The following is a 71,519-nucleotide window of genomic DNA, read 5'->3' as shown; positions in this document are numbered from 1 at the left end:
TGACACCAAATTTTCAAAGGTTGGAGGAGTTGAATCTCCTCCATTAAAGCACTGCAAAGCACTGCATGCACACTTGATGCCCACCTCAAGTGACTGTCTTAAGCCAGGCTCAGGAGATCTTCTGAATGGTGAGACAAGGCTAACTTGTACACCAGGCCAAATCTTCCATGGACACCCTCTAAATATATCAGCTGGTGCAGGGTTTAAGTAATGGCCCAGCTGAGGAATGGTTTCCCCTGGGAGATAGACAAACCAGGACTTTGAACTTACCCTGAAGGTTTGCCAAGTTTTCACCCCCAGATCATAGACCCCTCAGATACTTCTCAGGGTTCACCAAACCAGCTCTATTCAGTGAATTTATCCCTCATTACAGAGTGAGTGCAGATCCAGCCACTATTTTGCTAATGCCCTGGGGGCAGATTAGTGTCAGTCTTTTACTTGGTGTCTTATCATCTATAACATCTTTGACCAAGGTACGGGAGTGTTCATGGATTAAGCTCCATTGCACTCTTCCTACAGTGATTTTTGTGTATTTTTCATACTGGAAATTGAGATCTGCAGAGGTGAAGTGAACTGGTGAAGGAAGTCAGAGCTGTGGGAAGGGAGAGGGGAAGAACCCAGGAAAGCTGTAAAGCTGCTATTTTAATTTTCTGTGCTGTACCCTGAGAACATCATTGTTGCTGGAGCTACCACCCCAGCTGCTCATCCAGTGGGAGCTGCTGGAGACTTGCAAGTAAAAGAACTTTAAGCAAGTGACAATGTGGATTGAACCTGACACCCCATCAGATTCTCCTTCTCTCGTCCCTGATCTACCAAGAGGCACCTCTTCCATTTTGTATATAATGTGACCTATTGTATAAATATTTAGTCGCTCTGTTGGGACCATTAATTATAAATGGAGACGAAGCTTTTGAAAGCTGCCTGTAGGTCTAGGCACCCAATTTCCATTAATTTGAATGAGAACCAGACATCCAAATACCATTCGGTGGCTTTGAGCATCTCAGTCAGGAAGCTTCATCTGACGTAGCACCCCCCCTTCTCCCCGCCCTGCAAGTCAAGAGTGAGATTTGCAAATACCTTACAAATCCTCCAGATGCCTGCGTCATTCTTGTGCCATGCCATTGTTTTCTGCTCTGGATGGTTGGCTGGTAGCTTCAGAAGTTATTTATCATAAGTTCATTTAATCCATCTTATTGGTTCTTTTCCTCTCCAGCACCCACCACTCCCTCCCCAGCATTTTGAAACAGCAATGCCTGAATGAACTCCCACCCTGGGTGGCTTTTGACAGAGAAGCTCTGATGCTTGAAAATGACAGCTGTGCAGAGCAGGTCTGAAATGAGTGATTGAATTATCTGGCTGATTAAAGATGTTCTGTGGCTTGGAAGATCTGACGGCAAGAGTTCACTTAGGCGACTCATGTGAACAAGAGTGCATGTGCATGTAAGGTGTGTGTTTGTGTGTGCACTGGAAAAAAAGAGCCAGTGAAATTCAACAAACACCCAGAGCCACTTCGAGTGGCAGCTTCTTAAGCTCAGCATCCTGTCAAAAGCTCCAAATCTTCTTTGCGATACTCGGCAAGAGCTCACACTCAGTGTGGTTGTGGAGATAACGATTATTTAGACAGATGTCAGAAGTGGTTTAGGAAATGGAAATTGAGTTAAAAGGTAACACAGGCTGAGGAACTACTTAACTGCATCTCAGTCTCACACTGACCTGTGTCTGAGGAATGAGAAACTCTCCTGTTGAAAACATAGTTCCCAACCTCTGTGCTACAGACGTGTGCTCATGGTATGGAGAAGCCCCGGGGATGCCAGCTCTATCGGAACATGCTCTGTGATTGAGGTTTTTGGAAAAGACAAGCCTCGGTGAGATTATGTATTAATGGCTGGAAGGATGGAAAAAGGAAGCTTGATTATGGCTATGCCCTTGGTGCTGTCAGTGATGGCAACAGCAGATGTGTCAGTGCATGAGGGACAGTAACAGCCTTTCCAGACCTACCCCAGCTTCCTTCCCAATCCCCATAGAGTGAATTGTCACTTCCTGATGCCTCACAGAAATTCAGCTCTACTAGAATATATGCAAAATATCTGGAAGTTAAATGAATTTTTAAAAATAAAATTAAAAAAAAAAGTTTCTTTGCAAATGAAACATATTTCGTCAGCTCATCCTATTCACAGCTTCCTGTGGGAGTTTCACACAGTATAAAAATCATGTCATAAAGGTGATGATTGTAGTTCTTCACTGTGAATGGTCTTGCTCTGATAGTTTACTCAAACAGGTTTTTTTCCTAAATTGTTTAACTACTCTTCATCTCCCTGCTTGCAGAAGATCACTGTCATCCCCTGACTCCTGACTCAAAAGAGGTGAAACATTTACCTATAACTAATTGCTTTATCAGAAATAGTTTTGGTTTAGTCTTTCAGTCCAGCCACTGAATAATTTGTTCTTTACCTCTTCCAGTGTCATTAGCTACAGTGATGCTACAGTGATGTTACAGTGTTTGTAACAGCTTCAGCCATGCACTGTCCTGCTCCCTGTCCCAGTTCCAGTGGCCATTTCAACAAAAGAAAATGGTACAGCTGCAGTAGTCCTAAGGGCACAGATAGCTAATGGTAATTCATTGGCATCTGTGTCATCTCTCCATAGAATCATAGAATGTCTGGGCTGAAAGGGACCTCCAAAGGTCATCTAGTCCAACCCCCCCCCGCAATAAACAGGGACATCTCCAACTAGGTCAAGCTACTCAAAACTTCATCTAGTCTGATCTTGAATGTCCCCAGGGATGGGGCCTCCACCACCTGTCTGGACAGCCTATTCCAGTGGTCTATCACTCTCATACTGAAGAACTTTTTCCTAATGTCTAACCTAAATCTACCCTTTTCTAGCTTAAAGCCATTACCCCTTGTCCTGTCACTACAAACCCTTGTGAATAGTCCCTCCCCTGCTTTCTTGTAGGCCCCTCTCACGTATTGGAAGGTTGCTATAAGGTCCCCCTGGAGCCTCCTTTTCTCCAGGCTGAACAACCCCAACTGCCTCAGCCTGTCCTCACAGGAGAGCTGCTCCAGTCCTCTGATCTTTTTTGTGGCTCTCTGCTGAACACGTTCCAACAGGTCCATGTCCTTCTTGTGCTGGGGGCTCCAGAGCTGGACTCCAGGTGAGGAGTGCCAGGGCAGAGTAAAGCAGCAGGATCACCTCTCTCCATCTGCTGGCCAGGCTTCTTTTGATGCAGCCTAGGATCTGATTGGCCTTCTGGGCTGCTGCTGCACATTGGTGGCTCATGTCCATCTCCATCAGCATCCCAAAATGTCCCTCTCATTAACTCCACTTTACAACCCTGGAACACTCAGAGCAGAGAAGGTGCTAGGATTCTCCTCACAGAGGTTCATGCAGCTGCAAGCTTCATCATTGTTAATTGTTCCACCGCAAACCAAAACGTTCCCAGATTTGGAAACCCTATGCCCTCTGTGCTTCTGTTCCCCATATCTCCCAGCCAAGGCCTAACTCTTGAGCTTAAATGAAACATTGGATCATTTAAATGTCCTTTTCCATCCTCTGAAAACTTGTATTTATAGACAATATAATGTAGATGAGGTTTAGCATTCCAAAATTAGCCTTTAATCCCTCTTCCCCTATTCTAAGTCCTCAAAAAATCAGAGCCAGACCACCTGGCTGTGGCCCCTACGTTGGATCCAGAATGACAATGTGCCTTAAAGGAGTTTAGATACCTGGGCCAACATCTACAGTTAGAGAGTCAACGCTCACCCAGTACATGGACAGCATAGCCTACTTTGGCCAGACCTTTTGGGTGTCCTCGGTCACTATATCTAATCCTACAGGCTGAGCAGGCCTTGACCTGGAAGAGCAAGGGCTAGGACTCTCTTCCTGCCACTGAAGCATCCTCTTGTTCCGTGTCTTGGATTGTTTCAGGTAACAGCAAATTCTTCTGTTGTCTGCCCTAGAACCTGCCCTAAGGCAGCAAAATTGCTCCTCATGCCCTCCACCCAACTTTGGGCTGTTTCCAAGTCCCATACAATATAAGTGCTGAGAAAAACCCTCTTCTAATGTCCATTGCTATGCTGAGCCCAAGGCTGTTAGCCCAGCATGTGGGGCATAAAAGGAGTGAGGGCCTAGGCAGGGTAAGGTGGAATCACTGCAGTTTGGCAATAGAAAACCTCTCAGAGTTGTCAAGACCCTACACAACCTGCCTGAGGTTGCATAAATGACATCTCTTTGCAGCTGCTTCTTCCCAGCTTGAATCATGATTCTTTACATCATGGTCAAGGGTGTCCAGCTGGACTGCTGTCAGTGCTGGGTCCTGGGCCGTTCACAGGAAGTCCTGATGATTCAGTCGGAGTGTGTCTGTCTCCAGGCAGACTGCCTGCTCAGACAGACTCTTATCCATGGGGCAGGATGCAGAGTCTGCAGCGACTGGCTGTGAGGGTGCTCTGAAGACAAAGGCAGTACTCAGGGTGCCTGGGCTGGCAGAAGCCCCTAGCAGAGTTGGACTTGGCAAGTGCCTTTGGTTAAAGAAGGTGACTTCTCTGATCCATCAGTCAGATTTAGCCATCACAGCAAACAATAAGCTCTGTATAATTGTATGAACAAAGTTATTGGTGACATTCTTACAGCCACCTGAGCTTGAAATGCTGAGAAGTGGGTAGAAAGGAGATTTTGCAGTTGTCCCATACATCAATGCCACATGCCTGGGCAATAAACAGACATCAGAAATTCTCATTTCCAAAAACAAATAGGACATACTAGTTGGTACTGAGACACATTGAAACAGGCCTGAATTGCAGGACACTCTAGCCACCCAGGGCCACCAGGACAGCAAGCTGGAGGTGAGACCTTCATAAGACTCTAAGAGCCAAGTGGCATTGGGAGAAAGCCATGCTCTGCCTGTCACATCCCATATCTGCCTGGTGGAGACCATGCTGGAGATTCCACAGAGCTGGAGAGGTACCACTGTGGAGGGCCTGCTGGAGATGCAGCAGAGCTTTGCCTCCCTGCAATGGCACTGAGTTGAAGCAGCACCTTAGGGACACCCCCAGACAGCAGAGGTGGAGCTGTTGGCACCTCTGGAAGTTGCATTCCCTTAGGTAAAGGGAATGGATTTGCTAACAGAGACACAGCCTTTTTACCTCCAAATCTTCCACCTTTCCTGAGACATTGCCCACCTGCTTGTCCTAATACACAGCCAAGGGCTGTTTTTCCACTCAGATTCACGTTGATCTGCCCCAGCACAGATGTATCCCTGCACACTACCAGATCGAAATACAGGGCTGGACAAATAGCTTCCCTAAACAGCTTCATAATGAAGTGAAAGAAAATCCATGTTCCCAGAACAGCTTTCAGCCTCAGGGATAGATGCTGAAGGACTCATGTTGCTGCCAATAACACAGCCCCAGAGTTTCTAAAAATGACAGATGATAATTTTCTGCTACCAAAAGCATTGCACTGAATCCAGTGTAATTCTGTATCAGACCCCAATCCAACAGATAAAGGTGAATTGATTACTGAACTCAGAATTAGTGGTTGCTTAAATGGCCTAATTGCATTTGTTACGAGCAGAATGTAATCCTAAATTGATAATATATGTGCAAGGCACTTTGAAGTGGTCAATATTCCTAAGTTGAGAACAATTACAAGCAAGAAACAATCGGAAGAAAAACTGAGACAAAATAATGTGTGTTATAAAGGAAGGTTGCTTAAGAAAACTTTGATAGGTGCTGTCTCCTCCTCAACATGCACACAATTTTGCAGTCATCAAAGATATTCTTAGCTGAGGATCTACCACTGTTAAGGAAGAGGAAAGCAGAAATAATAACGGTAATAAAAAACCCAAATAGAAAAAAAAGGTAATCAGTAACAAAAGCTGGGAATTAACCGTTATGTAAGGCAGAGACCTGGAAGGCTGATTTGAAAGAACAGTCAATGAAAATCATGTTTACCAGTATTAAGGACTATAAGAGCACATAGCTCTTATACATGCACATGTATAATGCACATGCCATGTATGTGCTTTTCTGTGTCAGGAAGAAAACAAATACTGTGTGTTCTTTTTAGATGAAGGTGGTAAAAGAGTCTGATACTGCAAATAAAGAAGTGTCCAGCCAAAGATTCATAGCTCTAGAGAAAAGCGATTGGATGGTTTATATATCACACAGATGATAGAACGCTTCTTGCTCCAGTAGTAACCGGGCAGCATATTAAATGACAACTGGTAAACTGAAATATTTGTATGTGTCTTGAACTAGAAAAAATACATTGAACAGTTTCATAAGACACGTCTGAGAAGCCCTTCTAGGCCGTTGATACTCTCTGTACCTGGGAGTTGGGGAAAGGTGCAAATACTTGTGCCATAGTAGGATGATATTTGTTTAGGTGAGGTGATGAATGACAGAGAGGGAGAAGGGGAAACTCATTACAGTGGAATGCCATGAAACATGGAAGGGGTGCTTCAGACTCCATCTAGCTAGAACAGCAGACTCCCTGCTGGATCTCCTGGAGTTTGCTCAGATCAGTTGCTGAGGATACGGTTTCCATACACTAAAGGTTAGTGAAAATAGGACAAGTCGGATGCTGAGAGTGGTTGAGTCTGCTTCAGGATTTTTGTCAGCAATGGTATCTCAAGAAGATAAATGGAACTTCATACACTCAGGAACCTCCATGAGCAGAGGGAAGATGGTGTTTCAGAGGACAGTGACTCACCTGAAAGTTGACACACAGGAAGATAGAGGGTGAAAAGAGCATCAGTCTTGCCTCCTGCCAACACCTGAAATGCCAGGAATGATGTCTCCCGTGTTCCAGGCTGGGATTTCCCAGGCACAAATGCCTACACTGGGTAGGGGATCAAAAACCTCTGGTGCACATCAAGGTTTCTTTGGATGTGTGAGAGAGGTGACTAATCCTTGCACAGGAGATTTGTGCTGTGGACAGTGTAATCTCCAGACTTCCAGAGGGCACTGGAGATCATGGTGACTGTGCTGGGCACTGGCCAGGCTGGTAGTCAAGTCTGAGTCCTGGCCCAGGACCCAGAAAGTTATCAAGGAGCTCAAAGAAAGAATAAACTGGTGTAGAAAACCAGACTTCTACAGAACCACTAAACAAGTTCCACTTGAATGTGTATCCAGAAGGAGGTTATAAGAGGAACTGGAAAAAAAAAATATCCTAGGGGAAATTGCTTGCAGTAGCTGGGCTTTGTCACCTAAGAGCCAATGGTTACAGGGTGACACCAGGCAGGATGTTTAAAGGCAAGTCCTGGCATCAGGACTGGAGTAATTTCCCCCATGAGTTAATTAACTTCTGGACAGTTTGTCTCAGGGTGCTTGGTGTAAGTCAGTGCTTGTCTGTTTTCTTCTGTATGCGTGTAACTCAAACAGTCCCCTTTGAAGCAGAAATGCTGGGTGCAGACTCTCTGACCACAACATAACTCCAAGGACACTTTTTTCCCCTCCTCATCTTCTTGCAGGAGTGGCTGCGAGTGTGGGCTATGGCCTCTGGATCTGGCAGTACTTGCCATAAGTAGTATGACCTAAAGGCTGGAAGGCTTTCTCCTGGAGTGAAGGTGCTTTTTCCTGTACCTAAGTGGCAGTTTCTTTACCGCAGGACACATTTTATTTGGGCTTTCCAAACCTCTCAAGCCAAAGAGTCTTCAGCTGGCTGTTAAAGCAGCAGCTCCTGGCAATTCCCCTTTCATAACATCTCATGACATGTACTTGTTCCACAGTGGCTCATGGTTGGTGTGATCCCAGTGCCATGATGGGTCAGGAGATGGTGAGAGGGAGATGCTCATACACACACACATACACATAGAGGTCTATGATTTCCTTGGACCATCTTCTGAGACACTTTCTTATTCCCTCTTCCCTTTCCATCTTCCCAGTCTTACAAACCTGTTAGCAACCCTTCTGCCTCAGAGCTCTAAAGAAGCTCTTTCTGTGCACCTTTTTCTCATTAGTATTTTTCAAGCATCATTTCTGCCTGTCATAGATCTGGAGTCAGACTAACAAATCTCAGCTGTCTCAGCACCCAGAATAGCCATGAGGAGCCATCACCCCATCAGCTCTGGTGTCCCTGATGTGAACCACCATTTCCACATCTCAGTAGACTGCTCAAACAGCTCCCAGGTAGACTTTTCAGGACAGCCATTATCTTGAACAAAGACCTAGTTTTAAATGTCTAGAGAAAGGCAGAAAAAGGCTCAAAAGGACTGACTCTTCTTCCTCAGAGGGCTGTTTTTCCCCTCCACATCCCCCTCCTCACACTACCGGCAAAAGTCATGCAGCAAGGTCCTTGTAGAGCTTTCTCTCAGTTCTGACTTCCACCAAAGTCAGTTGTACTGAAATTTAGTGAGTTCCAGCTGGGAAATCCAAGGGATTTCTTGATAGATACAGCTGTGCGAGGACGTGGAAGCAAATTAATTTCTGGGCACATGAGAACACTTTTGTGATGTTTTCACAGAAAAAAAAATGAGATGGCTGAGCACCTGGGAGTGTCTTTTTGTGCCACACCAAAAAAAATGAGCAGGGCATGGTTGGAAAACTACCTGTAATAGGTACACAGTATTCTAAACTTTGACATTAAGTTTGCAGTGAAGACACTTTAGAAATTGTCAGATGAAGTCAATAAACCCTGTAGGGTAAGTGGTCCTGGCTTCTCCGCTCAGAGTGAAGGGGGAGCAGAGCCAGAGCTGCAGAGAAGCCAGCTTTGGAGCTCAGGTTGACCAGTGAATCCCATGGGAGTACATGACCATGAACCATCTCAGGACCACAAGTTCCCATCTTTTCCCAGGCATCTGCCTCTCCACTCTGCCTAGCTGGAGTGTTTCCGTGGTCTGTAGAGTGTAGCTGGTTAACTCTGTGCCTGCTGTGTGGTCTGTGGTGTTTAGTTCTGGTGCCTGCAGTTCTCCACTGTCTGGAAGGCTTCCAGATGTGTGCTTTCATGGGATTTTAGGGTGGCTCCCCTGCTGTTGGTGTGCAAGGAAGGTGGCCTCTCCTTAGGTTGCTCCCACTTCCCCAGAGAATTCATGTCACAAGTGGCCAACGGCATCTGCATGTCCATGTGCACATCCAAGCAGTTAAACAGCGAGTCCAAAATTGCTATACTTTTGGAGTTTTCTTAATTAAGAAAAAATGTATGACATACACAAGGCATCTAACACAAATCTACTGGCAATCCAGGGAGAATCTTACTCCTTTGTTACTGTTAGGAGTGTCTAATAAATGATACGGACAAGAACACTGCCCTGCTCAAGGGATGAGAGAAGGTTTCCCTCTGAATCCTGCTGTTCATCCGCTCATTCCCAGAAGCAGAATGATTGATAACCCAGTTATTTAGAGCCCCACTAGTGGATGTATTCTTAGAAACTAGAACCTCATTTTCTCATGTTGCAAAATGTCACTTCCTAGGGCTGGCTGGGCAGAAATTGGATTTTGTTACTTGTCTTCAGACCTGAACAGTACAATAGACTGATGAATATTGATTGTGCCTTTTTTTTTTTTTTTTTTTTTTTAAACACTGTAACCAGATAATGGGTTGTTTGCAAATACATTAGAATTGATCAGAGAGAGGACCAGGACAGGCTTTTGTGATGGTGTAAGGAGAACCCTGTCTCTCAGATGAAGGAACACTGAGGGAGGTTGACAGTCCCATGTCTGGATTTGTCTGGCTGCATACTGCCCTTGTCTGTGGCCACGAGATCCATTTCATGTGTCTCTCCAGCACAGTAACCTTCATTCACACTTGCATTTGTTGGATAACTCCTGAGTATAGCTGCAGGGTGGCTCATTACATGGTTCATTACCGATACTATCCCTGGCAAACAACCCTGTGTGCTGTGCTGTGGGGTATCCCTCCTGGAAGAATATACAGCCGTGTTCTGCTGAGCTGCTCCAGGACATTATTTCATCTGATGGTTGAGCTTTGGTGTCTGGCTGTATGGCTGTACATTGTAATGATATTTTTGATTTGGGATGTTGGGGATTTGCTCACTCATTCAGCAGAGTGCATTCTGTGGAACAAGCTTTCCAAGAAGCACAGAGGTCTAGGGAGAGTTTTTCTTCAGGAAATCAGGAAGCCACCAGCTGTCTTGGAACATATGTCTGGGGCAGACACCAAACCCTTGTTCCTCAGCATAAGGGTCCAGCCCAGGGCTGCTCTCTCTGCAGGATGCTGAGAGAGCCCTTGGTTCCCTGTGAGCTGCTAGAAGGGAGCATGATGAATGCATGTGTTGTTGTGGGCAGTGTGAGGCATAGGGCTGAGGGCAGGCAGGCATCACACACCCCCGTGAAGCAGTCAGGCAGATGGGTGAGCATCATGGGTCACATGGCTTGCCAAGATGTGGGCAATTCCAGTGTAAAAGTGTGTGCCAGCTCCAGGTGAAGGATACTGGTAGCTGGCCACCACCCCAGCTGGCTCAGGCTGAGGGACCACAGGCTTTGCTCCAGCTGGACAATTTGAACCAGAGACCTCTGCCCTGTACGCCCACAGAGACCCTGTGCATTACAGCCACCAAATGGCCAAGGGACAGTGATTTACTGTGTCTTCAGATAAAGTAAGGGGTTCCCTAAAGCAGGAAAAATGTTGTGTCCCTATGCCTCTCCACTCCACACTGTGTCCCTGGCCACCTCACAGTGAGCCAGATGCCTGGGTTAACCTGTAGACAAAAACATTGCCTTCACATGCAAAAGCCGTCAGGAGAGGTATGGGTCAGCTCAGCCAGAGAAGGTCCCAGTGATGACAAGCAGGCATGTGATCCAGCCTGCCATGGCAGGTGTGGCTCTGGAGCAAGCTTAGCAGGCAGGCTCAGGCAGCACTGCTGCTGAAGGCCAGCAGGGCTCTTAAGCTGTGGGATGGGATGAGATGAGATGAGATGAGATGAGATGAGATGAGATGAGATGAGATGAGATGAGATGAGATGAGATGAGATGAGATGAGATGAGATGAGATGAGATGAGATGAGATGAGATGAGATGAGATGAGATGAGATGAGATGAGATGAGATGAGATGAGATGAGATGAGATGAGATGAGATGAGATGAGATGAGATGAGATGAGATGAGATGAGATGAGATGAGATGAGATGAGATGAGATGAGATGAGATGAGATGAGATGAGATGAGATGAGATGAGATGAGATGAGATGAGATGAGATGAGATGAGATGAGATGAGATGAGATGAGATGAGATGAGATGAGATGAGATGAGATGAGATGAGATGAGATGAGATGAGATGAGATGAGATGAGATGAGATGAGATGAGATGAGATGAGATGAGATGAGATGAGATGAGATGAGATGAGATGAGATGAGATGAGATGAGATGAGATGAGATGAGATGAGATGAGATGAGATGAGATGAGATGAGATGAGATGAGATGAGATGAGATGAGATGAGATGAGATGAGATGAGATGAGATGAGATGAGATGAGATGAGATGAGATGAGATGAGATGAGATGAGATGAGATGAGATGAGATGAGATGAGATGAGATGAGATGAGATGAGATGAGATGAGATGAGATGAGATGAGATGAGATGAGATGAGATGAGATGAGATGAGATGAGATGAGATGAGATGAGATGAGATGAGATGAGATGAGATGAGATGAGATGAGATGAGATGAGATGAGATGAGATGAGATGAGATGAGATGAGATGAGATGAGATGAGATGAGATGAGATGCTGCAGCAGGTGGGAGTGCCCAAACCAACCTGCAGTGCTGGGGTCTGCATCAGGGTGGGTCCCTGAGCTATTTCCAGTGATGTACTTCTGTGTATGGAAGTGCATCAGTTATTAAAAGACAGTGGGAGTGTATGGCAGGATTTCAGCTCAAAACTTCAACCTAGCCTCAGCTTGAAGGGTGACAATTTACTGTCAGGAAGCAGACCTGTCCCCCAGTGCTTTGCAGGTGCATGTGGGATGAGGAGTCCCAGCGCCCCTGCGGAGATCGGTGGCAGCTCCTGCGCAGTCCGAGCGGAGCCTCCCAGGCAAGCAGCAGGTCTGCTCCTGCTGCGTGCTCCTCCGGGGGCTTCGCCAGCAAGGGCTTTATTCCATCCTTTCACTGGGTCCATTCAGCATCACTCCCTGCCTCCTCCTCCTCTCCCCGTCCCCTCCCATCCTGCCCACTGGATCCCCAGCAGTCTTTCCTTGCAGGAAGGCTGGGAGGTGTAACCATCGCCAGCAAGAAAGAGGGAGAGCAGGAGGGAAGGAAGAAGGAAGCCAATAACAGGGAGATCTAGGAAGGTGGTGGAGGGGGAGGGCCGGGGCCACTCCTCCGTCGGTGGGACTGCAGATTATTTTGCATGGATTGCTGAAGAGAAAAGGGAGCTGCATTTGCGACAGGACCAAAAAATAAACAGCTCGCTGCTTGGGTAAGTGCAAACGTGAGCTCCCTTGCCCTCGTTGTCATGCAGTACATTGATCCCCTGCCCTGGTTTGCTTAGTTATACCATTTTTTAATTCTTATAATGATTATTTGATGCATCAGCTGTGTGCTTCAGTTGCTAGAGATCAAATCTCCCTGATACATGTGTGTGTGTGTGTGTGTACGCGTGTGTGCATGCGTGTGCGTGGGGAAAGATGCCCATTCTCTATACATTGACATATTTTTCCAGTTCTCGGTGTGATGTCTCAGATGAGGTGTTATAGTACAGCATGCTGTGTACACACACACACACACACACACACAGATGATGTTTGCTGTTACTGATTTTAAAATCCACTCATCCATGCAATTATTGAAAGAGCAAGACTGTTTGGCAGCTGAAAATTAGAACAGGGGCTCTAAAATCACAGTCCTCATTGGTGGGGGGCTACTTTTCTTTATCCTGAGCCTGACACGTTCAGCGTTATGTTTTATAACAAAGCTACATTTAAAGATCAATTCGGCAGTGGTTATTGCATCCAAATTACATGGTTGTCATGGAGATGGTACAGAGAAGCTGAAGTGATATGACTGCATCTGGACTGGAGTGGGGCTTCACTGCCGAGTGAGATCCTGCCTTGCTTCCTGTGTCTTTTTGTCTGTGCTAGGTTACAATTTCTTTTAATCTTCAATGAAGCAGTACCGTATTAGAGGATTTAGAGGTCAGGCTGCTGTGAAGGGTGTGTTTTCTCCCTTCAGTTCTGTGTTATTATCGTAATTGTTATATTAGCATCTGTGTCTCCCTGAATTTCTTCTACAAGTCTGGGGAGGAGGAAGGTGTGAGAAGGACAGATAGTTTTCAGAGCACAGCTAGGGAGTACTTTCTAAAAAGATACCTGCCATGCCCACACCTCCTTGCTGGCTTCCACACCTTGGGGGATAAAAGGGAAGAGCTTTTCTGATTTTAGCCATTTTTATCTTCCATTTTCCTGCCTCAATTTTAAGGATAGAAGGAGCCACTCACCTGCTCAGCACCGTGTCAGGGGAATGGCATTTGTTTGTTTTTTTTTTTTTTTAATTATCATTATGATATCTGTTTTCTTTGTAACTGGTAATATGAATATGTTGGCAGTTGGGAAAGAAAATCCATAATTTATGAGAATGAAATTTTCCTGCTTAAGGCTGCCTGGGATACAAAGAGTATATCTGTGGGAAGGGCATGTTCTATATTACAGATGTGTATTTCTCTAGTGTCTGGGGGTAAATCACACTATTGTGCTAATCTTCATTATTTTGGGTGTTAGGCTGGCTTTAGTCAATATTTAATCTGAGCTCATTGTGTGCTCACACAATAAACGTGCAATTTGGAGCCTAACTTTACATCTATAAAATGCTTTGGGAATGCATGTGGCATTGTCTCCATAAATGCAATTTCACCCTTTTTTGTAAGGCCAAGCCTATTGTGGAGATGTAAATATAGTAAAAGGCACTGGTGGAAACAAGCCCATCAGAATGGCAGTGTTTCTCTAATTGTGTCACTAAACATAAGAGAGAATTAATTGCTAGGATAAACAGAGCTTTGTAGCTGTTGGATCAGGATAATATTTGCATGGAGTTCCAGGCCTGCATTGTAGTAGCTAGTATCACGGCTTCAATTCCCCCCATGCCAGTAGATAATGCTTTTAGCCAGGAGTGTAGCATATTTTCATTAGATATTTTTGTATTAAAAATATGCTAAATCCCCATGTCCTTGTCAAATTGTCCATTGCAACTGCTCCAAAGTGTGTGATTCAGCTAGGATTTTCTTTAACATGATTTTTCCTATACAAGTCCAACCAAACAATGGATAAAGTCTGAAAGTGGGCGGCCAAGCCCAGAGGGGAAATCGGAAAGATGGCTGAATCACAAAATGGATGGCTCTCGTTTTGTTTCTTCTTTCCTCCTAAAATTTAGGCCCAAGTGAAGTTGAAGTGGGTCGTTTTCCCCGGAGATCCCCTTGGATCCATGAGGCTGGAAGCCAAGTAGTTCAGAATTAATACTGAGTTTCCTCCTGTCCGAGCATATTACCACCCTTCAATCTACCCTAGGATGTGGCTGTATTATCCTCTGGGGAAACTGAGGTTTGATGTGGTCAAGTGACTTTGCCAAAGTGACAGCAGCAGCACTGGGCAGAGGATGCTGGAGCACTGTTAGCAAGCCCCTCTCTCTGACCACCAGGCCTGTTTGGTATCCAGATGTTGTGGTGCTGTTTGTAGGTGCAGTGGGAGGACAATGGTGATGGGAATCAGTACTGGTTCATGGAGACGGGGTGGATGGAGTAAGGGTGCTTTTTGCTGAGGCCATTCACTAGAGCTTCACAGTGGGTGGCAAGGGGGAGTCGAGCAGTTTTGTACCAGCTTCTGTGGTGTCCAAGATAAGAACATGCTTTTCTGGCTTCTACCTACCCTATCCCTTCAGGGTAACTGGAATGAAGCCCCCTTGGTGTCTTCATTATGTGACCCATCACACAGGTTTTCATGTGGAGTTGAATACTTAGCACTTGGCAGGAGGTATCTGCCTTTTTCTTCCTTATGGTTGCACCCGGCTCTGAGTGCAAAGCCTCTGCAGGTGTCTTGGCTTTCTGCTTTCCCCACTGGTGCTGCTCACAGCCCATCTCCCAAGCTGTAATATCCTGTATAGCTCTTCTTGTCTTCAGCCTATAAGCCCCATCCCTTGTCTTCCTTCCGTCCCATCATCTGACACCTTTTTGTCCCCTTCCTCCAAGTATTTTCCCACCGAGGAAGATCCCTCCCTCTGGTGTTACCACAGGCTTCAGCCCATGCCATTATTTGTATGTGCCACTGCTGTCACGAGGCACACAGTGCTGAGAATGTCAGGCTGCCATGTTAAAGAGTCTGACGTGACTGTCTCCTTTGAAGTCTGGAGCATCTTCTCCACCTGTGGAGATGCCTCATGTGGTGTCAGTGGTTCTGCCCAGAGCTGGAGCTGGTTCTTGTTGCCAGAAGGAAACGGAAAGGTGTGCTCAGCTCAGACATCTGCATGGGGTTCTGCTGACTTACACAGGTTGATGGTGTTACTGGAACAATGCTCTCTGGGCTGGGTGGGAGCTGTTGCTACTGCCACCAAACCGCTGGCTATGGTCAGAGTGATTTCTGCTGAGGGAGAAGCCTACTTGGAGGTTGTATGTGAGCAGTTACCAAAGTGGGTGATCTGCTGCTGTAAATGGCCACATCTCTTGAGGCTGCTGCTTGCTGTGCTAGTTGATAAAGCCTCTGCTGTGGAGACATCTCCGTGCTGGACTTTCTGGGAATGAAACTGTCCTCCTTGCTCCCTCGGCAGGGATATCCCTTTCCCAGGGATGTGCTGTGACAGGGTCCATGTGAGGCTCAGTGCATCCAGTCTCTCAGTGGTCAAATGGGCCCCAAGGAGTGGCGTTTTCTGCACATAGGGCTCATGATGCTTCTTTGTGACTATTGTGCAGGAACCACAGATGAGAGTAACAGGGTCAGTTCTGGCTCATTCCTCATTTCCTCTGCGACCCCGGGGAGGTGGCTGGCAGGCCAAGCTCACTGGTGGAGACGCACTTGTCCAGCCTGGACAGTAACTGCCTCACCCTTCATGCTCACTGCTATGCCTTTGTTTTCCTGCAGAAGCTCCAGGGGATAAATGGCTGAGATGCCCAGGGAGGTCCTTCCCTGCAGTCCATAATCTGGCTTTCCTGAACCTGGGCAGTCCCTGGTTATGCTCAAGTCCCACGTAGGGGCACTAGTTACTCCTTCTATAGAGCAAACACTGCTCCTGTCACTTGCACCAGGCAGGGCCAGAGAACCTAAAGGAGCTGCAGGAAGACTGGGCAGTGCAAGGAAGCAGTGCAACTGAGCTCAGTCCCCTTCTGTGCTCTCCATGCTGCTTCTGCGCTCTGGGCTTCAGCCCGGCCCTGCGCATGTGATCTGTCATCTATCTCTTTTACCACACCGTACATGTCCTCTGCTCCTTCCTCTTCCTTCTTTTCAGCACCCCACATCCTTCCTTCATGATTTTTCAGGTTTATGGTATGTGAGCCAGTCTTGAAAGGCCTGGTTGGTGGCTGTGGACGAGGCAGGACTGGCAGGTGGCCCAGGCTATCTGCTGTGTGGTTGTTTGAAGGAACAGTGTGTCCTATATCCTGGGCAAGAGTTGTGTTCACACTGGGACCCAGAAAAGGAGACCACACCTGAAGGTAGCCTCTCAGTGCCACTCCGAGGGTCCCATGAAAACTGCTCAGAGTGTCACCTTTGTAGTACCACCAGCTCAGAGAGGCCTTGCTTCCTCTCCTCCTGAAGTCTTCTCTTCTCTGGGGCATCCTGAATGACTCCCAGCCAAGGTAGTGCTGGTGAGATGCCCTGTCATTGCCAACTGCCTTAAGCCACCTCATGAGGACGCAGGGAAGGGACAATGTTTCCTTTCAAGCAGGATGAGCATGGGATTCATTCCAGGATTTTCTCCCTTCCTCTAAGTCATGGGACATGGTTCGTTTCCTAGGATCCTCTCACAAAGCCCCTGCTATGGCAGAGCCCAAGGCTACTGGTTTTGTATCTCCTGCTCTCTAGCTAAGACACCTTAGCATCACAGAGACCTCTGGTCTCTCCTGGACCTTTAAGCCTGCTGTGTGTATAGCAGGGAGCACATTGGGGACAGGACCACTCTGTGAGGTTCTTGATGAAGCATTTCCTGGTCTGAGCGCTCACAGCTATATGTGGTGGCTTGTGCAGCCACTTCCCATCCGGTATGTCCCATCTGGGTGATGCAGCTGAACTCTTTATCTCTCTGTGATGTTTTTCTGGCTCTGGGAGGGAGAACGGTCCCACACCTCCCAGTTCCCCCCAGAAAGACAAACCCTGAGGTCTTCCTTAGGAGAGTAAATCCCAGCGCTGCCACCTTTTCAGGGTTGGTGCATGTGCCTCTGAGCTCTCCTGATCAGCATCAAGCAGGAAAACTTCCATTAGTCCCAGATAATTTACACACTTGCAGTTCATCAACTGTACTGAAAAACCCAGAGAAAATTATGTGAGCTTGGCCACCTCTCTGGCTTCTCCTCCCCTGTGTGACAGTTTTCCATTACTTTCTTGATATAAAAAAACAAATTTGACCCAGATCTTATTTTCTTTTAAAGCATTTAAAAAAAAAAATATTTTAGGGAAATGCTGTAACACCAAACTAAACTGAAGGGTTTCAATTTTTGTTACCAGTTTTTGTTTTCTGTATTTTCTTACATGCTCCAAAGTCAAAGCATAAAGCTCATTTTTTACGCTCTGAGGACTTTTAAAAAATCTGTCTCTTCAGTAGTTTCAGCAAAAATGCATCACAAATCTAGGGAAGATTTAGCTGACCTATAATTGCAATTTTCAGCCAGTGAACAGTTTTTCAAAAAAAATTTCACACATTTCTAGGAAAGAGCCTCATAAAGATGGAGAGGGAGTTCCCTGTGCTATGTTCCCACCTCTCTCCAGCACCAGATCTGGAGCTGGATGACCTGAAGCCAACTCGGAGAAACATCCACACACCACCCTATACAAAGCAGGACCTGCTAATTGCTTATAAAGACTGGCTGAGGGAACTGGGGTTGTTTAGTCTAGAGAAGAGACTGACCTTATTGCTCTCTACAACTACCTAAAAGGAGGTTGTAATGAGGCTGGTGTTGGTCTCTTCTCCCAAATTACTGATGATAGGACCAGAGGAAATAGCCTCAAGTTGCACCAGGGGAGGTTTTGATTGGATATTAGGAAGAATTTCTTCACTGAGAGAGTGGTTAGACACTGGAACGGGCTGCCCAGGGAGGTGTTGGAGTCACCATCCCTGGAGGTGTTCAAAAACTGAGTAGATTTAGCACTTGAGGCTGTGGTCCCGTGGTTAGGGAAATGTTGGGGTGAGGGTTGGACTTAATGATCCTAGAGGTCCTTTCCAACCACAGTGATTCCATGATTCTGTGGTAGTGTCCTCCCCAGCAAGCCCCAGTCCCACTTGCCGATGTCTCTCTCCACTCTGCATAGCCACTTGATGCTGGCTGGTATTGGACACATACAGGACAGGATGGCACCTTCTACAGTTCACCCACAGCCTCTCCCTGTCGCATGTCCTGAAGCAGCACCGTATCCCCATGGCACATCCTCACAGGTGGATCTTGCAGACTAGCCTGAGATCTGTGTTCAGCGTGGCATGAGGCATTGCTCCCAAAACAGAGCTTACCTTAGGGGACCTCTGCTCCTGCCAGGCTCTGTGTGCTTGATCCTTAAAAGGTTGCTGGGTACCCAGACAGTGGAAATGAATGGAGGCAAACAGGGACTCCAGTAATTTGGGCACTTTCTAGGAACAAAAGCAACCAGGCTATGGGCACAGTCTGCCCAAGCAGGACACAGGCATGGAGGGAAGAGAGGTGGTTTCTGGCCAGAAGAGGATACATGATGCAGGGGGATTCTGCTAAATTAAATATATATATTTGTCTTTGCTGGTACAACAGAAGCTAGGGGAGCAGGCAAGAAGAAAGTGAGAAAGCTTTACTTAATTAGATTATGAGGCCCCAAAGGCTTCAGACTCATTAAAAAAAAAATAAAATTTATAATTGAGGATGGGGTTTCTGCCAAATGCTGCTTTCATGAGTGTTTAGGTTTTATTGCATAAGTTAGAAACACCAGGCAAGGGCAGCTATTTGAGCAACCCCCACCAGCATCTTGAGCCTGCTGAAGGAGGAGCTGGGAGTGTTAACCTGCCTTTTGAGTAAAAGGCATCCTGTGTCCCTTCAAGGTTGTTTATCCAGGTCTCTTGGTATTCTCTCACCGTTAAAGCTCTCTTTCTCCCCCAGGTCCCAGGAGGCAGCTTTCTCTGCTGCACAGATGTGGAAACTGAGGCAGCAGATAATCACAGGGTTGTTTTTCCTCCCAGAAATAAAGAGAATTAATTTGCTGCAGTAGCAGAGCCAGTTGCCTTTGGTAGCTCCTTCGTAGGGCCTGGTGGGATGGGTGCATGGCATTGTTGGCCCATGTCCTCATTGTGGCCCGATGGTGGCCTTTGCTGGGTGGCCATGCAGAGGGACAGCCCAGCTGGCTCTGCACTGCCTTGACCCCCACCCAAATCCGCTGGCTGGCATCACCACAAGCAGCCACCACCAAGCAATGAGCCAGGCACAGACATGGAAGTAGAAATGCAGTGTCCCTGGCCCATATCTGGCCTGATTCCCTGAACTAGGGTGGGGTATGGGGGCCGCTGGGCTACGAGACCCTCAGCCACCCCCATGCCTGGACTTGGAAGTCTGAGCTGGGCTGAGCTGGGCTCTGCTGTGCTTCCTGAGGGCACAGCTTCCAGAGCTGGGCTGTGTTGGGCTGGGGTGGGGTGAGCTGAGGGTCCCGAGATGGAAGTCTCAGTTCTCCTGTTTTGTGGTGTCCTTTGCTCTCCAGCCCTGCCTGCTTGGCACAGCCATGAGCCTCTGCTGAGCTGTGTACTGGGAGCTCAGGTCCCCTGCAGAAGAGCCATAGCTAGTGCAAGACTCTGCAGCCCCACAGGTCATGGTGAGCTGCCACTCTGCTCCATGAGAAATGAAGACTCCTCTCTCTGATATCTGCTACCCCAACTCATCATTAAACCCACAGGCTCACCAGCCTCCCTGTGCCCCCCAGCTAAGGAGCCTGGCTGGAGCTGGGGCGCACAGCCACTCTCATCTGGAATATCTGAGACCAGCAGTGCAGGACACAAAAGCTCACAACTGCCTTTCAGATAGAAAAACACCCCACCTGACAGCCCTTGGTTTTAGCATCCATCTAATTAGAAGTTATTTTGAAAGGATTAAGGCAGGTAATGAGCGGTTCTAATATGCAGCTTGTCCTGTGACATAGGCAGTATTTCTGAGGTGCTCAGACGAGCCTGCCTGCAAGGAGCTGAAAGCCTCTGCTAATCGTTTATTAACCCTTTATAAGCTATTTACCAAGGTGCTTTATAGCAAAGCATGACCTTTTCATTTGTACCCCTCCTCCTCCCCTACACTGGGTGGTCCTTGCTGTTCACTGCTCCTCACAGGAAGCTGCCAGCCCCCCAAGCAACATCCGTGCCCACTGCACCATGGAGCTCATCTTGTAGCACTTCTGTCTGGGACAGTGTCTGCTCCTGCAGGTGCCTTCCAGTGTCCATGCCATAGACAGCAACCTGAGAGCTCTGCAAAGGTTTTGATGCATGTACAGCTAGGACCTGCCTCTGGCATGGTCACAGTGTGAGGCATGGCACACCACGACGGGCATTATCCGTCAGCCCCAAATCATAAGACTGTCTTAAAAGGGGAAGAAGTTTTTATCCCAAGCTTTTGGAGTTACCTCCTTTTGCCATTTCGAGCTCTGGTTCTCCAGGCTTCATCACAGAAGAGGGTGACTTGTGTGTTAAGATGTGGTTCTAGGAAGCTTGGACTTCCCATGTGCACACAGCATGAGAGCTGTGATAACGTCAAGAGGAGGTAACTTGGCATTAACTGGTGGGAGTGTTGCACCTGAGCTGCCTGGGGACCAGGAACAGAGTAACAACCCCAGGTGAAACACAGGAGTCTTGGATGTGCATTATCACAGCAAAATCACCGCGTGATAGCAACACCTAAAATGCAGATGTGTTACTATTGCTGTCATCAGACCAAGAGAGAAGGAAAGTAGCCACAAAATTGTAGCAGCACCTGGTAGTTGTGGGGAATGATGCTGTAACAGAAATCTGTGCTTTAATGACCTAGACGTTTTTTGTAAGCACAAGCAGGATGGTCAGGAGTTCACTGTCTTCCAGATAACAGCAAACTGTAAGGAGTGCACCCTAGTGACACTGTCCTTTTAATTTTACATGCTAGAAATATCAGAGCTGCCCTGTCAGACACATCATGAGCAGCTTGCACAGTTGTCTCAGGCTGCATGATCCTACAGGAAGCCTAACTGCCACTCCTCTTGTGCCACTATGTCATTGGGTCATCTGATGAACCAGGCTGAACAGCATTCATCTCCTGAACCTTTATTTCATCTTTACGACACAATTATTTCTGGCAGACCCCTCTGGCCTCCCTGTTCATCAGCGAAGGCTCAGTCCAGGATGTTATTCATCAGTTCCTCAAATCCCTGTCTGATGCCTAAATGTAATAATGTCTATGGAGCAGGAGAAGCGTCCTGAGAACTCTGAAAAAGTCTGCTAAGAGGCAAAAGGAGCTACTGTAATCTGATGTAGCAACTGTCCTGTAGCCTGGTCACAAGATCTGGTCACAAGATGCAGGGCATCTTGCATGTTGCTGAGTTGGGAGAACCCCTGGGTAAAACAGTGCATTGTCTTGGTGTAACTATGTCAACAGGATGGTGCTTTTTGCTCTTCTTATAATTCCCTTGAGGAGAAGAAATGACCCTGGCTCTATAAAGCAACTTTACATCAGCACATGGACATGCCTGTTAGAGCTATACTCCTTCATCAGGAAAATCACACTCCTATTGGCATGGTTATCCAGCACAGCCATTAAGGCCAGATGAAGCCTCTGCACAGAAGCTACAAAATGGGTCCATCAGGGTTTCAGTAGAATTTTCTGGGCAGCTTCCTCAGTTTTCAGAACAAATCAGCTTCAACGTTTCATACTGCTCAAAGATACCCATGCTTAGGGAAGCCAGTTTTGGTCGTGTTGGAAAGTGATGTTCCTGGGGGCTGTCACTCCCACGGTCCCAACGACAGCAGCTATTCCAAAACAGAGAAACTTACCCAGAAAATCTCACTAATTCTTTCAGAAGCACCTGTTTTCTCAAAATGAAAACACAGCAAGGTGAGCTGGATCTGCTTTGAACTGTCTGTGGGAAGACAAAAGAAGACTTGCAGGTTTCTGGAAAGCGTGTTCCTTCCTCATCAGTTGTACTGTAAAAACAGAAGCCTGGCTGTGGAGAGCTGCACACAGAGGAAGTGTTTGCAGCCTAAACAAGGTCAGCATAGCTGGACAAGAGGCTTGTTTTCTAAAAGTAGGTGTCTGCAATACAAACATCAGCAGCTGAAATTACTGTCCCAAGCTGTGTAGCTCTAGCCAGTGGACACCGGGGTGTATTTTTCTGATTGTAACACGAACTTCTAACACAAATCTGATGCAGTCTTTTTCTGCTGACTCTGAAGAGGGCCTGGGCTGAGATGTCTACATTTGGGTGAGATGGGTCCCTCTCAAAGTGCTTTCCCATATGTTCAAGTGAGTTCTCATATAGTCAAATTCTGACTAGCATCTCCTGTTGCCATATTAATGATGACTTAGCACATTCTAGCAGAGCAGTAAAATCCTGCTTTGCTTTTAGTGGCTCCATCCCAGTCTGTAAGTTCTGGAAATAAATATGCAATTATCTTTCCAGTCATCTCATTGACTCTCTGCACCCTGCAGTCTGGGAGACTGAGCTAAACAGGCAGCACGTTACTACATAGTGTGATGGACCAACCAAAAACGTAGGTGACCCCCATATCTTTCTTCTTTAGTGAAAGATCCTGAGAGAAAGAGGGAGGCTGGTCATGCTACCTGCAGAACATATACCTTTGCCAGTGAATTGTGTGAGTGTGATTCCTCCAACATGGAGGAATGGTGAACTGGCAGTGCCTCCCTGGTGCTCTGTAGCCAACAGACACTTTTCAGAAGTTCAGTGATCATGTGTTGCCACACTTCCTTTGTAGGAGTATTTCCCACAATTCTGAAACAGAATGTGGGATTTTGGAGCTAAATCAAAATTAAAAATGGCCTGCTGCAGAAACAGTGAGCTTCTAGGTGAAATATTCACTAGGAAAAGGGCTGATAACTCATGAGGCCAAACGTCAAATCCTGGGTTCAGTTTTGGGCACCTCAACATAAGAAAGACATTGAGATGCTTGGAGAGGGTCCAGAGAAGTACAACTAAGCTGGTGAGGGGTGTAGAGCACAAGTCTTGTGAGGAGTGGCTGGGGGACCTGGGCTTGTTGAGCCTGGAGAAAAAGAATGTTGAGGGAGACTTTGCCACTCTCTACAAGTACCTGAAAGGAGGATGGATCCCCATGGGGGTCTGTCTCTTCTCCCAAAGAAAAAGTGATAGGACAAGAGGAAATGGCCTTAAGTTTCACCAGAGGAGGTTTAGTTTGGACATTAGGAAAAAATCCTGCACTGATAGGTTTATCAAGCACTGAAATAGGTTGCTCAGGGAAGTGGTGGAGCCCTCATCCCTGGATGTGTTTAAAAGTCATGGTGCTTAGGGATATGGTTTACCAGTGGACTTAGTAGTGCTAGGTTAATGGTTGGACTTGATGATCTTAAAGATCTTTTCCAAACTAAAGAACTCTATGATTCTATGATGTTCTAATTCTAGTTTGAGACATGATTTTCTTAGAACACTGTTTTGTTTCCCTGCAGTGACTTGCTCTCTTCATTTTGCCTCCCAAACGTCTTGATTTGGCCCTAACGACGTTCCTTCATATTAGATCTTATTTTCTCATGCTGTTCCTTGCATGTCCTCTGAGCAATCAGCTTTATGCCAGTGGAAATGCCACATTTCATGCCCTGACACCCTGTAATGTTAGGCAGTGAAGTTTCAGCCCTGTTGGCTGCCAACAGGTCTTGGCTGGGTCTGTGTTCTCAAGCCAAATTATTGCATTTCAGTCTGATTTGGGTAAGGGAAGTTTTTCCTTTGATATGGGTGAGAAGAGCTCTTCTTTTCTTTCACAGGGATGAAAACAGAAATCTGCACTGTTGTGGGAGTTACCCAACTGTTTCCCTCACTGATGGGCTTGGTTGTCTCACCTTAGGTGCAAAGTGGACACTTGTTGGTCACATTTTGGGCTTTGCTTGCTGAAGTTAGTTGGAGGGCTTAGTCCTTCCTCAACAATCTCCTGGCCTTCTCCAGAAGTCTTTTCTAGACTCAATGTCTTCTGGGCCTGAACATTTTCAGCAGTCAAGATATGTGCTACTTAATCATGGATGCCTTGGCACCAGTGCTCTTGGTTTGGAGGCCAGCTGGAAATGCCAAAAGGCCAGGTTGACATGGTAGCACTCAGTAGCATCAAAGAGTCTTGTACCAGTTGTTTGCCTACATGGGAGTCTGAAGGACTTGAGGATTAAAGTGGTGTGCTACTGCCATGGCTTGGTGAGTGCAGAGCAGCACTGGCAAGAGAACACACCTGACTGATAGAACAGGGAATAGCACTCCAGAGCCAGGACTGAGTCTCTGCTGGGTGAAACAAGGACTGTTCCTCTCTGCCAAGGGAGCCTGGTTTCCTTCCTCATAAAGAACAAGCTGAAGGCTATCCCTTTTTCTCTAGAGATGGTCCAGGATGGAAAGGCAGACCTTTTGAGATGTCTGTAGACATATATCATGACATCCCCAATGCTGGCTGTTCTCTTCCTTGAAGTAGGATCATCCAGAGCAGCTGTGACATTAACACTAATGCCATCAGGTTCTTTCTGCTTGCTCCCTGTGGACTAAAGGACTTGCCAGTCTGCCTGCATGGATATAAACCTTGCATTTCACAGATGAGCACTATGTGAACAGAAAGGAGATCTCACGCTCTCACTAAAAGTGAGGAGTTGTTTGGTGTTACAGGGTGCAGCACATCATCTTTGGGTACCAGTTTCCTTTTATGGGTTATGAGAAGCACTTACAGCTCTTGTGGACTTTTATGGAAGGTAGCCCTGGATGTGGGAAAAGCTGAGTTTTAATGAATTCAATTACAATGCTGCACAGAACTGAGTGGAAAGACCCCATAAACAGCCTGGCTTTGTAACAAAACCTACAGACAACCAGGACAGAAGCCCAGTTTACAGTCACCTGAACTACAGTGCTCCCCCTCAAGAGAAGGTGAGCACCAGAGCAAATAGGCAGAGGTGAGGATGGAGCTAGCTCTGAGCTGAGCTAAGAAACCCTGCTGTTCATGGCCAAAGAGGGATAAGGTTTGTCTGGCAGTCCCCTTTGAAAACTCCTATCTTGAACAACATGGACTGATCATGAGGTGTTTGTTCTGCACTAATGCAGAACTTGTGGCACTGGGACTTACCTGCTCCCCAGACAGTCACCCTGCTCTCAAGCTGCAGGAGATGCTGGAAGGTGGGGTATCAGGGCACAGAAAGCCCCTGCTCCTTCTTCCTGGCCTTATGGCAGGGATCCTTGCATATGTGGGAGTATTTTTGGTGTCCCTGTGAACTGCCTTTACAGCTTCAGGCTTTACCTCTGCTCTGCAGGCTCATGGCCTTGAACTCTTGAGGCAACCAATCGCCTTAGCCTGATCCACTCAGTGGGGAGCATCACCATGGGGAGGCAGGAACAGCATCCCTATGGGAGCTGCCCTTCTCCACCTTCCCCCAGGATGCAGTAAAGACTTCCCTCCTTTGCTGTACCCTCTCAGGAAGCTCTTTCTTTTCTCTGAGCCACAGGACAGTTCCCATGAATCAGTGGTTTTCTGCAGGTGGAGCCTGCAGGGAGCTCTGCAAGGTTTCCAAGAGAGTCAACAGTTGTTTCTGCAGAATCAGGGATGTTAGGTTCAGACAGACCCTGTTGGCTGCTCCATCACTGATAGGACCATTGAACTCCCATAGTCAACTTGGAATCCCTGGACGGGGTCTTAAAGGAGCCTATTCCAAGAAGATTACAGACCCAAAATGCTATCTAGAATAGAGGGATGTTCAGGTCTATGTCCATCAGTGTCCTGGACCTTCCATCTCAAGCTCACGCTTCTCCTGGGGAACACATAAACTCACTCTTCTTATGTGAAAAACACTAAATATATTCTTTTATTTCCCCTCTTTGAGTAACTGCAAAAAAGTGCAAACAGGAAAGCTGTTAAGGATTTTGAAGATAATTTAAAAACAATATTTTAAAAACAATTTTAGAGGGCACTTGGGCCAGCATTGCCAGTGAGGGAGGCAGAAGCTCTACCAATGCTGTTTAGCTTCTCTGTTTCTGCTCTGTACCATGCAGTTTTCCTTTGGTGCCAGTGAAATTTCAAAAATTGGGGGTGGTTTTGTGGATTGCTGGGCTCTTCCACAGAAGATGCAGGCAAAAACCTGCCATTGTTTCCTCAGGAAGAAGTTTTGCAGGAGTCGTTTGGATCTCAATGTGTACTAATTGCTCTGGGGACTTCAGTAAAAATTCAAGATAAGAAGCTGTAGGATTTGGCTTCAAGAAAAAGTATGTTCCATGCACAGTGATTTCTGATGACCCAAAGGCTCTTTTTTTAGCATGTAGCTGGTTTATTTTAGTCAGTGGGATATGTTTTACCTACGCCCTCTTTTCTACATTGGAAGTGAAGGATATAGGACCTGCAGTTTAAAGTGGCAGTGAGGGATGTAAACCACTGGGACAATATATTGCCTGTGAGCAATGACCGTCAGTACCCCAGGAGCTCTGTAAAGCACAACACTAATATTTCTGAGTGCCTTTATTTCCTTGTTGAGCCAAATTTCCCTTCAGCCCAGGTGAGTTCTGGCATGCAGTAGTACCCGGTCGGGAGAACTAGCACACTGGCACGGGTGGGCTTGCCCTGGTGACTCTCAAAGGTGGCTCCCTAAAGCCTGGTCTGGAGCTTCCAGAGCACTACACTAGCCCTTGTTCACCCCAAGGCCTCCCAGACAACAAGGCTTGGGGGTGTGGTTTGGAGTTGGTAGTACAGACTTGACCCCATGATGGGTGTCCAGTCCCTCCCTGTATGGAATCCATCTCTCACTCCTTCCAGCTTTGCCCTCCCAGGTGCAATAAAACTACAAGGCTGAATGATTTGCCTTGTCTCAGAAAGGCTGTTGCAAAGCAGGGAACTGAAGGATGGGATGGATTTCTTAAGTCACAAGCTGAGACTTTAACCAAAACTGCCAGGATCCCTCTTAGACTACCTCAGATGGACCTCATCTGGATCTCTCAGAGGGAAGGGCACCTCCATGGGCCCATGGACACTGGAAGTGGACAGAATCCCACCTGAACCAGGACACAGTGTAGGCTATGAACAGTTGCACAAATCAACTCCTACTTTTTACACAGGGTGGGTAATGTCACACGCTACCCTCCACTAAATGTTGGAGGATCTCTTCTGGTAGGTCCAGCAGATGCTGGAAGCACGGGGAAGGGCTTCACAGAGTAGTGTCAAAGATAGCATTGTCAGAGGAACAATAAGGGGACAAAGATGAGCAGGAAAGCACTGTGTCCCTTAAGCTTTGCCCACTTTCCTCTTTATCCTGCCTCAGAGTATCATCTTCAAAATAACCAGTGTTTTGCTGAAATCCCAGACCAGCACCACTCCTGAGATCCTAGTCTTCAGCAGAGATGTTGCAGGTGAGTTAGAGCTCAGTGTCATCAGGGAGGGGCTAGTGTTCTGAACAGAGGGTGCTGTACAGAACAGTTGGGTGCTGTAAAAATCTTTGGTGTGCCCACATCCTGAGTTCACTATACAGTGCTGCCTTCCTCATTTCCAGATTGTAATGGAGTAAGAGAAGTAATGGAGCTAGATAAAATCTGAAGAAAGGTTGTCAAAATGCTCAAGGAGGTGGAGAAGCTCTCTTATGAGAACAGGCTAAGAAGGCAGAGACTACCATCTGGAGACAAGAGCTAGAGGTGATGTGACTGAGGTCTTCAAAATCTTATAAAAACAGCCTTCAGCCTATGGGAGAAATAAATGAAAATTTTCACAATGAGAATGGTAAAGGTTTTTATTTTCAGCTGTGTTGAAAGAGCAGAGGTCAAAGCAAAGACATAAGAAGGAGGGGACCTAATTCAAAAGGAAGAACCATGACTATGATCTTTCCATCTCTCTACAGGTTTGTCTCCTCAAAGTAACCTCAAGGTGCACAACCACACACCCTCCAGCCAGGGTAATGTGTTTCACCTACATTTTGTAAATTCATTGGTGAGATGGATCATAGAAGCACATTTGTTCCTGTTCACCAGTTATGGATAGGATCAACAGTCTGTAGACCAAATAGCCATGTGTCATGCTGTGTTCCTGCTCAGAGGGGATGGGAACTTGGAGCGTGTGATTTATCACAGCAGAGGATGTTACCGGAGGTGTTTTAGCCCAGGGAGCTCAAGGGTTTTCTCCGCTAAGAGTGACCAAGGGAATTTTTAAGCTCTTATAAAACCCAAGCCAGATGTCCAGAAAACCAGATTTGGCTCATTAGCGTTTCCCTCTCTAAGAAAAGCAGAAGGCAGTTGTGGCAGGCTGGCTGTAAGGCAGATGGAGATGAGGTCCAGCTGTAGCTGTGTGTGTCTGTGGTGGCTGTGTGTCTGCATGGCATGTTTTGCATCAAGGAAAAGGGCCAAGGAGGAAACATCTGCCTGTCTCATCTTTCTGAATTCCACTGAAAAACTCTTCCCGCCATGAAAGCTGCCACCTAAAATAGCTTTTCACTCTCACAAAAAGAGGATGGAAGGTGTCTTTCAGAAGCCAGCACCTTCAGAAATCTGTGGCTGCTTTGCAATAGCCCAGAATGGGGTCCTGGGGCACAGAGATTGATGCAGAGGTTTGCAGCTCGTGGTGGTCAGCACATGAGGGGTGTGTGTGTGTGTGGGCACCTTCTTCCCTGAGGAAGAAAATAGCTTAAAAAGAGTAGGATAAAGATTCCTAACCTGATTGCCTGTGTGTAGGACTGGGGTTCACTCAGAGGATGGAGATCCTGAGATGCTCTTGGTTGGCTTGTATTTACATTACACAGCAAATCCCATCCTGTGGGGTTTTCTCAGGCTGAAGAAGCTGTGCTCCAGCCTCTGCCTGCAGCACCATGAGGCAGAGCTGAGCCTGGGCTGGAGTAACCCCAGGCATTGGTATGGGCTAAGGACTGTCTGCCATGGTAGCTGCTCTGCTGAAATTCAGTGTGTCAGCACTGTGAAATGAAGCTCAAGTATGTACAGGGCTGTGTTAATAAGGGCACAGCCAGAAGGTTGCTGCAAGAGGGTCTTCACCTCTGTCCAAGGCTTGTGAGAACACATCTGGGCTCCATGTCTGATGTTGGACCTCCAGGTACGAGCAAGAAGTATAAAAATTGAAGCTGGTGGTTACATGTGCCTCTCGGTGTCAGTGTGGGTTCACGAGGCCATGAGGCTGGTGGCATCTGAGTGGCAACACAGACATATTCTGTCTTTCCCTTCATGACAGCCTTCACCCACATGTACCAGAAGAAAATGTGGGCCAAGCTGCTGTCGTGTCCCCCAGCCTGATTTGAGCCCTCTCACAAGAACTGGCTCTTCTCTGTTAGCACCAGGACCTGAGCAAGGGCTACAACACCCTGTCTCAGCACTGCCACCACCTTAGATCTGGCAGAGCACAGAGATGTTCTGGGTGAAACCACCTCCTAAAATTTTGCTGAAAATCCAGAAGTGCTGCTCTGCCCGGCATCTTCCAAACTTCCAGGCTGCACACAAGCAGGTACAAGGTCCCAGTGCCCTCATTCCCCTGTGGTCAGTGTATCCTAGAGCAGGGCAATCTGCCTTGCCATCCCTTCTCCTTCCTGAAATCCCTACTCCCACCCCCTAAATTTCTGATCTTGACTCAGATTGTCAGATGAGTGCGGGATCTGCTCTCTTTTTCCTTCACCTCCAGCACCATAGGAGCCACATGGAAATGCACCTTTCTCCTATGTGTTGTCACTGTGCCTCCTGCTCACCCCCTGGACATCCTTGCAGTGGCAGGATGAGGACAGAACCCTCATGAAGGAGTTGCTGCCCCTTCTCCACCAACCTGAGGGAACTGGATGTGGAGCAGCAAGGCAGAACAAGGCTGCTGCATGAAGCAGCCCAGCTCAGCGTGAGGCTGAGGAAAAGCTCATGCTTGACTAAACAGCAGGATTCTTCTCCAAGCTTTCCTGTGTTGCAGCAGCCAAGTGGTTACACAAAACCGAAGTGGGAGCCTTTCCAGCTCCTAACGCAGGGAAGAAAATTAAAAATAAATCATTTCCCACCAGCCATTCAGCTTCAACAAAAGCTGGGAGACTTCCAGAGCCAGTCCCTGAAAGACCTGCTGTGTGGTTTCCAGCCTCTCACATAATCAGGGCAAACTTTGCTGCATCTCTGCCCAGCCTCTTTGGGACTGGTGCTTTCTTGCAGTGGATGCCAGCCTGACTTTGGTGGCCTCAGTGCAAACCCAGTCATTTTCCCCAAGTGATGAGGCATTTTTACTCTCCTCCTCCCCTAAGCAACCCTGTCATGTCTCCCCGTGGTCCAGGGGCCACGCAGGACCCAGTGAGCAGAGTGGCGTGGGAGCAGGGAGTTGTGGATTGTCCTATATTGCTATCCTGTGGTGCTGAGCACATGACAGTGGTGGGCTAGTGTTACCAGGATTCTGATGAGTGAAGCTAGTAACAGTTGGCTTGCTTGGATCTGGCCTGCAAGAAAGGGCAGCAACAGAGGGCTGCAGGGGATGGGATCCTCAGTCCTTTCTGCCACTCTCCCACCTTGTGGTTGGAAGCACTAAGCTCCAGCACTGAGGAGGAGATGGAAAATTATGATTATGCTATGGTTAGCACTGCATCGTGGATGCCTTGGCTTCCCTTAGCCTTTCCTACAGCAGTAATAGCCTTTTTCCATCAGGAATCCAAGTTCTGCTTACGTGAGCCTTACAGAGCTGGTCTGGTCCAAATCACAGAACCCCAGCTTAACAGATGTCTGCAACTTAGCAGGGCCTCTGTAGCCACTTGTGTGAACAGTCCTGGCCAGGACGTATGCCACATCATTGCCTTTTCTTGCCAGATCCTTTTTTTTTTGGTACGTTAACCCATGTTACATTTGTGGGAGGCTGGGAGCAGTGGATATGCAAGGGGTGCCCACCCTACCCGCAGGCCCTAGGGAAGCAGCAGGCACTTGAGAGAATGCCTGAGCCTTCAGAAAGGGCAAGACTTAAGGTCGTGTGAAAATCCAGTAGTAGGAAACCAGATATTCACCTTCCAGCCTTTACCTGTGCCAGAGAGAATATTGCAAAGCAGAAACAAAAAGAAACAAGAAGGGACGTGGGGAACATCAGCCTGCAGTCCAGCTCAGCCACCTGTCTGCCAGTACACTGCTTTGGGAGCAACAGAAAGGAGCCCCAGAAGGTCACATCCTTCCACCAGTGCTGCAGTGTATCTTCTCCCAACGGCCTGGTTAAAGCTGTGGCTGCTTTGGGCCAGAGGCTGAGCTGCACTTTGGTGTTCTCTCAGAGTTAATAGGAGGGTGTTGAAAGTCTGTCTTTGGCTCCGTCTAGCATTGGTAACCTTCCAGCTATTTGCTGGAGGGAGATGTGAACAGTTGAAATCAGCTGCTCCACCAGTGGTTGTCTTCCTTTGAGTCCAAGATGTACCATCACAGCCTGTCTCTTCTCTTTGCCCATGTACCTACCCCCACACAGCTGGGGAAGGTAGCAGGTCACAGATGAGCACTACCACATATGGCTGTCTTATGGGGCTGTAGCATGGCAGAGACCCTCTGCAGTTAATGTGGGACAAGCTAGCTGGGCTGCATGGGTGATGACACTTAGCTTGCCTGCAGACTTCAGGTGCACATGGCAGCCTCCATCCATATGCATGTGCAATGGAGTATGGCTTCACCAGGAGCCATACACATCTGAGAGGGGTCAGGAGGCTGCAGGAGGCCTGGATCTCTCCTCCTGGCTCTGCTCAGACAGGTAGGCTGGAAGCTGGGAACTGATGATCTTCTTGGCTCGGCAACAGTCTGTGTGGATACATCCTCCCATGGTTTCCTGGTGACTCTTCTGCAGCAGGAACTTAGGCCAACAAAGAGTTTAACATTGACTCCTCAGCCCTTCTTCCAGACCAGTGAAGTTAAACTTCACAGATGGTAAAATAGACATAATACAGTTGTTTATACCTAATAACCAAACTGTTAACATTTTTGTATTAATAATATAAGATGCTTGAAGTTTGGAGGGATGGATGAATGGACATCACACTTACAAAGGTTTGCCAAAATTTTTTACTCAGGCTTGTCTCCTAACTGCATTTATCTTCCTGTTTTCTAGTTGCATATGGTTGTGCCAAGCTTTAGCTATTGAACTGGAATTTAGTTTGGGTGTTGTCTTGCTCCTACTGGAGTTTTTGGGTGGATGGCAGGAGGTAAGGCATTTCAGTCCAAACTCTTTGGCTTTTTTTAAAAAAATTAGTCTCAAAACCCCCATATTACTAATCTCATGTTAAAAAAAAAAAGTCAGCAAAGCTTTGCTGGAAAGGTTCCTCCAAGGATCTGAAGATTTGCTCTGTGTTTTATCTGTATTATGCATTCACTGTGGGAAAGTCAAAATTTGGCCCATCAGGTTTTTAGTGTTACTCAAGATGATAGTGTGGTCATGCTCAGGAAAGTCTTGGTAGTTTTTCAGGTAAATTCCTTGAAGATGTTTCATTGACTTGGCCCTGCGGTCAGTGCATGGGAAGACGTGCCTGAGACTGATTTTCTGGCCTGGATTTGGTCTTTCCTCTTCATTTGGGAAGGTAGAAGAACAAACCAGAGGAGACATGGCCAGATGACTATTTGAACCTGAGGACTGTACCAGGGGCTTGTTTTGGCCTCCCCTGGGAGACCTCACCTCCCAAGGATTCTTGTGGGATTCTGGGCCATAGCAGGCTGGTGTGTCGGTGTCCCAGGAAGTCTAGGCTGGCCTTTCTCTTGTCAGGGAGAGGAAGGCTAGCTGCCCATAAGGAGGAGTCTAAGACAGGGTGTAAGAAGATCCCTCCGCATGGACTTGACAGAGATATCTGCTGCCAAGCTGCTCCATGGGCTCTTTCCAGCTAATGGAAAACAAGTGGCACATGTAGGACCTGATCTGTCAAGCCTGAGGTAGAGCTCTAAGAGCACACATGCAATGGTGCCCTGTCTGTCCATCTGTCTGTCTGCATCAAATCTATAGCAAGCCTGGCCTCTTAGCTCAGGCAGGTGTCTGTAGGTGACACACCATCTGTGGTGACCAGAGATGCTCCTCCAGCCTGGGGTCACGCCATGGAGAGACATCACTGTCCCTGCCAGTCTGCATTGTACAATATGCTCTGCAAGGGGAATGTTGCCACATCAATGATTTCAATAGTTTGGATTTGTTTACCATTTTCTCAAAGACCTAGCTCTTGGTTTGTTGGTGGGCGGGGAAGGATTGTTGCAGGGGATCCATCTGTCACATAAGTGTCTGCCTCTATGGAGCTGATGCGTGAAACTGGACGTTCAGTAGGCTCATCATCAAGTTTCTCCTGAAACTCGTGAACACATAGTCCTGTTGCTCTGCTTTAATTGTTCAGGGGGGACTTCACAAAGAAGGATGTCAGAAGACCTTTCCAAGGATGACTGCTGCACTCAGCTGTCACACTGCCGTGGCTGAAAACCAGGGAAGACCAGAGCATGCAGACGGAAGAACACTTCCAGGGCTCTGAAAAGAATGGGAAGCAGCCCGATATGAAGCAGCATCAGGGTGGCAGGAGATGAGTGGGTTTCTCCTCTCTGGCCCGGGTCTCACTTTCTCTGGTCCCTTGTTACAGGCAGGGATCGTGCAGGGATCCGAAGCGTGTGGCTGTGCCTAGTGCAATGGGTGCAGCAATGCAGCGTGCTCTGTGACCACGGGGGATGCACATGGATGCTCGTGGAGAAGAGGTAAAACTGCCAGCATTGCCTCAAGGAGGGACCTGCCCCAGCTGTGGCATGCGCAACCCTTGAGGAGCAATTCTCCCCAAACCCATCCCATGCAGAGCTCTGAACTCCCCATCCCACCACATCTCCCAGCTGTGGGGAGCAGGACAGAGTGGGCCAGAGCCTTGGTCCAGGATTGCTTGGGCTGTGGGACTGGTGCAAAATCAGCCAGAGATTTGGGTTCCCCTAAGGGTCTGTCCTGCTCAGACCCATGTGGATCTGTCTGTACCCAAGACATAAAAGGATGCTTGGGGGCCAGTCTCACCTCTCCTTTGCTTGTTACCCATCTGCAGAGGAGTCAACAGCAGGGAGGGGGCTGCTGACATATCTCCACAGGGTGAGGGGTTATAAGAGGAGAGGGAGATGCAGCCCAGCACTTCTTGTTACCAAGGTCTAGTGGAGCCCTGACTGGTCAAGCAATTAGTGATTTAACTAATAAGTGATTTTCCTTGCAGCTCAGCAAGTCAGAGCACCCAGGGCCCGTTGCTGATGTTTGGGTACCCTCACTTCTCAGAGGTAATGTGTAATCCCTCATTTACAGAGAGGGAAGCTAAGGCAGGGAATTTCAATATCTGCCTGAGATATGAGTTAGGAACAGAATTAAGGGGAGAACGCAGGGGTCCTGTCTGCCTGCTGCAATGGATTTAGCCATGCATCCTGTGCAGGTGAAGACAGATACTAGTTTAAAACAAAATTGGCTGTTATCATGGCTCAGCCTGAGCACCATAGAGAAGCTCCTTCTTCTGGAAGAGATAATTTCTGGTGGCACTTGATTGCACCCAAAGGGGTTACAGTGGAGGAGAGCTTGCTATGAGACTGCAGCCCATTGCTGAGGGTGGTGCTTGTAAGACTTGCAAACTTGGCATCAATGGGTATGTTTCCCAATAAGCTGCCTTTTTATCAAAAAAGCTGCTTGTCCCATTTGGTGCAATACAGCATCCTTCCCTTGCTACAGAGAGAGCACTCCAGGGTATATTCAGTAAGAACGCTTCTGCCAGAGTCTTGGCTGGCAACTTAGGACACCCTTCATCAATACTTGTGTGTCAGGAAAAGAGAAGTGCTACTCTGGCAGGCAAGAAGCTCTGCAGAAATGCGAAGTAAGCAGGGAGAATCACACAGGCTGGCACATCACAGCTGCTTAGAAGGGTTAAAAAAAAAAAAAAAAAAAGAAATCACACCTGTCTCCTATTTCTCCTATTTCTGATGGGCAGGGAATTTTTGGAAATAGCATCCCAGTAGCTATCCTGGGAAAAGCAGCCATGCTACGTTCCTGTCCCCAGCCCTGGGCACTGCCACTGCCACAGCTGGGGCACCCACAGCCTGCGTGGTCCAGGTCTCCTGTGTTTGAGGCTGGGGCTGTCCAGGGCATGTGGCAGCAGCAGCAGAGCCTGGGTGCCTGGGCCCTGATGGCTCTGATCAGATCTCTGGATCTCACTGTGCTGAGTAATGAGCACTAGTCTTTACAAAAGCAGCAAACCCCAGTATGGTCCTTCTTTGCTTTTACACAGAGGCGATGAAAGGGGAGGGGGATATTTTCCTGTGCTCTGCTTCGAAACGCCACGCTTCTGAGCTGTTATCAACAAGCTTGTGCCTTTCTGGCAGCCCTCATGGGTGCTTGTGATGTGGTTTCTTTTCCATTGTAGATAGCACCAAGCCTGAGCTGAGCGCGGGGAGGGAGCCCATAAGCGCCGAGACGAGAAGTGGAACATGAGCGGGAAGAGCCCCTTGTCGCGGTCTGCCGCACACCCCTGCGAGCTGCATTCCTCGGGCTCACAGCCCGCCACGCTGGCCTGCAGCGATGGGGACGAGCCGCCCAGCCAGGCTCCGGAGCCTGCCAGCCCCTGGGACCATGCTCAGCCTTCCCGAGGAGCAGAGGGGGAGCGTGAGGACCAGGGGGACGAACATCTGGAAGCGGTGACGGAGCTGGGGGAGAGGCAGAGTGAGCAGGGACTGGGGACAGACGTCGCCGGTGACAGTGGCCGTGAGGACGGGACGGTGCTGGCCAACGGTGTGGACGTGGGACTGGAGCAGGGAGACGGTGGCGTGCCCAGCCCAAGCAACACATGTTCTGGGGAGAGGGGCTCCCCCAGACACGAGAGATCTAGAGAGGCCCTCAGCAAGGAGCGGTTGCAAAGCATCCTGGGGTCTTCAGAAGCTCTAAGTGCTGACGAGCCAGAGGAGCAGCTCGGGTGAGTGTGAAGCCATTGTAATGTCAGCTCGGTGATGGTTCAGTGTGTGCTGTTTCTCATCCTCCTTGGTTCGAGCTACTCTGCTGCATGTGTAACTCCTTAGTTTAGAAAGCTGCAGCCGCTCTCATGGCTGACTGTGGCTTTTCACTCTTTTTCTCTCTGGGCTTCTCACGCTGCTTTTCCCTGTTACAGATGCAGAGAAGCTGCGATTAGAGGCAGTGTCTGCCCTCAGAGGCACTAAAGCAAAAGAGAAGTTTTAAGGGTCTCAAGTGCTGGGTGCTGGTTGTGCTCCCTTTGGGGGTGTCTCACTTGCAAGTTGGAGATTCAGCTGCAGCGCTTAGGGCAGTTACCCAATGTAACTTAGGACAAGAATGAGAGCCTGGGGATGATGGAGAGTGAAGTTTGGCTCAGAGGCTGTTACGCCCTGTCAACATGGCTTGCTCTGACAGTCCCTGCATTAGCAGGCTATGGCTTTATCTCCAAAGGACCAGACCATTAGTAATGGAAGGCAAGGCATGGCACTGAACTTTGCTCCTCACTGCACCTCTGGCAGGTGTTACCAGTGCCTGGGCAGCACAGGGAGAGCCATAGGAGACAGAAGATATGTCATCCTCTTCTCATCAATGGTGGGGTGTTTCCCATACCACTCCTATGGGAGGAGTATGGATGTTTCCCTTTGCCACCAGAAATCATCCAGGGGTCTGTATCATAGCCACCTGGGGCTGATGGCTGCTGTGAGTCTTACAGCACTGCCTACATACTTACCCCAGCACAGGAGAGATGCTGCAAGCAGGAAGAGACTGGAGAACAGCAGAGGTTATCACAGAGGAGTATGGCTTTCTTAAGAAGAGAAGGTACGAAAGGGACAGGGTGGCCAAGAGGGGTCTGTGAATCACCTCCTAGTTTTAGTCCAGCACAGGCTTCAGGCTGAGCTGTTTGTTTAGAGCTCTGTCTGGAGTGCTGGCAGGAGTGTCAGCAGAGCTGGGAAGCCACACAGTGTGTGGGCTGATGCCAGGCATCCCTAATTCATTGCATCTCTAGTGTTGAACAGGCTCCCCTATAAAAAGCTGGTGGTTTGTTTTACCCAAATCCCCCAGCACGAAGGAGCAGCACTGTTTCAATAAGCACAGATGAAGGTATTGAAGAGGAAGAGTGTCCAATGCAGGCTGCTGATGTCCAGAGAGATAGAGGAGTGTACCCAGGCAGGTCCTGCAAGCCCTATAAGCCCTGCAGTCAGGTCTTGGATGCCTGCAGGTCTCTCAGGATGCAAGCGAATCGTACCTGCTTGGTATGTGGCTCCCTGGCAGGGATTGTGAGTTCAAGAGGAAGCTAAGGGTGGTTGGCAAATGCTGCCACAGTCACTGGGATTGCAATTATTTTAAGGTACTAGGGCATGGATTAGGAGAAGTGGCAGGCTGAGGATTTGGAGATGATGCATCCTGACTGGGCTCTGCATGTGCAGTCCATGATCTTATGCTCTGACCATATTCACTCGGACATCAAATGAGTCTTTTGGGAAGCTGAATGATGAAGGGACAAGTCACACACTATATTCAAAGCAGAAGGACATCTGGGAAACTTCAGGGACACAGCTGACATCTGGGAAACCACTTATTTTCTAGGCATCTAGTTAGCTCACTGTGTTTGAGTCCCTTAATGCTTTGACCACTTATCTTTAGGCTAATGGAAGAAACACGTGGCTGGACCAAACACAGCATGGAGCTGGTCTTTCCTGACCGTAGCTGTCTGGCTGTCTCTCCTAGATCTATGTGGGTCAGGAATAACAAAGCTGACAGATGAACCAAGGCACCAGAAAGTCACTGTCATCCTGCGTCATCTCTGAGTTTGCCTAGTTCTTTCTTTACTCCCTTTTGGTATGTTGTTGGTTTTGTTATGACCTATTGTGGATATAGGAGAACCTGGTGTGTCTCTGTCCTAAAGTTTTACCAGTGAGCAGTCAACTATTCATTCCTGGGGAACAAATCGCTTGTCATCATCCACATGTTGCTGCTCATATAATGCACTTTCTCCCCGGATAGTAAAGTACTTTACAAGAAGATTTGCTCTTCCCACTGAACCAATGAAGATTAAAGGAGAAAAAGTAATCCAAGGACATCGACTCTATGGTGGAGACTGAGAAAATATGACTGCCCAGCTGAAGATAGGTTTGTGAGTCTATGCAGGAAATTGTTGTTATAACAATTAAGGAAATAAAGCCAAAGCTTTAGTGCTTGTCCTGCAGCTTGCATTAACAAAATCCCTTCTACCTACTTTCTAGTTTACCCTATGAATTGGCATGCCAGTGCACCATTTGTCAAAGCACCATTTTCATACCATTCTGGTTATGTTGCCGAGAGGTCTTTCAACTTCCCAGAAGCCCCTAGCAGTGGCTTTGACGTTCTCAGGGAGGTCATAGCTCTGCGGTCAAACTGAAAGCTTCACCAGTGAATTACAGTCCCTGCTTTCATCCCCATGAGCTCATGCAAAAAGGTTAAATTTTTCACAAAGAAATCCCCATCTTTGGCTTGTAGACACATGTAATACCTGCAGTTTTGGGACTGCTGCCTTTACCCACACGTGGCAACATATCAGCATTGAGCAATTCAAATTCCATTAAATAAAGTTGCAGAAAAACTTTGCAGGAAAACTGTAGCACATAGGCAAGAAAATCCTGATTTCTTATCATCTCCTTCTCTAACTGGACTCCACACTCCACCAACACGGCAAACTAGGCTGTACTTTATTGCAGCTAATTAACCAGTGAGAAGTGAAATGTAAACAACTCAGTGCATAAAACCCCACTATGGTTCAGCTGCAATAATAACCAAGGGCAATGCTCTGCACGTCTTGCTGTAAGCAATAGAACAGCATTTCCAACATGACTGGGAAAAGCAGCACAAGCAATTAGATACACTTACAAAACCTTGTGATTACAATGTGAATAAATATATGGGTCCTTATTTAAGTCAAGCAGTTGCTTTCACTGCAGTGTAGTAAGTATGTGATGCTTCTCTGTGGGGAGGCTCTATCAGGTTCATTCATACGAGAGGTCTTTCACTATATCCCACCCTAGCTTTTTTCAGGTCTTTGCTTGAACTAGATGGAGATGGTGCTCCTGGGCTGGTCTCTTTGTCCTCCGTCTTCTCCAAGATCACGCAAGAAAAGATGTGATGTTTCTGGCTTGTTGGTGTCTACTGACTCCCCACAGGACCATGGCTCCTGCCCTGGGATCTGCAGTCTGTCCCACGCAGCCTTTGCTGGGGCATTTGTAGGGACACAGACTTTCTCAGTTTGTTGCCTGCTGTACAAGTTTGAGCTCAAGGGATAAATGAAAGTCTAGAAAATATAAGCTCTGTCTTGTGAACAGTTAACGGAAATTTTTCTGTTCAGCGTGGCAAGAGACTGTGAGCTGTCTGGCTTGGGACGGTGGGAACGTGGGACCTGCTAAGCAATATCTAGGAGGTGCAGGGCAGGGCATACCCTCCTGCGTGGGTGCTCCTGCACAAAGACATGATGCTGATGGGGGTGGTGATGCAAGCCAAGGGCTGGTGTGATGGCTTCCTCGGGGGACCTGGGGAAACCACAAAAGCTCAAGGACTTTCCTTTGTGTGGTGAGGATACAGACCCAGAGCTGTAGAGGAGGCTAAGACTGCAGATCATCTGTAGAGGAGAGGACATGGAAGTTCACTGGGCATGGGAGTTCTCATTAGAAGTTTGGCAATGGGACGAGCTGCCAAGGCAGGTCTGTAATTCCTGCCACCGTGGATAAATAAGGCTGTAAAGTCCTTCCTGTCACAAGGGGATGAAGTTTTTTAAGTTCCTCCTGCTTTGTTGAAGGAGATCTTTTCTGCACACAAAGCCAGGCACTACAGTTCATCCTGCAGGGATAGAGGGGTTTGTGAAGACAAACAAGCCTGAGGATGAGGGCTCTGGGCTGGAGCTCCTGCTGTGTGTCTCATTTCTGCTTATGTCTGGTTTGCTGCACAGCCAGCTCTGATGAACTGAGTGACGGTTTTCTTAAGCCCTGAGCTCCTGGAATCAAGGGATTACATGAGTCTACAGATTCATGTAAGCTTTTACCCATGTGCTTGCAGAGCTAGGTTTGAAAATAGCAACTCCCATGGCTCAGACATCAGAGGGGACTTTCAAAGGATACAAAAACTGACTTGTCAGGGCCCATCAAGTCTCATGAATGTAGCATAAGCCACGCATAGTTGTTTTCCTTCTCGCACAGCTCTTCAGGTGGGCCTGTTCTGCTCCCTACTGTGCTGGAACCCCCTATTCCTGCCACAGCTCACCAGCCTGCTGGCCTGGCATCCAGTATCAGATAGAAGGGAAAGTAGTGTGGCATAGTCACTTCATGGGACCTTGACCTGCTTGGGTTCCTCAGACTCTTGGAACACTGATAAATAAGAAACCTGAGAGAACTTATCAGTCCTCTCCTCTTCAAAGGCACTCACCCTGGCACGTTACAAGTAGGAAAATTTACCTTTGTTCTAATCCTCCCTCAAGTGCACTTTTTTTTTGCAAGATGGGAAATAAGAAGTATGCCAGCTGACTTGTGCCCACATCTCACTGCCACAATGAGGCACCTCTGTCATTGTAGTCTTCCCTCGTTACACTGGTTTTCTCTTAGTTGTCCAGAGTATCCCTTCTCATGCTATGACTGCCTTTGGTGGTTGTGGATTTCTGAGGTGAGGCCATCTCTGCTAGGCAGGTACTTCCTATCCTGTAGGCTTGAGCCCTTAAACACAGTGGCTGTAGCAAACAAGGGTGATAACTTTGAGGACTTTGATATGTGAAGGAATACCAGGTCCCATATTGCACTGGAATTAGTGCTCATGTAAAAGCTGAGTTCCTGCTGCCCATGTTGAGAAGGGTGTTGGAGGATGACTGCTCAGGCATGGTGTATCTTGTGCTGCCCATGAAAACCATCTGCTCCACAAAAATGATGATGATGACAGTGGTTCCCAGATGGGTATGTTATCATCCATGGCAAGGTTGTGCATTCCCTAGTTAGGGTCACTGTGTCCTGAAGTGGCTAGCCATCTTCCACCCTGCCTGAAGCATTTTGAAGGGCTAGGGTTTCCAGGCATAGGTGACGTTGCATCAGCATATCTGGGCCAGTAAATTCAGGGGCTTATTATCTGCTGTCTGCTGAAAAGGCAGACTTCCCTCTTTGCTACCTGCTGAGCTGTGCAGTGGAAATACAGGCAAATACCTCCCACCTTGAGAGAAGAAACTGTCCAACCCAGACCCCTTAATGGTCCAAGTAGACCTGGTTTCAGGGCTCCACTGAGCATCGGCCCAAGCACAGCAGTGATGTTCAGGGGTCTGTCTCCACCATGAAACCAGGGAGCCTGTCTCTGTTGGACAAAATGGTCTGAACATCTCTGGATCAGGGCATCTGTAAGCTGCAAATAGCTGGAGCTGGAAACATGCAGCTGGCTGTGGGAGCTGTCAGGGGGTGGTCGCTTTGCTTTCCCTTTTTTTCTGCTGTTTGCTGGTGGAGATGGGATACATTTTCCCTACTTTTGCTAAAAGGAATTCCACGGGATGTGGTGCATGCTTCAATTTCCCCACCTAAAAAGACTTGAACTGTTTTGTGAAGTGCACTGAGTAGTGTTTAGACTCCTAGAAGACACTCTCATGGCTATGCCATGCCTGGCTTACAAGTGCTTTACTGCCTCTGTGCTAGAGCCACCAACGTGCATGTCCAATCTCCTCTGTGCCAGATGATGTGCAAGGCAGGGAGTGGGCTGTCACTGATGTTCTGTAGGAAACATTGCTAACAGTAGCTGGGTTTGGGCACGTACAGGTACAGCATCTTGGAAGCTAGCTCATCCCTGATCCACCCCCAGAATTCAACCCAGGGAAACGTATCCTGCTGCAAAGCGAGGCTATGCTCACTAGCAGGGGCACTGGGCAGAGATATGGCACTTATACATGGCTGCCAACCTGAGGCAACCGTGGCGAGGAGGTTCACTGCATTGACTTCAACCAGCAACCAAGTGCCTAGTCAGCAACTTGCTCACCACCATCTCTTGTGGGGTGGGGGAGAGAATCAGAGAACAAAAGAGAGCAGGGTTGTGAGTCAAGGTAAAAGCATAATAAGTGAAGAAAAAAGAAAAAAAAAAAAAGAAAAAAGCAATCACTGACCCTTGCCCCCCAACAGATCAATGCCAGCCAGTCTCTGAGCAGTGGCTGCTTCAAAAGACCAAATTTTTCCAGCTTTTTTTTTTTTTTTTTTTCCCCTGAGAGTGACTTTATAAGGCATGGAATGCCCCATTGGTCAATGCAGGTCAGTGGAAGGAAGGCGGTGAAGGAATTGTGGAGGCAGGTTTCACCTGAGACCCCTGGGGTGTTTCACACAAGTTTTTGCAGCCTGATCTGTTCCAGGAGGGACAGAGCCCTCCCAGCTGCCAGGGCTCTGAGCACAGCGGGTGTTGCTGGATTTGACTCAGATTAAATCTCCCAGCATGAGTTCACAATGAGATGTACACTGGAATGAATGCCCCTGCATTCAAAGCCCAGCAGAGCTTGGATTGCTGGGAGTCATCCATGCTTATCTGGAAGCTAGGCTTGTAGGTTCATGCATTTCACAGCCTTTAACGCTATGCCTAAATCCCACAGGCTAGCTGTAAAGCAGCATGGAGCCTCCCCTGAATGGCGGTGTGTCTGTCACCTTTTACATCCCTCTCAGTGGTGAGAAAACTTTTTGTAGGGTGCCTTGCACTTCTGGGGTGCCTCATGTTATAGAAAAGGTTTAAGTTACAACATATGAATTGCTCCCTAAAAGCTTCTGTCATTTCTCTGCTGTAAAAAGGGATCAAGGACGTTTGCTGCCAACATCCAAAGTTAGATGAAATGGCCTCAATCTTAAGGATTTTCATGCTTTTGAAGTAGCCATAATTGGAGCACTTGGAAGAAGGGAGATAACCTGTAGATTAAATCTTTTCTGGCAGTGGATCCAGTAGCAGATGTCAGGTGCAAATATCTCCAGTTCAGATGTCTGTCTTTTTACTGGGGCATGAACAAAGTAAGGGTTGGCTGGGCCCCTGGGACTGCTTATCATAAAACTCTGCCTTTTTCAGCTCTAGAAGCTTGTAACACAATTGAGAACCAAACAAGTTATACCACAGAAAGGTCCCAAGAGCCTATAATCACATCATCCATTTCTGCCTCTTCTCTTGCCTCCTATCTCCAAGTGGAGCAGTGCAAGCAATTACCTTGACAGTATTTTCTACATTTCTTCTTTTGGTCCAGATTTGCTTCTGGAGATGCCGAGCTGAGCTGCAGTGCGGATGACAAGGAACATTTTCAATTCAAAGACATCAGGGATGGGTTCAGCTCGACCTTTGAGAAGATCGTTGAGTCTGACCTTATGAAGGGTACATACTACAGCAGCTTGGACTCTTTGGACGTCCTCTCTCTGACAGATGAGACAGACAGCTGTGTCAGTTTTGAGGCCCCACTCACCCCACTGATCCAGCAAAGGGTCAAGGAAAGCCCGGAGCTCTTGGAGCAGAAACTAGTAGCCCAGCAGAGAGAAGCCCTTCACCACATGGCAGCTGATAAACAAGAGCAGGCAGCAGAAAAGCCAGCAGAGGGAGATTTTGGGAGCCCTCTTAGGCATTCAATTACCAGCAGCAGGTCAGAGAATGTGCTGAGCCGGTTGTCCTTGAAGAGTATCCCAAATGGGTTCCACGTGGAAGGATCAGAGGAAGATGCCACCAAGATCATTAACTCCATCAGGTAAGACAGGCTGGGAATTCCATGGGTAAACCCTCCTTGTTTTATGGCGTCTCAGTCCAGGAGCAAGGCTCAGAGGATGTCATACAGATGGAGCTGCTTTTTTCCCCTTGTGCTTTCTCTCATGTACTGTCATGGCAGAGAGGCCAAACACCAACAGGAAAAACTTTCCTACCTGTAGGTTAGGACTACAGCTGGGGACCAAGGTCCCCTGGCATTAAACTAGTCAGTTCCCAGCAGGCCTGTGTCTGAGTATTCCTTGTTCTTAAGCTCAGGATCCCAGGCTGCAGGTGAGCTGCAGGGTCCTCTAGGAGCTCTGTGAGCCCAAGAGAAGCCAAAGTTCAGCACTCTATGTTCACTTTTGCCCTGGAGAGCATCACCATTCATTTGGCTGCTCACAACTCCTGTCTCTTCTTACAGCAGATGAAGCTGGGGGTCCTCTGAGTAGATCATTGCCTCATCTGCCTAACATCTGCAAAAGCCCTTGGCAGCTTGGAGGCAGTCAAACACACTCCCAAACATGCTCTGAAGTGCAGGGGAACCTCGAAGTCTTTCTTAGGACTGGGTGTCCCTGTAGAGGCCTTTCCAAAGGTTCTTCTGCAGGCAGTGAGGAGATCAGCAGAGACTTCATCCTCTGGACCCACTCAGACCCAAACCATCACCTTTGGGAGGCAGCAGCTCATCTGCAGGGCACTTCTCTGCATGAGGAAACCAGGTAATGAGCAGCCAGGTCATGGGAGAGCTGGAGCGAGGCCTTACGTCCAGCTAGCTATCAGGCCTTCGGTTAGTCACACTGCCCAAAAAAGGTGTGAATAGGTGTCATAACTGGCCTTGGCAAAGAAACTAAAGGTTTGCAGCCCCATCTACATGGTGCCAGTAGGGCTGCTCAGCACGTTGTCTGTGGGAATGACGGTAGGTCTGGTGCCAGTCTCATTGGGATGATTTGTACAAGCATAGTTTCTCATCCTCGGCAAAGAATCTGAACTGAATAGCACACCCTCTATGCTTAAGATCTCATAAATGTCCACACCTCTGAAACCCTTGGTATCCCTTTCCATACCAGTGGAGAGAGAAAAAGCTTTAAAAGGTGTTGGGGCTGCTTGCTTTGAACGGATATGTCCTCATTTCTCAGGGAGGAGTCACCTTCTCTTCAATCTTTTTCTACAAGTTTGAAATTCAATTGTACTATTTAATTTGACCTGAAATGAAAGAGGGCTTGTCTAATGTCCAGTTCCCAAATTTATTGTTTTTTCCTATTTCTTGGTCAGGACAAGAAAAAATTAAAACATGGCATTTTCTGTTGTATTCGTCAAGCTGCGTGGCTGCTCCTTGAATTGTTTTGTTTCCGTATAGTGACGCCAGCTTGAAAGACACTCTGTCAGACTCTGACTCCGACATGGGCAGCACGGAGCAGCTCAACCAGGGCAGCACAGACACCTTGGCAAACGGCTGCAGGGCAGATAGCGAGGCTGCCAAGAGGCTGGCCAAGCGCCTCTACAACCTCGAAGGGTTCAAGCGCTGTGACGTGGCGCGCCAGCTCGGGAAAAAGTAAGTGAGGCTTTGGGTTGCAGCCAGCCCTGCGAGGGGCTTGATGGAGACGGCAGCGTTGAGCACGGCCAGCAGAAGCACAGCGGTGGTGGGGAGGGCTTGGGGGAGCATTGGTCGTGTTGGGTGCATCGGGCAAAGGCAGGAAGGGACACAGTTGCTGTTACAAAGGCTTGCTGGGTGGAGTTGGGGCTGTTGGAGATCCCTCTGTTTGAAATTGGTCCAAGACCAATGCCCTTGAAATCTGAATCCTACAAGACGCCTGCATGTATTGGGCATTAACTACCACAAGCTGCTACCCACCAGAACCAAATGTTTCATGTGCTTAGTAAGGGCCCAGCAAGACCCCCCTCTAAAGCAATCCCCAGGCCAAAGGGTTTGGGATCCAGACATGGATCTGTCCTGGGCTCTCTACCAATCCCCAAGTTTTTCATGTCTGCACCCCAAAATCTTCTTGCTGCAGTGCCTCTTGATCCAGTCTCCGCAGGTGGCAAGAAGGCTTTGATGGAGAGCCAGGTACACACTGGAGGTCCAAGCATCTCAGTAGATTTGCCTGGGTAAGGCAGAAGAGAAAGAAAAAGTTTTTTTTCAAAAGTGGGAGAGTTACAGAGATTTCTAAGAGACAAAGGAACAGTAACGAGTATAGCAGTAACAGATTATTTTAGGATGCCAGTGGGTGTGAGGACACCAATTCCCATCATCCTTCTCCTAGAACTGATATAATCTATGTTGCTGGGGTGGTTTTTTTTATGTCCTTGAAATGTGTCACTCCGGCCCAGAACAGCAGAACGCAGTTGTCTCTCAGCAGATACCCAAACTTTCAGTACCAAGGATCGTCTGTGACTCCCAGCTTAGTCTTGGGACAGAAGGAGCATACGAATGATCTCCTAGACAGGCTCTTTGTATCACTTGGCAGTATCCCCATGCTCCCTTTTTGCTGTGATTCTTGTAGTAGGTGCATTGCTGGCAGATGCTGGCTCAGTTCTAACATCCTTTCTTGCAAACTAAGTGAGGGAAGTTTTAAGCAATGAATCCCTGGGGTTGAATTTGGGTATGTCCCTTTGGTAGTTCCTGCAATCCTCACACCTTAGTAAGCTGTTTGGTGACCCATGTTTGAGAATTGAATTGACACAACCTTTGAAAGAAAACTTTTGTTTTGATCAGCTGGGTTTTTGAAATCTGAATCGTTTCCCACCAGAAGACCTGAATAGAGGTGCAGACTCTTGGACCAAGCCTGTGAATTAGAAGAGCAGGAAAGGAAGGATGAGGATAGGTGTGGTTTAAGTTGGTCTTGCTCACTTAAGACAATGTAAAACTAATCTACAGTGGTGGGAGCAGGGTAAGTTTAAGTGGTGTTTTCAGGCCAGTTTCATGTAGGACGTGGGATGGCTAGGAGGGCTGTGCAAGAAGTAATACTTCGTTTTAAAGCTTTTTAGATCATTTTAAGCCCTTTTTGTCTTCATGAACATTGGCAATTTTCTCAAAAAACAAACAAACAAAAAACCAAAGGACCAAACCAAACCCCAGAACATTCACCATTACCAAACAAATAGAAAAGGCTTGATGAACAAGAAAATGCAAGTTGAATATCTCCAAAAAATTTCCTTCCCATTGACACAATTCTGTGAAATTAATCTCAAACCCAGAAATGACCTTTGTCTCTCTGAAGACCGTGTGTTTTGGGAACTGAACTCTCCATGGAAGAGGCTTGTTCCTGCACTGGTTTGTGCATTGTCTTGTCTCCATCACTACTCATGGTCACACATCTTTTGCTGGATGGAGGCAGAAGTATCTCAGCTGCAAGACCATGAAGACAGGAGTGCTAGATACTTTCTTGTAGGGTTTCCCAACTGAGCACTGTGCTCACAAAACCACGCAGACAGCAATGGAGCAGAGAGCAGAGCACAGTGTCAGCATCACAGTGCACTGAGAACTGGGGGTCTGGCAGTGTATTGTCCTCTGGAGATCAGGAGAATTTTGCTTAGCCAAACTTCTTATGGACAATCTTTTTTTGGTCCAGGTGACTGTAGCACAAAAAGGATCTTGGACGATACCAGCTTAGCGCTGTAAGACAGTGTGATCAGGCTGCAAAACAACAAAGGAGGGACCTTTCCATGTCCCTCCACTCAGAAATTAAACTGTGAGGACAGGCCAGGGCTCCCGTGTTATTCCCAGGGTGGCTGTGACCCATCAAGGTCAGTCAGCACTCATGGTACCTGGACCTTCCCAAGTCAGGAAGAGGGAAGAAACTTCAAGGTGGGGTGTAAGGTGAGAGGAGGTCTGTAGAGAATGTCTGTGTGAAGGAGCTACCAGCCAGAGGATGCCAGACAGGTCCATGTGGGAAATGCCTCACTGTTCTTGTAGGGATATCTCTGTCATATCTGAGCTGCATGGTGGAAGTGTCACCCATTCCTGCAGGAGGGGTTGGGACTAGCACAGAGAGTAAGACAATTCCTGAATGAGAAAACCGAGCAAACACTTAAGCCCACCTTAGTGTAGGCCATGGTCTTGCCCTGGCCAGTGTTGGAGTTCTGTGTCCCAGGGGCATGTTAACTGGCTCTGGAGCTCAACGATAAGGGTCCCATCAATGTCACTCAGCCCCCAGCTAGACAAAGGAGTTTATTGTTTCCAAGGGTCTGGCTGCCCTCAGGTGTCTGGTTCCTTCAGCAGAGCTGGCAGTCCTTGTCTGGAGCTTTTTCGAGCAGCGAGAGCCCAAGTTAAGCACACAGGAAGGTGTGATGGGCATCCAGGCTGAGCACTTCTGGCACCACAGCAGGTGGCACGGCTTACTTGTGCTAGAGGTCACAAATTCCCCATGGACTCCTAGCCTTCAGCAAGGCACAGTGAGCTGAGGGACAGGCAGCAAGGCTTGCCTGCCTTCCTGGGCCATCCTGGTATGTGAGTGTGGGGAAGAGGAGCTCCCACTCACCTTAATCCTGACTGAGAATAGATCTAGTTAGAAATGTAAACTAGGGTGTAGCTCCCAATGTAGGCCATGGAGACATCTCAAGACCTATTCAGCCTACCCTATATCTGTGCTGGGCTATAGAGATACCAAATCTTTTGGCTTTAGTGAGCCTTGAGCAGGGCCAGTGCTTCAAGCCCAGCTTGAGGTTAAGTGGACGGGGTCAGACACTGCTCTCCCCTGTTGATCGCTGCAGTGCTGCAGTACATAGCAGTTGTTACTGCGTGCTCAGTGCCCAAGCCAGTTCCCAGGACGTGGGGTGACTAGTTGCCCAACCAGAAGGAAACAGATTTTTTTTTCTGAGAGGCTGCAACTGCACTTGTGAAGTGGGACCTAGCTCATGGGAAGGAAAGCACTGGCTATTTCCTGGCACTGACACTGCCAATGCATGAGGTCTTCTTCAGACTTATAGCTGAGATGATCCCAGAGGAGACCTGGGGCTTGCTTGCTTCTGCTCATTCTTTGGCACAGGGGTGAAGAAGTGGTGACATCGCCTTTCACAAACATCTGGTTATCTTCTGCATCTCACATCACCTTGCTGTGAAGTTCCAGGAGAAGTGGAGAAGTCTCCCTGGGAAGCTGGCAGGAATCTGCATGCCAATCACTGCGGCACTGCTTCAGACAGACTAAGCCTGGAGGCCACAGGCCCACGAGGACATCTCCTTTCCTAGAGCTAGCAAGCCCAAATGATAAGATTGTTTTCAGTCTATGAGGCCTTGTGGCTTCATATGGCTTTGAAACAGTCTCTTGCACAAACTCCAGCACAAATACTTATGTCCTGTCACTCGAAACTCAGCCTGGACCTCTCCTCTGGAGCTGTCACACTCCTGCTGCGTGTTGTGCTTCTGAACAGCACCCATACTAGAGGCTTTACAGCACCCACCTCACAGCAGATGACACAATGCTGTAGGAAAAGCAATGAGTTCTGTCTTTAGCATACCCCAGCATGAAGCTGGATATGCAAATGTTTAGCAATATGCTTTTCATTTTGTGGGGAGAAGGAAAAGGAATTGTATATGGCAAAGGCTGAGCATATTGAGATCATGTCCCATTTCTTGCCAGCTTTCATGGATTATTCTTGCACTTCTACTACCTGAGTTGTGTAGAGAAGAACTTGACAGCACCCATTCTGGCTCTAAAGGCAACATGTCTCCAAAAACATGGCAGGGGAATGGCTTATGGAGAAGCATTCAGGCATGAGCAGGGCCAGGAGCTTGGCTGAGCTCTCCTGCTCCAGTTCCCAGTGGAACCCATCTGACATGTGAACAAGGTGCTGGTGGTGACAGGGTGGGATGGGAGCCAACATGAAGTGAAAAGCAGGAGTATTGTAGTAAGAGGAGGGGACACGATGGGAGAGTACTAGGTAAGAAATAAGGTGCTCGACAAGCACAGGACATCCTTATGGCCTCCTCCTCCTCCTGGCTGGTGTGGGAGGAGGCTCTGCCTGGGCAGCAGCACAACAGAAAGGTGCAGTGGGGGAAGGCATCTCTCGTTCTTGGGTGTCCAGTGCTGGCTGCCACAATGCTAGGCTGTGGGCATGTTAGGGCCCTTTGAAGGTCTTCCAGAAGCATTTCAAGGTAGGAGGAAATCCCCCTGGGTCTCAGATCACGTCTGCAGTGTCTCACTGGGAGTTGGGCTGGCCAGGAGACAGAAGTCTGCTGTTCCTCTTGTAGACAGTGTCTTCTTCCCTGATGAAAGGGCTGACTACTCCCTCTTTAATTACAGTAACGAATTTAGCAAGTTGGTAGCAGAGGAGTATCTCAGCTTCTTTGACTTCACTGGCCTGACCCTTGACAAAGCACTCAGGTGAGCTGGTCTCTGGCACTCCCGCGTAGGGCCTGGGCTGGACAGAGCGGAGCAGCGCGGTGGGTTTCTCCTCCAGGCTTCCCGATGACATGGAGGCTGTCCATGTGATAGGAGCAGGGACCGGGGGGAGCTCCAGGTTGTCGTTTAATCTTTGCTTTGGTGTCGTGTTTGGCACAAGATTCTGCCAACAAACGTGGGCTTCAGCAGGCGGGCCCACAACCTGCTTCCCCATGGTGGAAAGCAGCTTTCCCAGGAACTCCATCCCATACAAAATCAGAGCAAGTGGAAGCAACTTCTTCCCTTGGGACAGACAACCCATCCTGGTGCCATCAAGCCAGAAATGGGTCAGATCTCAGCTGACAGCATGTGTCCTTATGCAGCTCAGAGCTGACACCCTTTGCATTGCACCTGCAGGGGCCCGGGCGTGCACAGGCTGGGGGGGAGGACAAAGACCTTCCTAGCTGCGCTGAGGACCCCCTTTCCATCTCTTTCCTTAGCATGGACACTGTCCAGCAGATTGATCCGTGACATCGTGTAAATATCACTTCTTCTCTTTGCAGGACATTCTTGAAAGCGTTCCCGCTGATGGGAGAGACACAGGAGCGGGAGCGGGTGCTGATCCATTTCTCCCGGCGGTACTGCCAGTGCAACCCAGAAGAGAGCACGTCCGAAGGTACCGCCTGCTTCCCTTGGCTCCAGCGTCCACTGCGCCCTCCTGGTGCACGTGTCACACAGCTCGAGTGTAAACCCGACCATCCAGAGCTAGGCCTGAGTAGCACCCACTGGGCAGGCAAGGCTGTAGCTTCTCCCTTTCTCTAGGATCATGCCCGGTTGATTATCCTTGCCCTGGGAGGGACAGGGGACACCATGTGCCAAGAGAGCCCAACCAGGAGCTGAGTGTCTGAGTGTGTCTCCTTCAGTGCGCATGAGCCGTGCTGAAGAGCGGCTCCTCAGCTGTAGCCTGGATCAGTGTTTGTGCTTTGCCCAGCACCAGGGGAGGTGGTGAGGCGTTCTCAGGGGTTGCAAATTACTGCAATAGTGGCTTGCAAAGTGGTTGCTGGCAGTGGGCAAATGAGTGGGTGCTGCTACCTCAGACCAAGACCTTGTCCACTGAACGGATGAACACACTTCCATGCTGTTGGAATGCTGTTGGCTTGCCACACGCAGGAGTTGCATCCCTTGCATCTACAACCACAGCAGAAGAGAGCATAGCTGGATAGAAGCTGGGTAGAATTCTAGGCTCACTGGAGTTGCAGAATTTGTTAACTGCTTTCAGATCCTCTCCACTACATTTTATTTTATTTTATTTTATTTTATTTTACATTTTAAAATGGAAAAGGTCATTCCTGGTACACATGTGCACATACACACATCCAGACATGAGCATGCCCTCATTTGCATCAACATACCTGCTTACAGGCATCTGGGAATGTCCCTTGGGTGGAAAGGGACATCAGCCATCAGGCTGACGACCTACTCTCAGCTAGCACCATGGCAGTGCCAGTCATTCCTCCTCCACTCCCTTCTGAATGGAATATGCCAGTTGTGCTTGAGAGCTCCTGCTTGTCCCCACCTTGCAGGCTTCCCAAAGGGAAGCAGTGCCTAGTGTCACATGAACCCTTTAGTCCTTCTGCCAAGACAATTGGACATATGATATATTCTCAAAATGGAATGACCTCTTTGTTATTATCAGTGGTAACCCAATAAATTATAGGTTTAGATTTCGGTTCCCTGTGTTTGTGTGATGCTCTCCCTCACTGATCCAAAGTCAACCTTCCCTGGGAAGGGTCTTCCACCTATAGACATTAAGTTACAGGCTGAGTTTTCAACAGCAGTCCTCAGCTAAAATATCCCAAAAGCCAAGTCCTGACCCCTTTTCAACACTTCCCCATGGAAGTGATCCCCAATTCTACTGCATCCACCTCCCACTCCTACAGACAAAGGCCTTGGGGCCCTTTCTCCCCTTCTGGTCCTCAGGTGTCAAATCCACTGGAGGTGGATACGTGAAAACACCAGCTTGAGCAGAGGCTGAGCTGGAGCACAGGGGGTCAGGGCTTTGACTCCATCCCACACCCTTCAGTGTGAGGGTGTTTTGAAGGCAGTGACTAGTCAAACGAAACACAAGCTTTACCATCTGGCAGCCTGGCTTACAAAGCTACTGATGGAGCCACACTAACCTCAGCTGTACAGAAGAGGAATTAGATCCCAGTTCTGAACACTTTGCGAGAAGGTGCATGTTACTGCAAACACAAATGAAACCAGAAATTTTGACTCTTCCATAGCAATGTGACCCTCAGTGGAGATGTCACTGCTGCTAGTAGGACCTGTTTTGAAAATGTTGTGCTCCTAAAAGATGCAAAACTATTAAGAATAAAGAAAACTGGATCTGAAACGTTACAGCTGCTGCTGTCATGACCTTTTCATCAACATTTAGGGCCACAGTATTGCCTGTGATGGCGGCAGCACCTTTCGTAAGGCTGGGGGGGACCACTTTCTTCAGAGCTGCACTCAGTGCCGGGCCTTGAAAAATGCCGTTGTAATCCAGGTACTACTTGAAGGTGATGCAACAGAGGGAAACAAAGCAGCTTCTTCAGATCAGATCTTTTGCAGACTTTGCAAAAGCATGCACTAGGTGCCTGGTGATTTGGGAAAGGTATTGCAAGCTCTTTCTTCAGGAAGCAAATTCCTTTAAGCTGATTGCATCCAGCTTAAACTTGCAAAGGATGTTCCACCAAGATTAGATTTGAGCCACTGTCTATTATCTATATTTGTAAAGAAATACCTCCATCTGTGGTGGTCTGTTGGCTTAGAGGCATGATAGAGTCAAGGCAGTTTTGTCTGGAGATGATCAGGCAGCTGAGTAGTTCTCAGAGCCCCCTAAGACATTTCAGGGTGTTGCTACATACTGAAGCATTAACTCCTGCAGTGGTGGAGATGTGGCTGTTGTAACACCAAGGGCCACTTCAGCTTTGCATATTGGGATGCTGCAGACAAAGGTGGCAGAAGCTCTGACTTGCTGTCCATTCGGTGGCATGGCTGTTTTTTCTCCCAGTGTGATGTCTTGGACCCATCATTAGTGCTTTCCTGCGCTGATGAAGCCCAGAGATGGAAGAACAATATGGTTGTGTTGTGATACCATGTGAGCTGAGAGAAAAAGTGAATGATAACTGATCCAAGGAACTGGGAAAGAATGGCATGTTTTGAGACACCAGCTCCACCTTGGGGCCATATGGGACATGATTTACCTGACTGAAGTGATACCACTGAAGTCAGGTGAAGATTTCAGCCCAGAGTCCCCCACAGAGACCCAAAAACACACACTGGAAAGGCACATAGTGCTAAGCCCAAAAGTGCTTCTTGTGAAAGTTAAGGAAGCATCTTTCTTAGGAAGCGGTTCTCTCTTGAAGAGGAAAATCCTTCATACCATGTCCCCAGGACTGTCAGGCCTAATAGCAAAATACATGGTGGTCCCATGAGAAATCCTTCCTTCCTCAGACCACATTTCTTACAGGAAAGGTAGAAGTTCATGTGAACCCAGCTTTCATCCTGGGCTTGTCTGTTTGGTCACATTCAGCTGGCAGTGTTTAGAGCTTGGCCTTGAGCGTGGGGTGCTCAGGGCTTGGCAGTCACAAATGGTGCCTTTGTTTAGTGGCTGACTGGGATGGGGACAGGCCACAGTTGGCTCTCTGTTGCCTCACAACTACCCTCACAAGATGAGACTAGTGACACTTCTCCAGCCAGGCCTGGGGGTATGTCACGGCCTGAGTCTAGGGCACAAATTCAGGGGCATCATGTCACGTCTGGCTCAGCCCATACGTGTGAACACACCAAGTCATGCCAGAAGCAGGGCCAGTGGGCTGTAGTATTTCTGCCCCTGCCTCTTCCCTGGTGCTCACCTTTGGTGAGGTCCTTCAGGGACAAGTTGATGTGCCAGAATACGTTTGCATCTCATCCTTGTGAGGTGATGTGTGGAGACTAGCCTCTTGACCTTGAACAGCTTCAGTACACAGCATGGTTTTGAAATAACAGCAAGCCACCAGGCTACCTAGTACAGAAAAGGGTTCTGTGCTGTCTCAGACTGAAGGAAAACTTCATGTGAGTCATTATTAAGTCAGAGGGCCAAAAACGTTGCACTCACTTGTAGCAATAGAGTTTGCTGAACAACTCAAGAGCTTATAGATTGCCCGGGATGGATGACTGAAGAGCCTGGGACAAACCCCTGAGGTGACTTATCAACTTGGGGCAATAAGCTTTGTTTACCAGGGTCTCTGCCCATTTCTACAATGGCATTGTGACAAAATGCATATGGAAGAAGACTGCAGAAAATCTGGTCTTTAGAAAGCCATTGACAAAACTGATTTAAAGCAAATTCCTTGGGGACCATTTCAGGAAAAGGTAAAGTTTGAGGCAAAAGTTTATATATTTTTATTTTTATTATTATTTTTTTTTTAACTATCTCATGCAGTTGTAGGAAACATTCTCTAAGGTCCCCAGACATAGCAACTAGCCTTGGTTTTTGCAATGGTCTGCCAAAATAACCAACACTGACACTGCATGGGAAGGGGAGTAATCAAATCCCTCTGCCTGTTGTGTGTTTCAGATGGGATTCATACACTCACCTGTGCGCTGATGCTGCTAAACACAGACCTTCATGGCCATGTAAGTAGTGCTTGGAGATGAATCCTGCCTTTTTTCCTTTCCCAGTACAGGGGTCTGTCCCCTTACGCAGGATGTATTGCTGGAAAACTGAGACAGGTTGGCAGAGAGTACTCTGACCAGCTCCAGGAAGATTTGGGACAGTCCTTAATGTGACTCTACACTCCAGGCAAAGGCATATCTCCTGCTTACAGCAGTCACCTCATACAGGCACAGAAAATGCAGGTTTCTTTCCAGGACCTGTTGCTTGCACCAGCCCTGTCCCAGGAGCTCTCAGGGAGAGGTCTGCACCACCAGTCCCTGTGGGGCTGGCAAACAACAGCACAAATGGTGCTGCTATTTCTTGTCCTGCAGACACTCAAGTCCCCGCAGCCCTCATGCTGCAAGGGACTGAGTGCTTTCATACAGGTCTAATTTTGAGCTTTCCTTCCCAAAACATGAAGTAAGTCCCAGCTCTTCCTTTTCCTCAAGATGTAACAGGCAGCCAGTGGAGAGTATCATATCAGAGAGGCCTCTGGACAAAGAGCAGGGTGAGCAAGGGCTCAGTGCCCAATGGTGTGACTGCAAAACAACAGAGGTTGTAAGAAGATGTCTCACCACCTTTTAGAGGCTTTCAGGTGGCATAGCTTGCATTTGTTCTTAGAAGATCAATCAGAGTGTAGAGAGAAGAATAGAATGGGAGAAAAATAACTACAGAGGGTATATGGAACTGGACATAGGGGACAGCACCGGGACATTGTGTGCGCTTGGGGACCTGCTATAGGATACATCTGGGAATATGCATGGACTCTGTGTCCTGCTCTGTGCTGTGGAAGGCTGTAAGCACTGTTGACCCAGATCTCCTCCCTGCTCTCCAGCCTTAAGGTGCAGGCGTAGAGCATGGCTATGAGCCTCAGAGGGTTGTGCCCCCTCTCCAGAGGTAGAGGGGCTCCTCAAGTTTCAGGTCACTGAAGTACCTTCTTTCATAGCTCTTCTGAGAGCTCAGACCTGGAGCCTTAGGCTCCCCAGAACTTGTGTGAAAACTGAGACGGCATGGGGGGATGTCGTTTTACAGCAGCCTGTGTATATGAATCCTGCACACCCTTCTTCTGCCCCATAAGCCCATGATTTTCAAGCTGTATAATCAGCTTCTGCCTCCAGATGGTAAGAATTTGTTGTGCATCTGCAGAGGATTGCCCTGATTTTCTCTTGTTAGCCTGTTAATGAGAGGACAGTAAGCCATAACCTAGCTCTTTTCTTCTTTTGCATACTGGTTTATAAGCACCTTTGAGAGGAGCGTTTTTCTGTGTGAGTGGGAAGAGGACACTACATGAGGCTCTTCACCTATGATGGCAAAGATGCAGCTTCACCAGTGCCACCCTGGCAGTTCACCTGGGAGACCCTCCCCATCATTACAGCACAGCTACTGCCTTCATGACAGTGGCAACATGTGGACACGGCAGTCAGTGAAGGGAATTACCGGTTCCTGCAAGAGCACCCTTTCCAGATGTGCACTGTGGCCTGCACCAAGCTGGCTACAGCTGCTGTGGCCTCATCCTTTGGGGAACAGGCAGCCTATGACCAGCATTACGGTGGCCACTGAGTCCATGCTCACCCATATGGCTGTCAGTAATGTGGGTGGGCAAAGCATCTCTGCACACATCGGGATACCAGTTGGGCTTCTGGGAGGGTCCCACAAAGCATTCATCCTTCAGCCAAAGTGGTTGGAAAGAAGGAAATATTTTCATCATTCAGGAGCAAAAACAGCACTGTGGCAGAGGGCAAACTATGCAACTTCACGCCAAAACAGCCTTATTCTGGCTAGTTTTTTTAATTAAAAAAAAAATTGCAAAATATGTCTCTGGGAAGATGGAAATTATTGAAAAGGCAAAACCCCCCATAACCTCCAAAACCATACCATTTCTATTTTTCATTGACAAGCTGTTTAAAAGGCCTGTTAAGAAAAGATAATCTCATGCTATCTAGGCAAAAAAAAAAAATAGCTTTCTTTCAACCAGGTGTAGCAATGCCTAAGCTTTTCTTTGAAAAAAAACCTTCTCTTTAATTTTCCACATGTGTGACATTAATTTCTTCTTCTCCTTCTCCTCTTTTTTTTTTTTTTTTTTTTTTTTCCCTTCCTTCTGCTCCTGGAACCTCTCTTTCTGCTCTTTAACCCTTTACCAGGTGGTAAGTGCAGTCATTCTAGTGTTTTGCTGTAAAGCACTGGCATTTGACTTGTTTTTTTTCTGTCTTAAAAAAAAACAAAACAAAACAAAAACATTTTCATTTGTCTGGATTCCCAAGTAGTTGTGCAGTGTCCTTCACTACCTAGCAACCCATTAGCAGCTGTTACACAGTGACATGAAATTTTCCTTGTGTAAAGAAACCTCCCTAAACAGCAGTGTACCTGGGATTGTGGGACTTGATCTCTCACCCCTTTTTATTAAGGATGCTGTCATGATGCTGCATACCATTTTTTATTTTATTTCCTTTTTTAATATATTGCATTATGTTTTGGTGTTTTGCTGTGCATTGCCATGGAGTAGGAAATTCCTTCTGTTAGGATGATTGATGATTGGATGTCGTTGATGTGTCTCTGTAAAGGGATATTTTCCTACAGCAGCACCTCTAGAATGGGCTAGGTCACCATTCCAGCAGTGGCCACCACATATACGGAGTCCAAGTTTAAAAGTAATGACATTGGCACTACAACATGGAATTTGCACGTGGCCATGCTGGAGTTTTGATTTAGTACTGTTGATTTTCTATGGTAGATGTACTCAGACACTGTTTCCAAGCTGTCTTCAAACTGAGACACTCCATCTTCATAGAATCACCTGGAGCTGGTGTTTAAAAGCCAGCAGTCACCTACAAACATTACAAACCTTGTAGTATAATTCAGGGTGTTGCAACTCTCTACCTTGCTCTGCTGGTGCTGTTTGAGCTGCAAGAGACCTTATGACAAAGGCCTCCGTCCCTGCCCTTTGGAAACAAAGCTTTGGGATGTCTCCTTTTAGACCATCAGTGTTATCATTCATTGTTCAGGACTGCTGGCCATGGAAGGACGGTGGCAAAGCAACACCTCTGCGTCACTGGCACTCACAGCTGTATTTGGGTACTTCAGTGAAACCTAGCTTCTGGAGTCACATCACAATGTGGCAAGCTTTAGCATTTGTTCAAAAAGTGGGCCAGCAATTCTCATGGCCACTGAACAAAGCTTGAAATGGAATCCCATGAAGCTCCTAACTCCACATGCCCATTGCTGTTAATCTTACAAACTCTGTGGTAGAATCACAGAATCGTAGAAAGTTTTGTGCTGGAAGGGACCACTAAAGGTCATCTAGACCAGCCCCTCTGCTATAAGCAGGGACATCTCCAACTAAGTCAAGCTACTCAGAGCCTCATCAAGCCTCAGTTTGAATGTCTCCAGGGATGGGACCTCCACCGCCTCTCCGGGCAACCTGTTCCTGTGATCTATCACCCTCATATTAAAGAACTTTTTCCTAACATTTAACCTAAATCTACCATTAGCATTTGTCCTGTCACTAGAAACCCTTGTGAACAGATCCTCCTCTGCTTTCTTATAGGCCTGTTTCAGGTGCTGGAAGGTGATATTGTCCTTAAGCCAGGCTTATGGTTTGGTGTTAGCAATACTGCTGTGTTAGTAGCACTGGCAGACCTGAAGAACTCTTAGATATGAGCAGCCACTGGCGTCACCTGCAGAGTGACATCAGTCTACCCATAGCTGCTTTGTGTGGCCCAGAGGTCACTGGTATCCAGAGTCTGCAGGTTGGTTCCCCACAGTGGGGTGATTTTGTTTCTGCAGCCTAAAACACAACCTCTACCAGATCTCTCGGTCCAGTCACACCAAAGGTCCTCACTTCATGCTGAAGCATAAATGCAGTTTTTTTGTTTTTTCCCCTGAAGATGAGTATTAGTGAGAGATCAAAAGAGCCTGTGTAAAAGCAGGGCCTACTAGGGGCATAGTGCTCATACTGGGAACCTCACAGGAGATATACCCCACTCACCACTTCGCAGCTGAAATGTCTGGTGACTGGGGCCTCCAGCCCAGAAGCTCAAATGGTTTAACACCTCACAGGGGGGATGCTGGGAAGAGCTCCCCAGATAGCCACTATTCATGGCCTCTGGCCCCCAGAAACCTGCTTCTCATCCTTGGACTTTCACATGGCACCTGCTTTTCCCACTGAGCACACAGCTCCATACTCACCTGCTCAGCCTCCTAATGCTGGGACTTGACAACAGCCAAGAAATGCCAGGCCATAGCCCAGAGTCTTCTGGAGGTGGACAGAGCCATCCTGGACACTTCAAGAGATGGTCTGCAATCATCTTGAGTGAGTCAGCTCAGCAGCAGATGACTAAGGCCCAGAAAAGGCAGGAACCCAACTGTAAACAGGGGAGTTACACTTAATTGAAACAATGGGACAGCAGAATCAGCCCTGTTTACTCACCATTAGACCAACCTCATCCTTTGTAATTTATTATGCACTCCAACCACCGTTGTGCACCTTGTCTCTGCGTCTCTCCATTCTCATACACTGTATACACCCATCCATCTCTGTCCACCCATTCCCCTACTGTCTCTACCCATTCATCTAACTATCCATCCATTTTTATCTATTTAATCCACTGTTCCCTCACTCACTCTCCACCCAAGCACACCATGGTGCTAGCTGACTGTGACTTCTTCTGCTTTGCTGCATGGCCTGGAGAAAAAATGGGATGAAGTTCATATCTGCCAGGAGGACATATCAACAATAGTAGCTACATGTGGCTGTGAAGCAGCCTCACTGGCTTGTTCTATTGCTGCTAGGTGATTCATGCACCACAAAAAAGCAAAAATCTCTGTATCTGGCCAGAAATGAATATGCAACTCCCTGTCCAGAGGTTCGAATTCAAAAAGGGACATATAACATCTGAACACTCAGCTTTTAGGTGTGCAGATACATTTCCCTGAAGATTATGTCCATATGTTACGATCTTACTGAATCAGGAAGATGGCCTACTATGTAAGAGGGCACCCCACTGCACCCTCGCAGTGGCTCTTTCCAGAGTTCTTCCTGGGATTCCCCATATTTGCTAAATACTGTTGCAGTGTGTGAAAGCTCAGGCAGTCCCTGGTGCTCATGCCGTTGCTAATGAGGCATTTATGATCACAGAACTCTTTCCTTGAAAGGGTTGATCAGACAAAACTGCAAAGTCCCTGTCCTGGAGCAGTTTTTTATTTTCTCTGTTCAGCTAGTGTTGATGTAGAGGCACTTACAGGGCTTTGCATCTGAGCAGTTGGCTCTAGCCCATTTCTCAAAGTGGCAAGCTGAATTGCTAAGATATTATTGACTTGAGGTTGCATCTGAGCCGGCCCAGCATCCTGTGCTCAGTTCTGCTGACAGCCAGCCTGAACCCTGCCCCTGACTCTGCAGTGCTTCCACAACCTTGTCCAACCAGCTGATTCACACTATTAGCATCCTTGCTGGAGCTTTCTCATCACCTCTCTTGGTTGTCAGAGAGTAGGTGTGTTTTCATCCTTCTCAATTGGTCAGCAATTAGCTGCTTTTCCACAGTGTGACTGTTGCCTTTGAGCTCACAGATCTTCTTGAGCAAGAGGCAGCTCACAGAATAAAAAAGAAGCCATCCCTTGGGATTAATACATGTCCTGGATGCAATACATGAGAAAACTAATGGGTCTGTGAGGCTTGTGCCACTTTCTCTCACTGCATGCACTCACTTCCTAAAACTTGGAAGTCCGTGCAAGTCCACTTGGCCTCTGCATCCCTTGCTGGATCCTTGCAAAAAGATCTCTGCAGGCAGAAAGACCTGTGCTATGCACTCTGCTTTCCTGCCTCAAGGCAGGGATAGAAGTCATCATCTACTCTGCCCCAAGCAATGTGGTGCCTCAAGGTCTCAGGCAACAAACCTACTCAGCTCCAAAATCCCTCTTTTTCTCACAGAGGTTCATTTCTGCATTTTTATTGTGCTCTCTCACCCTCCTTCCTTTCTCCATCCACACATCATTGTGAAACTTGTTTGGTTTTTGTTGTTGTTTTTTTTTTCTTTTCCTTTACAACAAGTCCATAAATCTCTCTTCCTTCTGCTGGGAAAAAAAAAAATCCCTAGCAGCATGTCTACAGGTTTCCTTGCATCTCTTCTGCAGTGAGGGTACCCACTGAGCACCAGCTGGCAGTAGCCTCTAGTTACAGAGTCCAGTTATGGACATTAGTTGTGGGGCTTCCCTATGGGAAAGCAAGGATGGCTGGGCCTCTTGCTGTGCTGCACTGTGTCCCCAGGCACTGCGGATTTGCTACAGTGCTTTATTCCTCTTTTTATTGATTTCTCAAGGGTGCCAGCTCATCTGGAGGCGTAATTGAGAGTATCCGACAGAGCTGCTCAAAGGCAGTGCTGGCTCCCTGCGTAGCCAGAGAGTATGTCTGCATGCACAGATGGCAAGTGAGGGGGCACTGTGGGCTAGTCCCAAGGCCTCACTCTTTGCTGATGCTTTCACTTGAGGAGAAACCTCCAGGTGACCTGCTGTGCATATTTGTGGGCAGGGGTTTCTGGTGTCAGTCTCTTTCAAGAGGTTATTTTCTTGCACTGAGGACACATCTCACTCTGCAGGGCACCTCCTATATCATCTGCTGCAGCTTTGTCCCCTCCCAGTGACCCACTGAGGCCCTTCTTCCTCATTGAGTCCCTAAGCAGAGTCCTGCCTCTGCTGTTCTTGGCCATCCTCCCAAGTCCTCCTGGATGGCCTCTCTGTTGAAACCTTGATACAAAGCCCACACAGTGTCAGGATCTGTTGAAAGCCTTAGGATCAGTGGTGGCAGCTCATGCGCCCCTCTCACTAACTCTATTGTCCACTCCTTGTGATGTCACCATGGGGTCTGTCCTTAGGGACTTCAGGGTGTGAAGACATGGCACGGGAGACACCTGTGTGTCCCTTTGTGCTACCAGACTCCTTTTTTGGAAACCTACAATTCCTACTGATACCCCACACCTCTGCTCCAGTCCTTTGGAGAGGTTGGATTGCAGGAGGAGGCTTGGAAAAAGGCTGCCTGCCTCCAGCCCCTTGACCTTTGCAGGCTGAAAAAGTCCCCGGCTGTCATTGTGAGAGGTGAAGGGTTTGGGAAGACAGACTGATATCACGGATGCCGGATGACCTGGCGACATCAACACTGAGTAGTCTTGGCATCAGTTGATGATGAGTGTGTTCCAGGTTGTGAGATTCAGCCAGTGTACTTGTATTGCCACAGCCCTCAAGTTCACTCCCTACCAGTAGATGGATCACCTCTGTTCATAATAGCAACCGAAAATGGTTGCTCCAGAGGACAAAGGAGTGCCCCCCTCATGCCCGCCTTTGTACTAGCTTTATAGCTGAGCTGATGTCACACGGTCTGGAATATCCCTTTGGTCAGTTCAGGTCAGCTGTTCTGGTTATGTTCCTCTCAGACTCCTGCCCCCCCATCCCACTGTAATTACATTGGGTACTGTTAGAAAGAGCCTTGGTGCTGTGCGAGCACTGCTCAGTGGTGCTCACAACATGGGTGTTACCAACACCCTTCTAACTCCCAACACAGAAGCCCTGCACCAGGAGGGCTGCAATGGGAAAATCAGCTCAGCCAGACCTGATACAGAAGGACAAGTCATTGCCCAATGCTGACTGTCTTCAGATGCTAGCACTGCACGTTCACACAATTTCACACATGGCAGTCTTGGACACTGATCCAACAGTTACAATTTCAAGGCAGTCTGAGTGCTTGTCTTGAGTTTTGAGACACACGCCCTGCACCAGAACCAACCTAGAGACCAGAGGTGAGATCACTTAGAAAGTTTAGAGCAACAGCTGGAGAAGTTATTTTCATGTGTTTTATTTTCACCACTGGGGGGAAAAAAAAAAAAAAAAAAAAAAGAAGTAATTTGAAATATTCAAGTGCTGGCATAAGCAGATAAAATAAAGAGCCCAATAGAAAATTAGAGCAGAAGACTTTTCATCTTTCAGCTCTTGGAGCAAACTCAGGTTTCCCCACCACATATAAAATTGTTCTTTAGAAGACACTCTGATTAAAGTAAAAACTCTCTAGAAGTTTAATGAGCCTTTGCCTTCGCTTTACAGAATATTGGCAAAAAGATGTCGTGTCAACAGTTCATAGCAAACCTGGATGGACTGAACGATGGGAAGGACTTTGCAAAGGATTTGTTGAAGGTAACGTGATATAAATAGACAGTGGGATATTGTCATTATTCCTGTAGTGCCCCCTCATCCTGCTGGGACACTCTGAGCCCTTGCACCAGCATTTTTCAATGCATAATTGTTTCATTAGAATAACTGTAACCCACGTGTGTAGACTCTGCTAACTTGCATTGAGCCACCAGAGGTCTATTCCCTGGTGGTGTTTCATCAAGATTTGTGGCATATCTGCCCTCAGAACATACCAAGGGGTCCTCTCCCATGCAGTAGCTCTGTGATGCTCCAGACAATGCACAGAGCAAGACACCCCCACACCCCAACGTGTGACCCTCTGGCACTGACACTTTTCTCTGCCTTCACTTCCATGTAATTGGATGTAGTCCTCCAACTCCACTATTTCAGTACAATGGGATTTTGGTTAAACATCTCATAGTGAATACTTTCTCTTTCTGCGTGGTTTAGCACCACAACTGTTGTCTGCATCTGCTGCAGGTCCAGCAACCCGACCTGGATTTTGCTGTACGGAAGGAAGTTAAAATGTCCAGTGCCACAACAAGACTCTCACATTGTGCCTTAGACGACACCCCCAGCTCCCAGCAGATGTCACCCTACCCCACCCCTCAGGACGGTCAGGATGACCCATATTCTCCTTTCCTTGCCCATTCCTACTTCCTAGTGCCCCAGGGAAGCTACTGGAATATTGCACAGGAGGAAATGGAAAAGCTGATCCTCGAGGTCATTCATCCCTCCTTATGGCAACATTCAAGCTTCCACTGTCCCTTTCCCCTAGTCGAGACACTGTAGATGTCTTCTATCATTTTTGTGGTGGCCAGAATTTGCTCAGGATTAGGTGCAGCATGCAGGGTTAGTCCTGGCTCCTGAGCAAGACTGGCTGCCAAACCCCTCTGCTACTGACGTGTCTAGTCCAATACCTAGGGTGATAAATAGAAACGGGTCTAGCAGGACAGCAGTTGACTCGCTCACTGCTGAGTACTTCTCCAGGAGAGTTCAGCAAGGAAGGTATCTCTCTAAGAACACAGACAGGGTGTGGAGGAGATGGTCTCCACAGCCCAGACATGTCTTTCATAAGAGACACTGCTTAACACCATGTTCTTGTTTCAGACACTGTATAACTCCATCAAGAATGAGAAGCTAGAGTGGGCCATGTAAGTATGTGCTAAGCCTTTGAGAGCTACTGCATCTTTCAAAGTAGCTGACAGGTCTTGAGTAATGTTTTTAGCACCAGAAGCTCCCAGAACATTTCCTGCCAAGCCCTTAAGCACTGAAGTCCCTCCTGTAGGCAAGCTGGGTTTATTTATGGCTTAGACACAAAACCAGATGGGGAGGCTGGTGGCAGTCTATAGACAAAGGGTCCACAGGAACGATCTAAAGAAAGGGAACGTCCTCTTTGTTTACTATTGCACCCATAAAATGCTGGTCTCTCTCCAGGTGCTTCAGAGATCTTTGAACAAGAAACTCAAGATCTGGGTTTAATTTGCTCCCTGAGACTTTCCATCTCTTCCACATAGTTTCTTCTGGAAATAGTATTAGAGAATCACTCAGGGAGGAAGTGACCTTGTGAGATCTCCAGTCAAGGTTCCTCCTTAAAGTATGGTCAACATTGAACTCAGACCAGGATGCTCAGGATTTTGTTCCGTTTGATCCTGACAGCATCCAATGATAGAGAACTTACAGCCCCTCTGGATCCATGAATCAATGCTTAATTTTTCTGAGAGTGTAATTTTCTTATCTGTTTGAAACCACTGTTGTTTTAACTTATGACAATTGTCTCTTGTCCTCCTGCCATGAACCATAGTGAAGAGCCCGGCTTTGTCATCTCAGTAACTTTGGAAGGCTGTCACAAGATCCCTCGAAGACATTTATTCTCTAGGTTGAACACACCCAGTTCCCTTAGTCACTTCTTACATTGCAGGTTCTCCAGCTCCCAGGCATCTTGGAGGCCTCTGAGAACTCTCTCCACCTTGTTAATGGCTTTTTCTGTGTTGGGAGCCCAATCATGTTTGCTCTACTAAGACATAATGCAATAAGTGCAGAGTAAAGGAGAATGATAAATTCTCTTAGCCTCCTCACTGTGCCGCTGTTACACAGCCCAGAATGCTCTTGTCCTCTCTTTCTTCCAGGACACACTGGCTGGCTCCCATTTATCTTGCTGTTCACCAGCAGCCCCAGGGCCTTTTCCACAGAGCTGCTCCCCAGCCAGTCAGCCCCAGCTGACCCTTCTGCAGGACCACCCCACCCCAGTGCAGTACTGGGTGCTGCATCTAGTGAGGCTCCTGTCCCTCTAAGCAGTAGTCCTGTACCTCTCATTTTTATGTCATCCACAAACTCGATGACACGTGCTCTATGTCCTCCAGATCATTATTTGTTACCCTGAAACAAATCTGGGAAGAGCTAGCATGATGGACTCCATGACAGGTTCATGCAGCATCTTCCTCAGCCCTTCTACCGCTCTGCTACCCATTCCTCCCACCCAAAGCACAGGCCAGGACCCTCAGCAAGGGGTGCACAGCGCTCCTGAGCCCCAACACCTGCCCACCGCTGCCATGAGGAAGCCAGCGACAGACTTGGGCCCTTAGGCTAACACAGTGGACATTCCTCTCCTCTCCTCTCCTCTCCTCTCCGAGGATCTAGGACTGTGAAGGACCCGCTGCACCATTAGCCCCATCACCTGCCCTTCTCCTCATATTGTCCTGGTTAGAAAAGTGTCTGGACACCGTTTTATCCTACCTCCTTCCCCAGCTACCTGGGTCAAGCTTTTTCAGAGCTCCTTATGGGCCAGTGTCTCCTTCGGGAGGGATACAGCCAGCTGGTGGCTGCGGAAGGGCACCAGTTTCTTAGCGGGTCACGTAACATGGATTTCGCTTTCCAGATAATCTTGTGTGGCATCGGTGTGAGGGAAGCAGCAGCGCGGGCTCTGCAGCAGAGGCCAGGCTGTGAGTGGATTAGTCACGAGAGGGAGCTCTGCAGCTCCACAGAAGGTGCTGGTGGGACAGTTTATGTAAGGGTTCCGCAGACGGACCTCTGCCTGTAAGGGTGCAGCAGAAGGACCTCTGCTCGCTGGATGAGGGCAGTGGTTACACAATGCCTGCCAGCACGGGCTCCCTGGCTCTTCCTAGGGCTGTCAGCCTTCTGGGGTCCTGCTGTGGTGGTGCAGCTCCAGTCAGCAGCATCTCTCTCACCTCCTGCCCTCTTTCACCCACCCGACTTGTATCCTCACAACCTCTCGTTCACTCCACACCAGCCTGGGACCTGCCTTGCTTCAACCCGCAACCTTGCTGGGCTGCAGAAAGACAGGCTGTGACAGAAGAGACCTCTCAGGTCCTCTGCTGTGGGACAGATGCTCCCTGACATGGGGTACCTGTTTTTCTTTCAGAGCCCCTTTCACTGAGTCCCAACCTTACACAGGCAAGACCTTCTTCTCCCTGCCTGCCTCCTGTCTTTGTCCATCCCAAGGAATGAAATGCCCTTGCTCACAATGTCCAACCAGACAGACAGGCAGATGACCATCCTCACAGCAGCATGCAGGAGCTCAGAGGGGTCTCTCTGGTGCAGCTCAGAGAAGAGAGCCCCCACTAACTCCCCACCCAGGCCTCGTGTCTGGGCTGTGCCTCAGCCCCAGGACTCCTGTGGGTGCTGAGGGCTGAAAAACCATCCTTCTCTTCCAAGTGGTGTCTAATGCTTTGGCTATCTGAAGTAAGCAGGAGGGGTAGTGTGGTTGTTTACTGCTGACATCTCAGGTAGTGGATTCACCCCTGAATCACTCCTCAGCTGAGGTTTGGTCCCAGTCTAATCTGCAACCTGAGGTGACCACTCATTCTATTTAGACATTGACAGGATTCTCTGTAGCACACAGGGCAGAAACTCCCTGTTTGCTCTCTTTCCTTGATGTCCTATTTCCTTAATGTGGGAAATATCACTTCTCATACAAGTTCTAGTTTCCATGCACCAGAGCAGGTTTTACTCCAAATATGAAGAGGCAGGCTTAGTGGAGTCTGTGGACACTTCCCTAAGCTGCTCAGTCCTTGCTGTTCAGGGTCCAGGATGAGGAGACCTGTGTGGAGAAGGAGTTTTCATGGAAATGACTAGCATTTCCTGCTCTCTGCTGGCCCACCCTAAGGACATGAATTGGGAGCTGATGTATAACCTATTACAGGGTATGTGGTTTTATGATCAAGTGGGCCATCTCTAACATCTGCAGAACATTGGTTTCTCAGACGTGCAGAGGACATTCTTCAAGCTCCTTCAGTACCTAGGAGGCCCCAGGTCCTGCCTCTCAGAGGCTGAGAAATCCTAGTGATACTTGGTCTTCAGCTAAAGACCTCCTTAATCTCAGATTTTAGGCCACAGAACTAGAGACTCTCCCTGCAAAGTGGTTGTAGTCCTCAGCAATGGTGTGTCTGCAGTTTTCTGGTGTTCAGACAAGCATCCATTCCCTTATCTGTTTTGAGTAACCGCACAGTTATTATGAGAGTTACCTGTCACCTGTGTTCCTCTCAGCCATGTCCAGATCACCACCATTGGCACACTCTGCATGTTATAGTCCCTACTTCTCCTTCCATTTTCTTTCTCAGACTAATCTTGTATTAAATTGCTTTAAAACCAAAACAAGTAGGGCAAACTTTGACTCAACGCACACTTCCTCCACTCAATCTCTTCTCTGACTTTGTTTCGAAGTGATGAGGACGAGTTGAGGAAATCTCTCTCAGAGCTGGTAGACGACAAATTCGGAGCCAGTGCGAAGAAAGTGACAAGGATTGTTGACAGCAGCAACCCCTTCCTGGACATCCCCCAAGCACTGAATGCAGTGACCTACAAGCATGGTGTCCTCACGCGTAAAACCCACGCAGACATGGATGGGAAGAGAAGTACGTGTTAAGGGGATGGGATGAGATGTGTCCTAGGCAGTACCAGAGCCTTGCTCTATCTGCTGAAGACTTTTCCTCACCACATCCCAGGGAATACAAGAGAGATCCCCAGATCCATGAGTGCTAGGGCACAGGGACAAGATGATTTTTTTGATGCATTTGTAGACATGAATGTTCTCAGGAGGCCTCAGAGTCTTCCCTTCTCACTGCCAAGGAACCTAACAATGCCTGTCTCACACAGATAGACCTGGTCTTCCATGCTGTTCATGGGCATGATCCTGAATCCCACACTCTGAGCGGTGGGGTGAGGCTAGTTCCACAGTAGTTGTCCACTCCAGCCCTGACCTTGGGGACAGTCTGGTATTCGAAGTTTTACTCCTGTCTATATTCTTTCATGTGCTGGAAACAGCTGCCATGTGCTGGCTGGGCAACAGGCTGCCTCATAGTTCTGCTGTCAGCATATGGGATTACAGGAAAGGTAAAGGAAAATATATCTGGGAACTGTGATAGAGATTAATGAAACCTTGGACAATGCCTCTTGTTAATTGATATGATTGACCCAGTCATTGCAGCCAATTAAAAGTCTTGAGTAGACATTACCACCAAGGATCTCTCTTTCTTCCAGCAGTTTTGTAATAGCCCATGCCTAGAGGATCTGCTGTCTTGTAGTGATGCAGGTGGCTCCTCTCACCTCCCGCCCCTCTCTAGCTTCTAGCAAGCTCTCTGTCCTCAAGTCCATTAAGACAGCTGGTGGTAATGCACCCTCCTCAGTGGAACAGAAGCTGCTTTATCCAGAGTATGTCTACCAAACTTATCTGAAGCAGAGGAGCTCAAGGAATGTCTCTGCTGCTCAAGCATTTAGTCCAAGGAATATGAACCCAGATTTGGAGGATCACAGAATTCCTGCATGTATTCACTTGTGTATTCTCTGTACCAGTTCATCTCTGGGTCTGGCCTGCTTGTGTTTCTCTTGGGAGGCTGCATCTTCTAGCCCATGTCTCTAAACACACGTCCCTGCAGACAAACTGCTCATAATCAATAGCCTGGAGGTGTATGAGGTCTGGGCATCAGTGCATGCCTGTGGTGGGTCAGGAGAAGGGTTGGTATTGACAGATATGTGATGATCAAGCAGCCCTGGCAGAAGCATTCATGTATAATTAAATGTTCTTCCTTTTTAGCTCCCAGAGGAAGGAGGGGTTGGAAGAAATTTTATGCTGTGCTTAAAGGGACCGTCCTTTATTTACAAAAGGTAATCATGGTGGGCTATCCCATTTGCTGTTTCATAGTGTCTCCAAAGCAGTCATGCTGTCTTAAGTAGAAGACTTATAGATGCAAGTGGAGCTGAATCCATGTCCTAATGAATACAGCGCTCCTCCAGTATACAGAACTGGAGTGTGCTGTCATCTCTGGTGGTGGTGCCCATGCTAAGAGCACAGATCTGATTCTGAGCAGCTTTACTGAGTCTGGTATGTACCATACTTAAAGTTTCTCTTCTCCTTCAGGACCTTGCTGTCAACTTCCATGGGTTGCCAGGAGACACTTCCTGCCTCTCTTCATCTCTGTTTGTTCTGTAGCAACCTCTAGTCCACACAAGCATAAATCCTAGGTCTTCATGGGAGCCAAAGTCACCATGGCAGAGCTTCCCTGCACGCTATGGCATTCAGCTCTCTGCTTTTCAAGACATTTGGATGCTAGGAGGTTTTCCACAGTTAGTCTTTTCTGTGGGAAAATCCAAGGAGCCTGTGTAGGATCTCACTTGAATGGCAGCATAAGCCAGCTAGAGATGCCAAATGTCTGCTCATCATGCAATGGCATAACCCACTGAACTAGGTCTGAACTACCTTAGCAGCACACGCTGTGCAGTAACCCACTGAACTCACCCTGCTGGAACAGCACTCCCTATGGGTAGATGTTCCTGTGTATCGCAGTATTATCTCCAAAGCAATGAGAGTAAACAAACATTAGATTATATAAGAAAGGCAGGAAGATCCTCAGGGCAGCACGGAATTATGATTCAGACTTCATAGCACACCCCAATGATTCTTATGTTTTGCCAGATCCTATGGCACATGTCACAAAGCCAACAGAAATCTGGCAGGAGCTGAGCGTAATTTGCAGTATGAGTTGCTCTTAGCCAAGTGGCATTTTTGCAGCCTTGCCACTCTCTCTTGGAGCTGAGAGAAACTGCAATGTATGGGAGAGCCCAGAGCTTCTCCAGCCCTCTAAGTCTGGTGTTCTTCAAGCTAGTGGCACTCTTCTTACATCTCTAGTTTTGTTGTCTCATTACAAATCTCCACATGGAGTCCACCAAAGAGGTCCTCATGCTGACTGTGGGTGGTGCAAGAGGATTTAACTTGTGCAGAGCTACTGTCAACATTTAATTTTGGGGGGGAAAAAACCCAAACAATTTCATCAAAATCACAGGAACCAGTTGGATCTAAATTAATTTTTCCTCAACAGCTTGTCTTTGTGTCCAAGTGGAGAGCAGTGACAAGTAGTATTCCTCAGGGATACTGGGACCAGTGCTATTTTACATCTTTGTCAGCAACATGGACAGTGAGACTGAGTGCACCCTCAGCAAGTTTGCCGATGACACAAAGCTGAGTGGTGTGTTTGACATGTTGGTGGGAATGGATGCCACCCAGAGGGACATGGACAGGCTTGAGAGTTGAGGCTGTGTGAATATCACAAAGTTTCACAAGGCCAAGTGCAAGGTTCAGCACCTGGCTCAGGGCAACGCCCAGAATCAACACAGGATGGAGGATGCAGAGATGAAGAGCAGCCCTGTGGAGAAAGACTTGGGGGTCTGGTGGATGAAAAGCTGGACATGACCCAGCTACGTGCATTCGCAGCCCAGAAGCCAATTGCATCCTGGGCTGCACCAAAACCAGCATGGCCAGTAGGTCAAGGGAGCACCTCTGTTCTGTTCTGGTAAGACCCCACCTGGAGTACTGTTTCCAGCTTGGGCATCCTCAGCACAGGGGAGACAGGGATTTGTTGGAGTGGAGTCAGAGGACGCCACAAAGATGATCAGGGAGCTGGAACACCTCAACTATTAGGACAGGCTGAGAGAGCTGTGGTTGTTTAGCATGGAGAAGATGAGGCTCCAGGGAGACCATCCAGTCCTTAAAAGAGGTCTACATGAAATATGAGGAGGGATGCTTTATCAATGACTGTGGTGATGGGATGAGTGGTAAGGGTTTAAAACTTAGAAAAGGCAGATTCATATTATATATTAGGAAGAAATTCTTTATTGTGAGGGTGATGAGACACTGACATATGTTGCCCAGGGAAGTTGTGGATATCCCATCCCTGGAAGTGTTGAAGGCAAGTGTTGAGCAACCTGGTCTAGTGGAAAGTGTCCCAGCTCATGGCAGAGGGGTTGGAACTAGATAATCTTTAAGGTCTTCTCCAACCTAAACCATTCTATGATTCTGTGACTTCTAGGACATGTTTCTTGGGATGAGTCTGTTGAGGGGGTATGAAATAAACTTTCAAGACAGATTTTTTTTCCCATGCTAAACCAAAATCCAGTTTACTGAAGATTTTCTTGAGTGCTTGGACAGCACTAGAAGGAGCT

General features: G+C 47.9%; 1 protein-coding gene across 1 annotated transcript; it reads left to right on the top strand.

Moving 5' to 3' along the window:
* Positions 1-35,668: 35,668 nt before the first annotated feature.
* On the top strand, positions 35,669-69,188 carry LOC103778000 (PH and SEC7 domain-containing protein 2-like; the record flags this gene model as incomplete). Its single annotated transcript, XM_008945568.1, has 10 exons — positions 35,669-36,150; positions 43,417-43,905; positions 45,256-45,450; positions 50,138-50,218; positions 50,779-50,891; positions 54,819-54,877; positions 62,979-63,068; positions 64,176-64,219; positions 67,749-67,939; positions 69,118-69,188. Coding segments are annotated over exons 1-10 (1,815 nt in total), but the record flags the coding sequence as incomplete, so codon positions are not given.
* Between the last annotated feature and the right edge of the window lie 2,331 nt (positions 69,189-71,519).

This window comes from Merops nubicus, unplaced genomic scaffold, assembly GCF_000691845.1.
Source record: "Merops nubicus isolate BGI_N331 unplaced genomic scaffold, ASM69184v1 scaffold9448, whole genome shotgun sequence".
Taxonomy (NCBI): Eukaryota; Metazoa; Chordata; class Aves; order Coraciiformes; family Meropidae; genus Merops; species Merops nubicus.
Note: the sequence above shows the minus strand (reverse complement) of the source record. Positions and strands in the feature narration are given on the sequence as shown.